Genomic DNA, 55,524 nt, shown 5'->3' on the forward strand with positions numbered 1-55,524 from the left:
TGGGCAGAATCACCGTGCACGCATTTTCCCTCTGTGTGGCTAGTCTACGCTAGGAGCAGCGCAGGCGCAGAGAAGTACAAAACTGAGGTTTGCGACGGGGTTTGGGATGGACAGAGCTGGGTAAGGGAGCGGAGGACCCGCAACACCGCGCAGGCGCACTTCCACTTTCCTGCTGATGCGCAAACGCTGACCAGTGCGCGATCTTGCGCATGCGCGGAGTGGAGGCGCGATGGCAGGTGTCGGGGTCGAGCGGCTGCAGGCGATGGTGCGGTTTGCGCTGCTGGTGCTCACTGTGTGTGCTGCTGGTGCCCATGGGCTATATTTCCACATCGGCGAGACTGAGAAGCGTTGCTTCATCGAGGAAATACCCGACGAGACCATGGTCATCGGTCAGGGGGCTGAGGGTGGAGAGGCCCTTTGTTTTCGCCTGGCCCTCGGAAGGGCCCCTCCTCCCCTGTCAGCTCGCCCCCATCCTGACGGTGCCTTGAGGGCGCCAGGTCCCCTGCCCAGCGCCCTGGGGCCGCTTGTTGGGGGCCCCCGGTCGTGACTGTGTGTCTGCCCCGCAGGCAACTATCGAACCCAGATGTGGGACAAGCAGAAGGAGGTCTTCCTGCCCTCGACCCCTGGCCTGGGCATGCATGTAGAAGTGAAGGACCCGGACGGCAAGGTAAACACGCCTTCCCCGGAAAGCTCTAGCGGGTGTCAGAAGTACATTAATGTCATTATGGGATGTAAAGTACCGGTAGCCTTGGTCCTGAGAAAAGATCTCTAGGTATCAGATCTTGCATTTTGAGAGGTCGTTGTAAAGTTGGGGCCTGATGCATATTGCAGGTGGTACTGTCCCGGCAATATGGTTCCGAGGGCCGCTTCACGTTCACGTCGCACACACCCGGTGACCATCAGATTTGTCTGCACTCCAACTCCACCAGGATGGCCCTCTTCGCTGGAGGCAAACTGGTAAGAAACTCGGACTGAGAGTTTTTCCTTTGATCTACTGCCATCTTTCATTCTTTTTCTTTTAATCTTGCCTTTTGGGGGAAGCAGGTGCGCACGGTCAGAACTGGGGAGACCAGGCTTGCCCTTCTGCCTCAGCCAGAGACAAGAACGGACTCCATAACAGTAACAGACAGTAGGCGGCACCCACTCATTCATTCCTGTTTCCTCGTAGCGTGTACACCTGGATATCCAGGTTGGGGAGCATGCCAACAACTACCCTGAGATTGCTGCTAAGGATAAGTTAACAGAGCTCCAGCTTCGTGCTCGCCAGCTGCTTGATCAGGTGGAACAGATCCAGAAGGAGCAGGATTATCAGAGGGTAAGGGCATGTGTCTCTTTGCACTTGGAGGTTGAGACTGACCTTTAAAACCCACAGTGCAACGTTTCTGTTTGGGGCCTTCCCTACCTGCAAGATTAGTTTTTCAGAGAATGAATTGGGAGCTATCAGTCTATGTAGGTGAAGTTTGCTTTTTCTTTTTGGCACTTCATGTGCATGTCTGCAGTGCCGAGGGTTGGATCCATGGCCTCTCCTGAGTGTTAGTCAATATCTCTACCACTGAACCACACCTTCAGTCCATCATACGTATATATGTTTACATACACACACACACATTTAAATCCTACACCACCTAGTATTTTCCATCCAAGTACTAACCTGGCCTGGCCCTGCTTAGCTTCTGAGATCAGATCTCAAGGGTTCAGGGTAGTGTGCCTGTGGCCCCTTTTTTGTTTTGTTTTGTTATGGAATACGTATAAAACTTAGCATTTTAACTGTTTCTCTTTTAAAAAATATTTATTTATTTATTATGTATACAATATTCTGTGTGTATGCCTGAAGGCCAGAAGAGGGCGTCAGACCTCTTTACAGATGGTGGTTGTGAGCCACCATGTGGTTGCTGGGAATTGAACTCAGGACCTTTGGAAGGGCAGGCAATGCTCTTAACCACTGAGCCATCTCTCCAGCCCCTTTAATTGTTTCTAAGTATATAATACTTTAGCATTAAATAGATACATGTTGTGTTGCAACTATCACTGCCTCCTAACTTCACCTTCCCAGAGAATCTGAACCCGTCAAACGTTCCACTTCCCTCAGTGCAGTTTTGATTTTTTGGTCTGTGGTCCTGATTAGTGTTAAACACTGATTCCCCACTTACCTTCCCATGTTGCTGTTCTACTTTTTGCTTATAGTCTTGACCACTGTAATTCAACTAAGTGGAATCCTTTTGTGACTGTCTTAGTTCATTTATCACAATGTGTCCAGGCTTCATCTGTCCTGTAGTGTGTCACAACGCTCTGTTTGTCACATTTGTTTATTTTTGCAGTGCTAGAAGTTGAACCTCATTTAGGCTAGATAAGGGTCTGAAGTCCATCATAACCCCCACTTAAAGATTTGTTTTCTTGCCGGGCGGTGATGGCGCACGCCTTTAATCCCAGCACTCGGGAGGCAGAGGCAGGCGGATCTCTGTGAGTTCGAGACCAGCCTGGTCTACAAGAGCTAGCTCCAGGACAGGCTCCAAAACCACAGAGAAACCCTGTCTCGAAAAACCACAGGGTTTCTCTGTGGTTTTGGAGCCTGTCCTGGAACTAGTTCTTGTAGACCAGGCTGGTCTTCAACTTCCAGGGATCCGCCTGCCTCTGCCTCCCGAGTGCTGGGATTAAAGGCGCGCGCCACCACAGCCCGGCTAAAGATTTGTTTTCTTATCAGTTATGTATATATGTGTATGGTTTATGTGTGAGTGCAGGTGTCCTCTGAGTCCAGAAGGCATCAGATCCCTCTGCCTCCTTTTTATTTATTTATTTACTTACTTTTTAATTGTGTTTGTGTGTGTGTTGGGAGGACATGCACATGGGAGCAGGTGTATAAGGAGGCCAGAGACATCAGATTCCTGGAGTTACAGGTGGTTGTGAGTCACCTGACATAGGTGTTAGGAATCAAACTCAAGTCCTCTGAAAGAGCAGTACATGCTCTTAACCACCGAGCCATCTCTCTAGCCTCTGTCTCTTAAAGTTGTACACCACCATGTCCAACTGTAGAGCTCTCCTTTTAAGGTGGAATAATAGTCTGTTGTATGTAGAGACCTCATCTTGCTTTGGGTAGTTATTTCTAAATTGTATGAACCATTCTAGAGAGGACAACGCACAATTTAGTAGTACCTATTGCTTGTATTCCATGGGCTCTTACTATAGAAGCATCATGTTAGTCCTAGCAGAGATGGTTGTAGAGGGACATCACTTTCCTCCCTAGGGGCAGTCTCAGGGGAGACTAGTCACCTGATGGAATTACAGGTGGTGTTCCAGAGGCATTTGGTCTGGGAGTTGTGCGTCACACAAATAGAGGGCCCTTGTAATGGCAGATTGTGTTTTCCTACCCGTTCTAATCCTTTGCTCACTGTCCCACGCAGTATCGTGAAGAACGCTTCCGCCTGACGAGTGAGAGCACCAATCAGAGGGTCCTGTGGTGGTCCATCGCCCAGACTGTCATCCTCATCCTCACTGGGATCTGGCAGATGCGGCACCTCAAGAGCTTCTTTGAGGCCAAGAAGCTGGTGTAGGGCTCTTGCCGTATAACCCTTCCCTTTTGCCCCAATTAGTTGATCATTTCCCCCCCCAGCCCCACCCACCTGGATTTTGAGGAGGAAAAGTGAAAAATCAATGTGTCTCACATTGGTGTCATGGCAATACGCCGTTGAGATCAGCTACCTTTTGACCCTGGTTCTCCAAGAAGCAGACATTGGTCCATGCTTTCAAAATCTGCCTTAGGGTTTGGGAGAAGTTGGAATTAACCCAAGATCAAATCATTTCTTTTGCCCCTGATGATTCTCCTGTTTTTGAAGAGATGACCAAATGGTCTTCTGTTTTCTGGTTGTCTATTTCTGCAGTAGACAGCTGGCATGTCCCATGGAGGAGGCCCTGCCTCGGTGTTCCTGGGTCAGTCCTGAGTTCTTTCAATGTATTGTGAATGTAAATAAGGGGCAGTTCTTGGCCCTGAAGGATCGAGATGTTTTCTATATTTTAGAACTATTTTTGGATAAATTATATGTATTTTCCTTCCTGGTTGAATCATCACTGCCTGTAATAGCCAAAAGCACCAATCCAGACCTTATGCATTCTACTTATTCCCACACTTTTAGTAACTGCCATGATGTGCTCAGAATTTCAACAGTCTGGGGCCAGAAAGCAGATACTGTAGTTACTCTCAAGTCCATGTTACAAGGCCATGAAGAGTTCTCTTGAACACTTGTGAGTCTGACCCGTCAGTCCCAGAGTTGAAGAGAGGGACAGAGTAACTTGGAGCAGTGCATTCTCCCTCAGTTTTCATTAAGCAGTGGCAATGGTTTGTGTTGTTTTTGAGGCAGTCTCTGTTGCTGTGGCTGGCCTGGAGCTCCCTATGTAGACTAGCCTCAGATCCACCTGTGACCTACCAGCTGCTGTGACTAAAGAGGCATGTACCACCACACCTGACAAATATTTCCTTCAAGGGAACCAGATTTTGGTTCTGTATGCAGATTTTTTTTTCCAATGAAATAAACATAGTAGCTATGTTTGATAGACAATAATAGGTTGTGGACAGAGGTAAGCCCCCCCCCAAAAAAAAAGACGGGGAGGTTACTGGTGTAGACATCTTGCCTTTGTAGAAAATGTGGGGTAGACTTCAATGGGTACTCTTGCTAAGACTTGGCCTGGGAGTGGATGAGTGAATTGCTTAACCCTTCTGTAAGGTCACCCTAGTAGATAAGATGTTAGCAAGGAACTAGCAAAACAAAGGCCCTGAATCATAAACAGCTCTTAAGACATGTTCCTCACCCCCTTCTGTATAAGCTTCATGCCAGTAGTTGCCCATTCTTGATATTTTATTTCACAGTTTTATTATATATTTATTTGGAATATTTATTAAATTTTCTTTTTCTGACTTATAGAGCTAAATTCTCCCCTTATTTCTGTGTACTCTACTATATACGAACCTGTTTTACACTTAGAGTATATGCAATTTTTTTAGTTTGCAAAGAGGAAGGACAAAAAAAAAAAAGTCCTACATAACCCTCCTAGTTCTAATTCTGGATGGCCATATAACCACCAGAAAAATTCCTCTGATACTTGAAAAAGTTCACAGTCTTCAGTTTAGGATCAGGATGGGAAGCCAGGTGATGGTGCATACCTTTAATTCCAGCACTCAGGAGGCAGAGGCAGGCAGATCTCTGAATTGGAGGCCAGCCTGATCTACAGAGTGAGGTCCAGGAAAGTCAGGCTACACAGAGAAACCCTGTCTTGGGAGGGGAATGTGGATTAGAATAAATTAGGTGTTGAGAGAGTTGTTTAGTTTTTCAGACAGTATCTATACATAGCCACCAGGGTGGCCTTGAACTCACAGAAATCCACCTGCCTCTGCCACCAGAGTGCTGAGATTAAAGGCATGTGCCACCATGACCAGTAAGAGAAGGTCTTGGTTTGTTTTTGAGATAGCCTTGAGGTAGCACTTGTGTTAGTCTTTAAGGTCCTGTTGGCCCTGCCTTTCAGGTGTTGGACTCATAACTGTGTGCCAACATGCACAGAACTAAGATGCCTTTTGGATGACTTAGATGTTTAGACCCATAGTGCAAGGTCTTAAGAAGAGATACGTTTCTGCTGTGTTGTTTTCTCAAGAAGTCTAGACCTGATAGAGAAAGAGGCTAGAAAAGGCCAGGCGTTGGTGGGCTTGTCCAACAATAAACACACAATAAATAGCAGGGTTTCTCTTGCTAATCCCTTTCAGCTCCACTTTGGAGACTTAGCAGATACAGGCTTGTGTATGAGGAGTATGGTAGGCAGGAACATGACTGCCCCAGTGCCCCTGAAAGTTATGAATGCCACTGGGCATGACAGAGATTACTAACCAGATGACTTTGAAGTAAGGAGCTGGTCTAGATCAGTGGTTCTCAACCTTTTTCAAGATATTTCCAGAGCTGGAGAGATGGCTCAGAGGTTAAGAGCATCGCCTGTTCTTCCAAAGGTCCTGAGTTCAATTCCCAGCGACCACATGGTGGCTCACAACCATCTGTAATGGGGTCTGATGTCCTCTTCTGGTGTGCAGGCATACACACAGACAGAATATTATAAATATAATAAATATTTTTTTTAAAAAAGATTTCCATTATAATTTTTTTGTTTGTTTGAAGACAGGGTTTCTCTGTAGTTTTGGAGCCTGTCCTGGAACTAGCTTTTGTAGACCAGGCTGGCCTGGAACTCACAGAGATCCGCCTGCCTCTGTCTCCCGAGTGCTGGGATTAAAGGCCTGTGCCACCACTGCCTGGCCTTTCCATTATAATTTGTAACAGTAACAGAATTACAGTTATAACATAGCAATGAAAATAATTTCATGGTTGGGGGTCACCACAACATGAGGAACTGTATTAAAGGGTCCAGCATTAGGAAGATTGAAAACCACTGGTGTAGGTTATCAGTATGAGCCCACTGTAATGACAGGTGCCAGATTTGCCTTTTGCAGTTAGGCTTCTAGTTAATCTGTCTCTGTCACCAGGAGTGCTTCCCCTATTTTAATAGATGCCCACTATAATAAGACCCTCCCTGTCGGTAAATGCCCAACAATCTCTTTCTATTACTACCCTAACAGTAATTACCAGATGGCTTAAAACATCAAACTGTTAGGTTTGGGAGACAAGACTAGGTGACCGGAGGGCAAGCTGAAGGAAAGGCTTTTGATTGCTCAGGGGAGAGCAGAATTCTTTTAAGGTCTCTCATGATGAAAGTGGTTGGGGATGGGGGGAGGGGAGGTGCTCAGAAGAAATGAGCCCAAGGTCCGCAGATGTCACCTAACTAGACTTGGAGACACAGTTTATTGTATTTTTGACTTTAGGAAGTGTTTAAGAGGTTCCAGTGAAGTCGGACGTGGTGGTGCAGCTTTAACACCAGCCAGTCTGGTCTACTTGCCAAGTTCCAGGCCAGCCACAGCTCAATAGTGGACCTTGTTTCAAAAAGAACAGAATAAAAAGGTCCCAAGGACATCCCCGGTGGACGTGGTTGTGGAAGAGGGAATGGGCCTAGTTGGTATGTAGTAAGACCGTCTGACTGCAGCTTTTGGTTTTCTGGAAAAGTCGGGTCCCAGGAAGGGGTCAGGTTAACCTGGCACTTCTGTGAAAGATAACAAGTCCTGTGGCAGGATCCATGAGACTATTCGTAGTAGCTGGGTTTTTTGTTGTTGTTTGTTTTTTGTTTTTGTTTTTTTTTGTTTTTGTTTTTGTTTTTTTTTTTTTGAGACAGGTTTTTCTGTGTAGCCCTGGCTATCCTGGAACTCTCTGTAGACCAGACTGCCCTTGAACTCATGGCGATGGCCTGCCTCTGCTTCCCAAATGCTTGGATTAAAGGCCTTCGCCATCACCCCCAGTTTAACAGTTATCTTAATAGGTTAACACTCTATCGTGATTTCAAACTGGTTACCCACACAGCCTTTTTTTTTTTTTTTTTTTTTTTTGCTTTTTCGAGACAGGGTTTCTCTGTGGTTTTGGAGCCTGTCCTGGAACTAGCTCTTGTAGGCCAGACTGGTCTCGAACTCACAGAGATCCGCCTGCCTCTGCCTCCCAAGTGCTGGGATTAAAGGCGTGCGCCACCACCGCCCGGCCCCACACAGCCTTAACTCCTCTACGCGCAGGCACATGCCCAGGTGGGCGGCCTTGCTCCCTCTTCTCAGCCAATGCGCGGTCGGATCCTAACCATAACTTGGCAGGCAAAGTCCTGCCCACACCACTCCGTGGGTCAGCGAAGGTTGGCGCTTGGGTGGGTGGGAGCCGGGCTGCAGTGACCCGGAAGGCACGCCTCTGCGCCTGCGCACTGCAAGCAGCATTTGCGTGCTGCAACGCCTAACGCCCCCACGGAAAACTTCCAGGAAGTGACGTCTCCTCCGGAACTGATTCGTTGTTGGTTTGTCCCGCCCTTACGCGTGTTCACTGTCAGTACGGAGGCACGCCATGGAGGACCAAGAAGCGCTAGGTTTTGAACACATGGGGCTGGATCCCCGGCTCCTGCAGGTATGGGGACGGTTGTGAAGCTGGGACCTGGGGTGTCGCCGCACTCCGCGCCCCCTGAACCCTGTCCTCTTCCTTCTTAGGCTATCGCTGACTTGGGCTGGTCGCGACCTACGCTGATCCAGGAAAAGGCCATACCTCTGGCTCTTGAGGGGAAGGACCTCCTGGCCCGCGCCCGCACAGGCTCCGGGAAGACGGCAGCTTATGCTATTCCGATGCTGCAGTTGCTTCTCCACAAGAAGGCGGTGGGTAGCGAGAGGGGACAGTGGGCACGAGGAAGCCCCAAAAGGCCAGGGAGGGAGGTGCCCATCTATGCAAAGGTTTCTCTTGTTTGGCGGGTCCATTTGTGGTATAAGCTCTGAGCTGGAGTTCAGGTTCCCTGGCTTTCAACCCAGGTCTTGCTACCACTACCACCAGCCTTGTTGTAATCTCGAGTAAACCATTGTTTATCTAGAGAAGGCACATCAGCTCCATACCGAGTCTCTGTTAATTCATATCAGACATGCAGCAAGTTATTTTTAAATTTCAGTGCTCGGGAAAGCTCTCCCATTCAGTGTTGCGAGGTGGGCAGAATTAAGAGTTTATCAGGACATAGCTAGGCGATTGTATTGCTCAGTCCCCACGGTTTGGGGAAGGTGGAGAAAAGCATTAGGTGGACCCGATATTTTTAACAGTCTTTAACTCATGCTTTTACAGACGGGTCCTGTAATGGAACAAGCTGTGAGAGGCCTTGTCCTCGTTCCTACTAAGGAACTGGCGCGGCAGGCCCAGTCAATGATTCAGCAGCTGGCTGCCTACTGTGCTCGGGATGTGCGAGTGGCTAACGTCTCAGCTGCTGAAGACTCCGCTTCCCAGAGGTGGGTGGAAGTTGCAGGGTGCTAATGTGAGTGACTCTGGTTTGGTGAACAGCCGGAGGAGGCAGGTCTGCCAGGATGAGGTTCTGGCTGCTAAATTCTTCCTGTCTATAACTTGCCACCTGCAGAGCTGTGTTGATGGAGAAGCCAGATGTGGTGGTGGGGACCCCATCCCGAGTATTAAACCACTTACAGCAAGACAGCTTGAAGCTCCGTGACTCCCTGGAGCTGCTGGTGATAGACGAAGCTGACCTTCTCTTTTCCTTTGGCTTTGAGGACGAACTCAAGAGTCTTCTCTGGTAAGGAGGTAACTGAAGTGGCTCCTAGTGGGAACCTCTGTGAGTCTAACCTTGGGACTGAAGTGGCATGGGTGGAATGGAGCCTCAGCAGGTCCTGTTTTTCTTCCTCAGTCACTTGCCTCGGATTTACCAGGCCTTTCTCATGTCGGCCACTTTCAATGATGACGTACAAGCTCTGAAGGAGCTGGTACTACATAACCCGGTAAGTTAGGTTGTCGAGGGAGCTGGTACTACATAACCTAGTAAGTTAGGTTGCTGAGGGAGCTGGTACTACATAACCCGGTAAGTTAGGTTGTCGAGGGAGTTGGTACTGTATAACCCAGTAAGTTAGGTTGTCGAGGGAGCTGGTACTACATAACCCAGTAAGTTAGGTTGTTGAGGGAGCTGGTACTACATAACCCGGTAAGTTAGGTTGTTGAGGGAGCTGGTACTCTATAACCCGGTAAGTTAGCTTGCTGAGGGAGTATTTGGAGCCAGAGCCGGGGACGCTTGAGGCTCCGTCTCAGAGGAAACTTCTTTTGGTGTTTGGGGTGGGGCTGTTGTTTAATGTGCCATGCCAAGTCCCCATCATATATTTCTAGGTGTCCCCAGTCCAAACCATGCTTTGCCTAGAAGGCTTACCATGTCCTCAAGGGGAGCCACAATTCTAAGATCAGAGTTCTCTCTCTCTCTCTCTCCCTCTCTCTCTCTCTCTCTCTCTCTCGTTTTTTGAGACAAGGTTTCTCTGTAGTTTTGGAACCTGTCCTGGAACTAGCTCTTGTAGACCGGGCTAGCCTTGAACTCACAGAGATCCGCCTGCCTCTGCCTCCCGAGTGCTGGGATTAAAGCTGTGCGCCACCACCGCCTGGCAGAGTTCTCTTGTATATATTTCAGTCTTGAGAACCGTTATGCACACCTACTGTGCTGCGTATTGTCTCTTAATCAATTTTTCTCTTTGTTATATCTGCTGGTGCTGTGCGTATAGTGTGCATTTCTATATATCACAACAGTTAGGGTGCATTGAGTTCTTAGGTACAACCCTGGGTATAGGGTGTGGGGGAGGATGGGGTGATGGCTCACTGTCTGCTCTGTGCTGATCTGGGTGCTTTGGTTGCTGAGGCAGTGGCCATAGCTCCTATTCACTTTCTTTTCTGATCACAGGTGTGTCCTCTTCCTAGGTTACCCTCAAGTTACAGGAGTCCCAGCTGCCAGGGCCAGAGCAACTGCAGCAGTTTCAGGTGGTCTGTGAGACGGAAGAAGACAAATTCTTGCTGCTGTATGCCCTGCTCAAGCTCTCGCTGATTCGGGGCAAAGCCTTGCTCTTTGTCAACACTCTGGAAAGGGGTTACCGGCTGCGGCTCTTCCTGGAACAGTTCAGCATTCCGTCCTGCGTGCTCAATGGAGAGCTCCCGCTGCACTCCAGGTTTGCTGGGGTTTGCGTCCTGGTGAAGATAAACTGAGGGAAACATGGAAGGGAGAGTGCAGTTCTTTCTTTTTTTAAGAGATAGGGCTCTGTGCTAGAATTGTAGACCAGGCTGGCCTTGAATTTAGAGGAGTTCTCCTGCCTCAGTTTTCCAAGTGTTGGAATTAAAACTGTGGGCCAGCTCAAACAGCTTGGTCTTCTTTCCTCTCTCCTCTCCTTCCTCTTTGAAGTGCTAGGGATTCAACCCAGAACCTTGTTGATGCCAGACAAGCACTCGGCCACTGAGCTGTATACCTGGCTCTTTGTTCTTCCTTCCTTCTTTCCTTTCTCTCTCTCTCTCCCTCTCTCCTTCCCTTCCCTCTGCCTCCTAAAGACATGTATACCACGGCTTTTGTTCCTGTTTTTTAAGCACTTGCTGGGATTCAGACTCTCAACAGGCCTGACAAGTATTTCTTACAACTCTGAAATACTTACTGGTGCTCCATTTAAAGAGAAAATTTTATTTATTTATTTATTTATTTATTTATTTATTTGTGCATTGGGTATTTTGCTTGCATAGATTTTTGTGTCCTACATGCATGCCTCATACCTACGGAGGCCAGAAGAGGAAGATAGATCTCTTGAAACTGGAGATATAGACAGTTTATTAGCCACCATGTTGGTACTGGGAATAAAACATAGGTCCCCTAGAAGAGCAGCCAGTGCATTTGACCACTGAGCCATCTCTCCAGCCCGCTGTGAAGATGACAAAAAAGAGTAGAAAGGGCAGAGTCTGAAAGGGTGGTGGTTAGGGTATGCTAGTATTGGGGGAGCCTCTTGTGATGCAGCCTGGCCTTTCCTCTTGGCTTGCAGGTGCCACATCATCTCACAGTTCAACCAAGGCTTCTATGATTGTGTCATAGCAACAGATGCTGAAATCCTGGGACCACCAGTCAAAGGCAAGCGGCGAGGCCGAGGGGCCAGAGGAGACAAGTAAGTCCACAGTTCTCTTTTTCAGCATCCCCCAAGAGGACTGCTTTTCTGCATTTGTAAGACTGAAGGCAAAGTGCACAGAGCAGGCGGCCAGATGTTCTTGATGATTATACCAGGCAGTCCCGCGGACCCTTGCTCAAAGAGTTCAAGGTCACAGGGGTGGTTTGTGGGTCAGTGTTCTGCTATTACCCAGAACTGAGGTCAGGGCAAGCCCTGGAGTAATTCTAATGTCCAATTGTTTGGTCTTTCAGCTTTGTTTACAAGATAGTTTAGAGACTGAACTTGAGCATCCCTTTGCCGAGGTTAGGATCTGGCTGACATTGGGTTATTTCCTCAGCGCCTCTGATCCAGAGTCAGGTGTGGCCCGGGGCATAGACTTCCACCACGTATCTGCAGTACTCAACTTTGATCTCCCTCCCACTCCAGAAGCCTATGTTCATCGAGCTGGCAGGTGAGACGATAGCAGTGTAAGTCAGGCCATGCTGAAGGAGTTGGAGTGATCTGGACAGGCCAACTCCTGGACAGGCTAGTGATGCATGTTTGATCCCCTCCCACTGTAGGACAGCTCGAGCCAACAACCCAGGCATAGTTCTGACCTTTGTGCTGCCCACAGAACGGTCTTGCTTGGGAAAGATTGAGGCGCTTCTCAGTGGAGGTAAGAGCCCTTGCTCTGTGACTGTGGGCCTCTAAGAGCCAGACTTCTCCCATCACACCTTGAAACCTACCACAGTGCCTAATATGGTGGTTATCAGAGAACATGGGGAGAGCACTGGATGATTGACAATTTGAGGCTAGCCTGGGATATATAGCCAGACTTGGTTTTTTTTTTTTTTTTTTTTTTTTTTTTGGTTTTTCGAGACAAGGTTTCTCTGTGGTTTTGGAGCCTGTCCTGGAACTAGCTCTTGTAGACCAGGCTGGTCTCAAACTCACAGAGATCCGCCTGCCTCTGCCTCCCGAGTGTTGGGATTAAAGGCGTGCACCACCACCGCCCGGCTTTGTTTTGTTTTTCGAGACAGGGTTTTTCTGTAGTTTTGGTGCCTGTCCTGGAACTAGCTCTTGTAGACCAGGCTGGCCTCGAACTCACAGAGATTAACCTGCCTCTGCCTCCCGAGTGCTGGGATTAAAGGCGTGTGCCATCACCGCCCGGTGTGTTGTTGCTATTTTTAAATTAAAGAATGGATCAATGGTTAAGAGTACTTGCTCTTTTAGAGGACACAGGTTCCGTTTCTGGCACCCACTTGGTAGTTCATAGCTGTCTGTAATTCCAGCACCCTCTTTTGTCATCTGCAGGCACCAGACATATATATGGTACATGTATGTGCATACAGGGAAAACACATACATAGAAAATAAACCATTTTTAAGGGTCCCAGATGAGAGAAGAGGGCATTTTGCAATAGTGCCAAGTATGGTATCCCAGCACTTGGGAGCTTGAGGCAGGTGTGGTGGCAGGAAGATTCGGAGTTCTAGGTCAGTCTAGGCTACATAGCTAATTGAAGGCTTCAAGTATAGTGATGCTGAGTTGTCTCAGGGTGTGGCCTCATTGGGAGAAGAGAAGCAGCAGGCTGCCAGGGAAGGCCTGACATGGCCCTGCCCTCCTCATTGCTGCCTTCTCCCCAGAGGGCGAGGCTCCCATCCTGCTTCCCTACCAGTTCCAGATGGAGGAGATTGAAAGCTTTCGCTATCGCTGCAGGGTGAGCTCAACACTGGGGTGGACAGGGGGCTGGTTGAGGAATGGGCTATGACCCCATTGCTGAGCTGCCTGACTCCTGGTCTGCCCACAGGATGCTATGCGCTCAGTGACCAAACAGGCCATTCGAGAGGCGAGACTGAAGGAGATCAAGGAGGAACTTCTACACTCAGAGAAGCTCAAGGTGAGGGCAAGCTTGGGAGCTGTCCTTTTTGAAGGCTGGCTAAGCTCTGGGTAATGAGAAACGGAGAGCTGGACAGTGTGCTGGCCTTTGGCAGGGAGACAGGAAATCAGCTGAAGACAGCCGGTCTGCTGGGAGGATGGTGGACACACTTCATGGTGGGCACTTGGTATTAGACATAAGTGAGCGTACATAGGGTGTGTGTGCGTGTGAGTGTGCACACACTATTAGGGAGTGAAAGATGGAAGCCCCATAGGGTCCACACCATGTACCTTAGAATGTACGGGCCATTCCTGGATGTTACACCGACACTGGAAAAAGTGAAGAGGCTTTAGGTGTGTTGAAGAATCTCATCTGTGAGATGACACTAAGCTAGTGATTCAGAGTGCTGTTGTTTGTATCGTAGAGAAGGATGTCCTTGTACCCATGGTTGGAACTCAGAAGAACTAGCATCTAGCTGTCCTGAGTTGCCAATCTCTGGTTTGTGTGAAGGAACTACATTCCAGAGCTGACAGATTTCAGGTGTGGTGTGGTATCTGGCATTGCTGCAGCATGCAGTGCCTTACTTGGCCAGGAGAGGTCAGGTATGGACGCCTGTTGTGGTTTGTGCTAGGCTGTGGCTGTTGAAGAGGGCTAAGAACAAAGTGATAGGCAAACTTCATGGTGTTGCTTCTTGTGCCTCTTAAACCTTGGGCTCTCTCTGCCTGTCAGACATACTTTGAAGACAATCCCAGGGACCTCCAGCTGCTACGCCATGATCTGCCCCTGCATCCTGCGGTGGTAAAGCCTCATCTGGGCAATGTCCCTGACTACTTGGGTGAGTGTTGCAGAGGGTCAGAAGGCTGGAGGAAATGGCCTAGCTTTTCTTGGCCACCTCCACCAACCCCTGTGCTTGGTGGTGGGAAAGCTTCATGTGTGTAAAAGGACCTAGAGACCCAGGCAGGCAGCCTGTGTGAGCATAAACAGCTGTGCCACTGTGTACTAGCTGATGTAGATTTGTTCAACCCAGCCCATGGTAACTGTCTTGTCTCTTGTGGAGATGAGAAAACTGGTTGGGTAGAGTTGGTGGCCCATTCCCAGGGTTTGACTAATGGGAAGAATGAGCCAGTGAATGGGGTCCTATGTTCTGGAGAGGCCGAGGAGGTCTGAGGGTGGGTCCTGGGCTAGAGAATGCTCAATTGGCAGGCAGCAAGGGACACACACCACACAGGGAAGGAGAGTAGCCATTCACCCTTCTCGGCAAGGCTCTGGGTGATAGCTTTGCTGCTTGGGTGTCTAACGTGGGGTATTTTTGGTGATGAGTAGTCATACCTTCTATGCTTACAATGACCATAAAGGAGAAGAGTGGACAGTGAGTTAGACCCTTCACCATTCTTGATCTTGCCTACCTGGAATGGAGGTAGTTTGCTGATACGCTGTCGTAGAAGTGACAGGAAGGTATAGGAGGGACACCTGGGGCAGAAAAGATGTAAGTGATATGAAAGGGCCCAGGAGAGATGGGAGCATGCTAATACTAGGGGAAGAGCTGAAGACAGGTTCCTCAGGACAGTGACTGAAGACCTCTGCCTTGATCCACATGCTGGGTGGGTCCCTTTGGCTTCTCTCTCTCTCTCTCTCTCTCTCTCTCTCTCTCTTTCTTTTCTATTTTTCTTTCTTTTTTTCTATCTTTCTTTTTTGTTGTTGTTTTGGTTTTTTTCTTTTCTTTTTTTGGCAGGGTTTCTCTGTGTAACAGTTGTACCTGTCCTGGAACTCGCTTTGTAGACCAGGCTGGGCTCGAACTCACTGACCCATCTGCTTCTGCTTCCCGAGTGCTGGGTTTAAATGCTTGCATCACACCACCCAGCCACAGCTTTTCTCTTTTCTTGGTACATATTCTTTGTAGTGAATTAAAGCATTACAGCCATGGTTTAGACAGTGGGAGTCCAGGGAGCTAACTTTAATCTTTTGTCTGTGTAAATATAACAAATAATTGAGTATGAGAGACCCTTTCCTCCCGTCCCCTCCCTTTTCCTTCTCTGCTTTCTGAGGCTCCCTGTGTATCCCTGGCTGTTCTGGAACTCACTCTGTAGACCAGGCTGGCCTCAAGTCAGAGATCCACCTGCCTCTGCCTCCTGAGTGCTAGTGTGTGCCACCCCTGCCTGGCTGGAAGTGTTTCATGGGTCAAGATTGAGACTGTGCTGCACTTTAGGGTAGCACTGAAAAGGGGATGGGACAGTGCTGGAAGCCAGGTCTCATGGGTCTCTGTAGCTGGAGTTTAGAAACGGGTGAGGCTATGCCTGAGACTCAGCATCTCTTCCAGTTCCTGCTGCTCTTCGTGGCCTTGTACAACCTCGGAAGAAACGGAGAAAGCTGCCCTCCTCTAGGAAGGCTAAGGTATGTCTCCTGGGAGTCTTGGGACAATAGCAGGGCTCCTTCCTACCTTGCCCTTCGTCTTCAGCTACTGCCTTGTCTGAGGGAGGGACAGGACTCCCAGGAACAGGGGTGTGGGCTTGTAGTCTTCCCATAGTGGCCTGAAGGCCGTTTCTGCCCTTAGCTGACCGCTCACATTGTGTGCAGCAGCTGACAGTGTCTGGCGTGTGGCACGGGGATCTTGCCAGCACTGCTCACTCTGTTGGGATCATCTGACTGCCCACAACTAACTTGTGACTCTGCCCCTGTAGAAGGTGAAGACTCAGAACCCACTGCGTGACTTCAAGCACAGGGGAAAGAAACCTAAACCCACAACGAAGCCCTCTTGAGGTGGCTTGGGCCTGAAGACACTGAATTGGGCATCTTGACCTGGATGGAGTGAGTGGGCTTCCCACGTTTTGTGGGCACACTCTGATGCTCACTGTCTGGACAGACTGAACTTCGAAGTGGCAGACTTGGGCGCTCCATCTTCCTGGTACTACTGGACTACCATCCTGCTTAACAGAATAAAGATTCCAGCTGCCCCACCCGGGCTGTGAGCCTCTGGCATCTGGGAAGACACTGCTTTCCCAAATCTCCAAAGTTAATAAACTTTTATAAAGTGGTTCTGCTGGATGCAGTGCCTGGTTTGGCAAGCAGAGGTCAGCTGTGTAAGCCATGAGAAGCCTGTCCCGATTCTGCTGGTCCAGTGTTGGTTGTGTTCGGCTGACCAGAGCCCTGTATCAAGTCTGTGATTCTACTGATCCAGATCGGCTGATAGGTGGACTTGTGTTCCCAGGTCAGGGCCTTCCTGATCACAAGCCCCTGGCTCTCACCAGCACATACATGTTCACATTCAGAGGGAAAGGTCACTGAGCCCTGGGAGCCAGGGCAGCTGGCCTCCCTTGCTGGGTGAATTCATGTGCCTGGGTAATCTGTTGTAGCTGTAACAGGTCCTACACTTTGTTTTTCGAGACAGGGTTTCTCAGTGTAGCTTTTAGAACCTGTCCTGGCACTAGCTCTTGTAGACTAGGCTGGCCTTGAACTCATAGAGATCCGCCAGCCTCTGCCTTCAGAGTGCTGGGATTAAAGGCATGCGCCAGGCCCTACACTTTTAGGGGCTGAAATGACTTAGGCTGTGGAGAAAATGTTCCCTGTGTTTTCTGAATCTAAATAGGGAGAGTGTAGAGCTCACTGTCTTAGGGTTACTGTTGCTGTGATGAAACGCAGTGAGCAAAGCCCCTTGGGGAGGAGAGGGTTTGTTTATTTTGAAGTTCATACAACAGTTCATCCAAAGCAGTGGGGGCAGGAGCTGATGCAGAGGCCATGGAGGAGGATGCTTAATGGCTTGCTCAGCCTGCTTGCTTATAGAGCCCAGGGCTGCCAGCCCTAGAATGGCACAACCCACAACGAGCTGGGCCCTCACCCCCATCAATCACTAAGAAAATGCCCTACAGTTACGCCTACAGCCTGATTGTAAGGAGGGAGGGTTTTTCTTAATTTGAGATGTCCTCTCAAGTGACGCGAGCTTGTGTCAAGTTGACATAAAACTGTCCAGCACACTCATTCTACACCCAAATGGCCTTCTTGTGTGAAGAATCAGATGCTTGGGACTGGCAGGGTTGTCTCTTAGACTCCGTTTGAGAATGAAGTCTAAAGTAGGACAAGGGGGCTGGAGAGATGGCTCAGAGGTTAATAGCATTGCCTGCTCTTCCAAAGGTCCTGAGTTCAATTCCCAACAACCACATGGTGGCTCACAACCATCTGTAATGGGGTCTGGTGCCCTCTGCTGACCTGCAGAATATTGTATACATAATAAATGTTTTAAAAAAAAAACAACCTGTCCTACTCAGAATAGAGTCAGGAATGGGCTACCCTGGACGAGGAGGCACTTGGCTATGTGAACCTGGAAATGAAGAAAGGGGCAGGGCTTACTGGAAGCTTGAGGCAGTTTTCCAGTCTGGGACTACCCTACAATCTGACATTTTTATTTACACCTGGGTGACCGTCTGAGTCTTGACCGTGACCTTGTTTAGAATTGAGAACAAGGCAGTCTGCATGCAGGAACATTTATGGGAACCAAAATCGGACCCCTAACCAGGCAGTGGTGGTACACACCTAGAGGCAGGTAGGTCTCTGAATTAGAGGCTAGCCTGGTCTACAGAGTGAGTTCCAGGACAGCCAGGGCTACACAGAAAAACACTGGGGTGGGGGGGTTGAACCCCTAAGCTACAGTTGACTTCACAACTTAGGGCTTGTGTCATCTGCTTTTGCCTATAGTAGGGGCAACTCTCAAGGCTTACATTCCAGGGTGGAGGGCTGACAAGTGGAAATCGTCATGGTGGGGAAGTCAGGATGCTGGACATATGAGAGGGCCACACTTGGTTGGAGGGACTGCTGAGGCGGGAGGGGCAGGAGGAAGTGGCAGTCCTGCCAGGGGACCTCTGTGTCAGTTCCCTGGGAATGCAGATACAGTTGATGAAAGTGCCAGTGTGGTTGTCACCGAAGGATGTGGCAGTGAAAACTTACCTGGTTGACCCTGGAAACCTGAAGGGCTCCTGTAAAAGGTGAAAGAGTGTAGGGATCTTAGAGGACAGCACCCTGACCAGATAGTCACACCATGTTGATAATGGAGGACAGGGTGTGTCCAGAAACCTCTGGACCTAGAGCATGAGAGGTTCGTGCGCCATACTAATTCTTGGCTTGCACCTGCCAAGGCTAAATGACTCAGCTTTTGAGGAACTCATTGAAGACTCTGACCTTTACAGTTGATGTCCCTGGGTGGCAGTATTGATAAGGTAGAACTTGAGCTGGGAGACGCCTCAGCTCAAGCCACCATCCTTTCCTGGGAAAATAACGACCATGAGATGCCCCCCGCCTTACAGAAGGAGCTGCAAGTCGCCACTTTCCCGCTTATGACAGACTGCCTCTTCCTTCCCTCTCTCCTTTACTCCTTCTGTGTTCTGACAGCTTTCTTCCAGGGTGAGGCCAACCTCAGCTGCCTAGACCGCCATTTGAGGTTCACCGCCCATCTGTCTTGCAGGTGGACAAGTAGGTTCTGATTACTGACCCACTCAGTTGGCTAAGTTATGCGAAGGGAGGGGCCTTTCCATATGTCTCTAGCCTGCAATATTCAGATCTGTTGAGGCTGCTCACTCAGCCAGGGCAGTACAGACACTCATTTACTTCAAAGTTTCAAGAAGATGAAGAAGGTTACTACATAACCATATCCATTCAGTGTTTGGAATATTATTGCATTTTCAAAACTACAAGAAAGGTATTTGAGGCTGGGGTGAGGGGTGTAGGTCAGCGGAAGAGCAGTGTCTAGTGTGTGAGGTCCTAGGTTTAACTCTCAGCAACACAGAAAGGGAGGGGCCTTGTTTTCCTTGAAACTCACGTTCAGCTGTGTCCTGCATATGTGAACGGTTTGGCAGGCCCAGGGCTCTAATCCTTCCTCACCCAGCACGCCTTCCTCCAGGAGGGCATTCTGAACCCAGTCTGTGCCACTAATAACTGCCTCACTCATGAAACGTCAGTTCCTAGCGGCTTGTCCCACCCTGCTGTGGGCAAAGCTCTGGAGGTAGGAGCATGGCAATTGTGTTCCTGCGTTCTACTCATTATTAAAAGCTTTGGCCGGGCGGTGGTGGTGCACACCTTTAATCCCAGCACATGGGAGGCAGAGGCAGGTGGATCTCTGTGAGTTCGAGACCAGCCTGGTCTACAAGAGCTAGTTCCAGGACAGGCTCCAAAACCACAGAGAAACCCTGTCTCGAAAAACCAAAAAAGAAAAAAAAAAAAAAAAAGAGCTTTGCCCTGAGAGTATCAACACCTCTTTTCTCTGGCCCAAGGATCTTGAAGAAAGTGTCCAGTTAAATGAGAAAGGAAAGATCTCACATGGAAGAACTCACTCGACAGGGCTGGACTCTGCACCCAGCACAGCAGACATGTCTCGGGATGCTATCACGTCATCTGCACGACTCAGAGCTTAGATGGCAGGCCCCAGCTGCACACCTCCCAAGGACAGGATGTGCCAGAGGTCCCATGCTCTGCAAGACTGCGTAACAGAGGTGGATGCCCACACCCGCTAAACACCAATCCTGTAGGCAGAGACTGTCCATCTGAGAGGTCTTGCTGCAGGCCCCTTTCAGGCCCCCCCCCCAAAAAAACCCATAGTGCAAGTGGTTAGTTTAATGTTAGAAAATGCAGTGCAGTGTTACAGATGATGACTGCTAAAATCAAGAGTCCTTGGACAGGCCAGGCGGTGGTGGCGCACGCCTTTAATCCCAGCACTGTAGTAATATGAGTGGCGGGGCTGCGTCCCGCCACCCGGTCACCCGCATGGCTAGCTTTTTACCCGAAATAATTACACAGAAACTGTATTCTTTTAAACACTGCTTGGCCCATTAGCTCCAGCCTCTTATTGGCTAGCTCTTACATTTTGATCTAACCCATTTCTAATATTCTGTGTAGCACCACGAGCTGGCTTACCAGGAAAGATCTTAACCTGCTTCTGTCTGGAGTGAGAGAATCATGGCGACCGCCTGACTTGGCTTCTTTCTCGCAGCATTCTGTTCTGTTTACTCCACCCACCTAAGGGTTGGCCTATCAAATGGGCCTAGGCAGTTTCTTTATTAATTAACCAATGAAAGCAACAGATTAGAAAGAAATCACTCCCACATCATTTCCCCTTTTTCTGTTTAAACAAAAAAGAAGGCTTTCATTTTAACATAGTAAAATTACATATAGCAAAACAGTTATCAAGCAAGAATTAGTTACAATATTTATATCTATTTTATCTTTTATCATAACTAAGGAAAACTACAACTATGTATCCATTCTTTAACTCCATCAAAGACTCCAGAAGGATCTATTTCCTAAACAAATAAGAAATCCAAAACTCTAGAAATGACAGAGACATCTTGCTGCCTGTACAGTCACCCAAAGTTCCTCTGTACTGTTGGGGCATCCATCTTCGGCCTACAGGCCCATAGAATCCAGCAGACATTTCCATGAAGCAGGAAATTTCAAAGACAGTTCAGTCACTATCTGCTGTGTCCTGCAGAATATCTCGTAGACTCTTTCATAAATCAGGAACCCTGAAAGACCATCTCACCTTTAGGCAAGTTCAGCAGTCCTCTCTCTGCGGGTTCTCTGTGTCCAGTTTATGCAATAGTCCAGGCAAGAGCAGTTTCTTGCCCAAATGGCTATCAGACTCCATAACGAGCCTCTTCGATGCCCATCTTCCTCTTGAAGTAGATTGGTGCTGCTAGAAGCAGACGTGTCTCATTGTCATGAAAAGCCCTAAATTATTAAAACATTTAAAATGCCATATTCTGTAGTCTTTGAAAGATAAAAAGAATGCCTATCCAACTGAAATATATCTCTATATATCTAGAAAATCTAACTAACATGACTATAAGCTTTACTATTATCGATGATTATTCATTAGCAACCTATATTTCCTAATTATACATTACATTTTTAAATGAACTACACAATCACAATACCTTAATTAAGATCAGAAATACATATACATATAACAAAATTGACCTTAAAATCCACACCAATACAAATTATTCATATCTATATCATATCCCCCTTTAAATGTAAAAGAACATTTATAAACCATATTTGGGAACATGGGCGCAGTTTTTTCTCTCCAAACTGCTTCCTGCTGAATGGGGGTGTCGTTAATTAGGTCTTTCATGGTATAACCTATGTGCTAGATTCATCTCAGTTGGCAGTTGAGCGAAGTAATTTTTTTTTTTTTTTTTGGTTTTTCGAGACAGGGTTTCTCTGTGGTTTTTTGGAGCCTGTCCTGGAACTAGCTCTTGTAGACCAGGCTGGTCTTGAACTCACAGAGATCCGCCTGCCTCTGCCTCCCGAGTGCTGGGATTAAAGGCGTGCGCCACCACCGCCCGGCGAGCGAAGTAATTTTTTGAGGGTGTTCACAGCAACCCTTCAGGAGGGTGTGGTCTATCATACCATATTGGGATAGAAGAAATCCACAGGGTCTCATCCTCTGTGAAAACAAAAGAAAACCCTCTCCAAAGCATCATATCCTTAGACCTGAATTCTGAAGTCATAATACCTTTAGAACATATGTGCAGGTTCAGCTTAGCAGTCCATATAATGAAATTTCTCTCTGTACTTAGCTCCTTACAGTCAAAAATTTTAAAGAAAACACAATAATACAAAGAATCCAGACTCTCTATGAATTTTCCATTTTTACGTGGCTTATTTTTACTCTATCACTTTACTTTATTCTGTCTCTTTAAAGGCATTAAATTTATTATTATTATTATTCTCTCTCTCAAGCCTACGTACACTCATCCAACTTTGTGATCCATTTACAGGTCTGAATCTGTCCTATTGTGAATCTGTAATTCTTTACTATCCAAGAGCTCTTTGTTTTGAGCTTTTAAATCGTTAAGTGTTTAAGAATCTAAGCTGTGCCAGGCAGTGGTGGCGCACGCCTTTAATTCCAGCACTTGGGAGGCAGAGGCAGGCGGATCTCTGTGAGTTCGAGACCAGCCTGGTCTACAAGAGCTAGTTCCAGGACAGGCTCCAAAACCACAGAGAAACCCTGTCTCTAAAAACAAAAAACAAAAAAAAAAGAATCTAAGCTGTGACATTCCTAGGTCAAAAACAGGTACTGTCAGCTTGCCCCACCCTGTCCAACATGGCGGAGCCGTTCATGCCTCTGATCCTTGCACATTGCACCACTAGCATGGTGGAGCTGCTTGTGCCTCTGAGCTGCAGCAGGCAATGACTTTCTTTTAGGCACACAGCGAGTCTAGTTGCCATCAAACAAATCATAGCACTTTACTCCAAATGCTCCATTCAAAAGCTCTGTCTCCCGCAGGAGCCAGGCAGAGATCACAATGGCGACACAGCCCAGAAAGCCGGCATTTTAAAACAGCCAGTTTTTTCCTGCTGCTGAGTCAGGACAATTTCTCTCTGCAGCACGCAACTCGCAAACAGCAAAAAGCTGTCTTAAATTCTCTCTTTGTCCTTTTTAAGCCCTCTCAGGTTTTACGTGGAGTACATTAGCACGTTGGGTGCCACTCTGTTGTAATACGAGGGCGTCACTCTGTTGAAGTGGGAGCGGCGGTGGGGCTGTGTCCCGCCACCTGGCTAGCTTTACCCGAAATAATTACACGGAAACTGTATTCTTTTAAACACTGCTTGGGAGCATGGGGACCTTGGGGGAGGATTGAAGGGGAGAGGGGAGAGACAGGGAGGGGAGCAGAGAAAAATGTAGAACTCAATAAATATCAAGAAAAAAAAAAAGGCTGGGCGGTGGTGGCACACGCCTTTAATCCCAGCACTCGGGAGGCAGAGGCAGGAGGATCTCTGTGAGTTCGAGGCCAGCCTGGTCTACAAGAGCTAGTTCCAGGACAGGATCCAAAAGCTATGGAGAAACCCTGTCTCGAAAAATCCAAAAAAAAAAAAAAAAAGATTTTGTAAGAGGCATCCCAGCGGAGACAGCGGATCTGACTTTGAACTGCAAGTATCCATTTTAAAGTCTATGCCCAACCAAGTGGCCTAAGTCTATTACAGCGTGGCTACTAAAATAGCGCTCAGGCCCAACAGGGTTGTGAAAATTGAAAGCTTGGCATCCCAAAGCAAACAAATCCCACCTCAGCCAAGCCTGGTCTTGCCGGTCTGGCCACTGTTGAGATTAAGCTCTTGGTGCAAGCTCGTGGCTTCAACAAGAGTGTGATAATTGACAAAAATAAGTATGAATGTGTCACCCAAAACCCCTATAGCACAGACAAGAAAAAGGGACTCACCAAGACATAGCCGCTGTAGCCCAGGAACTGGTTTTTGCGTGGTGTGGAAAGCTCAGATTATAGACTAGGGGGCTTTTGACATGTGCCCTAGGGCCACGTGGAAAGGCGGCCCTATCTCGGTGGGACCTCTAGATGTTAGGAATTTTTCCCAGTATGAGCTCTCTGCCAATGCAAAAATCCCAATCAAGCCAAATTAAAAAAAATATCCAGGTTTAATGGGATTCCTGCACTCTTGGGAGGCCACCACCTGGGGGAGAGGAAAGAGGCCACATGTTTCTCCTTTGGGAGCTCACTTAAATACCCTGTGGGAGTGGTCCTGACCCCTTTGGAGTCCAGACCAATACAACTCTCAGACCTGGGGGCTGGAATGGATGTGAGGGGCTGGGGGCTATGCTCCCAACTTAACATTAAGTATATCAAAGTTTCACCCCAGATCTCTTTTTTAGTTGTTGATATTATTGCTAATCTTATTTTTATTGTTATTTATTTTGTTTTTTATTTTTTGAGATAGTCTCACTATGTAGGCTAGATTGGCTTTGAATTTGTAGAGATGCACCTGCCTCTGCCACCACCATGCCTGGCCTCAAATTCAGAAATCCACCTGCCTTTGTCTCCTGGATTCTGAGATTTAAGATCTGTGCCACCACACCCAGACTTACTTTTTATTTTGAGATGGGAACTCATCAAGTTTCTCAGGCTGTCCTGCCTTGAATTTGCAGTTTTCCTCCGTCTTCTGAGTAGCTGGGATTACTGACCTGTGCCCGAAGTCCTGATTTGGTACAGCTTTCTCAGTTTCTTCTTTGGATTGTTAATTTTTAGTTAGTTAATTACTTTTTGTTTTTTGAGACAGGGTTTCTCTGTGTAACAGCCCTACCTGTCCTAGAACTTGCTTTGTGGACAAGGCCAGTCACAAACTCACAGAGATCCTCCTGCTTCTGCCTCCCAACTGATGGGATTAAAGGCGTGCGCCACCACTGCCCAGCCTCCTTTTCTTTTCTTTTTTTTTTTTGGTTTTTTGAGACAGGGTTTCTCTGTGGCTTTGGAGCCTGTCCTGGAACTAGCTCTTGTAGACCAGGCTGGTCTCGAACTCACAGAGATCCGCCTACCTCTGCCTCCCGAGTGCTGGGATTAAAGGCGTGCACCACCACCGCCCGGCACATGCTTATAGTTCTTTTGCTAGAGTTTGGCCCGTGAGATTTTTCCCCTCCACGTTAGCATGTCTGTTGTTGTGGTCATTGTTCAGGTCTAGTTTAGGCAGCCATGTTATGGAGACTTTGTGAGTACAGCTTCCCTGACATTTCTAGGAGATAATTTCACGGCAGATATCCTGTTCCTCTGACTCTTACAATCATCCCACTCCCCTCTTCTATAATGTTCCCTGAGCCCAGGGCTCAGGAACTGTGCTATAGATGGATTGGTTCGGGCCAGGAACCTTATGATCACTTGTTCTCTGCATTTTGATCAATTATGGTTTTCTATAATGGTGTCTTTCTATTGCTTAAGAGAGGTTTATTTTTATTGCTATTATTATTGTGATTATTTTCTTTTATGTTTATGGGTGTTTTGCCTGAATGTATGTCTGTGCACCATGTATGTGTCTGGTGCCAAGGGAAGTCAGAAGCGGGTGTCAGATCCCTGGAACTGTTGTACTTATAGATAGCTGTGAGCCTTCATGTGGTTGTTGGGGATCAAAGTTGTCCTCTAGAAAAGCAGCCACTGCTCTGAACTACTTAACCATCTTTCTAGCCCAGAATTTTGTTGTTGTTGTTGTTGTTGAGTGGTGATGCACTTCCCTGTGGCTATAAGAATAAATATTCAAGAACTGGGCAGTGGTGACGTACGCCTCCCAGCACTTGGGAGGCAGAGGCCAATCTGGTCTACAAGAGCTAGTTCCAGGACAGGCTAAAGCTACAGCAAAATCTAAAACCAAAACCAAAAAAAAAAAAAAAAAAAAGAATTACAATGGTTTCGTAAAGTGGCAGTTCTCCTTGCTAACCCTGGCTAGTTTCCCACTGTGTGTGTATGTCCCATGATGGAGTAGGGGACTGAACCCAGGACCTTAGATGCCAAGCACATACTCTCCCATTGAGCTATACTTTTAGCCACTAAAAAGCCAGCCTGACAACCCCTGTGTTGTTGGGCATAGTGGCACACATCTTTGATTCTAACACTTGGGAGTGGAGACTGACTGATCTCTGTAAGTTTGAGGCAAGCCTGGTCTATGCACAGAGTTCCAGGGAAACCAGGGCTACACAATGAGACCTTGTCTCAAAAACACACAAACAAAAATCCTCACACAACAAAATAAAACACAACCATTGTCTTTTTATTATTGTTTTTGTATAAAAGACAGGTTCTTTTGGGGCTGGAGAGATGGCTTGGTGGTTAAGAGCACTGACTACTCTTCCAGAGGACCCGGGGTTCAATTCCCAGTATCCACATGGCAGCTCACAACTGTCTGTAAATCCAGTTCCAGGGGATCTGAGACCTTCACACCAATGTACATGAAATAAAGTTAAATAAATCATAAAAAATTCTTTAAAAATTTTTGAAAAGAGAGAGGCAGATTCTCATTTTTGTCTTCCTGCTTAGCGTAGCCTCTTTTTTTTTTTTTTTCGGTTTTTCGAGACAGGGTTTCTCTGTAGCTTTGGAGCCTGTCCTGGAATTCCCTTTGTAGACCAGGCTGGCTTCAAACTCACAGAGATCCGCCTGCCTCTGCCTCCCGAGTGCTGGGATTACAGGTGTGCGCCACCACCGCCCGGTTTACTTCAGTCGTTTTATCTTTACTTTCTGATACGTTTTTTATATTTTTACTTTATGAAATGGGGTCTTGAGAAAGCCCAGGTTGGCCTCAAACACATCTTTCTTCTAGTTCAGCCTCCGACGTAGCTATCTCGGCAGGTGTGCGCCACTATGCCCTGCAGTGATGCTTTCATTCCCCGCTTGCAGAACTTTAAATTCCTCCTTGTTTTTTGTAATTTAACTTACTGGATGTGGGAAATGTGCTTAAAATTTCTCCGCATTTATGGTTAAAAATAGTTCTTTTTATTTTTTTGAGTGTTCGACTACATATAGTTAGGCTAACAAGGCCAGAAGAATGGTAGCAACTAAGTTCAGTGGTAAGGCAGTTTATATTGCTGTCCAAATGGTTTCTGGATTTAGTCTTAGAGAACAAATAAAACCACATGGCAGAGTGTAGAAAAGAATCATCCTGAGATGAAGTTCTATAAAGATATTTATGGGGCTGGAGAGATGGCTCAGTGGTTAAGAGCATTGCCTGCTCTTCCAAAGGTCCTGAGTTCAATTCCCAGCAACCACATGGTGGCCCACAACCATCTGTAATGAGGCCTGGTGCCCTCTTCTGGCCTGCAGACATACACACAGACAGAATATTGTATACATAATAAATAAATATTTAAAAAAAAGATATTTATGTTCTTACTTGACCTCTGGTTCCTCTCACAACCTAGGTGTCTAGGTACAGCTTCTGTATCATAGGACCCTGGTTCCCCGATCTGGTCTCTGCTTTGTTTTTGTTGTTGTTGTTGTTTGTTTTGTTTTGTTTTTTTGAGACAAGGTTTCTCTGTATCTTGGGAGCCTGTCCTGGAACTCACTGTGACGACTTGGCTGGCCTTGAACTCACAGAGTCCACCTGCCTCTGCCTCCCAAGTGCTGGGATTAAAGACGTGAGCCACCACTGTCTGGCTAACCTTTGAAGTTACAGTTCTAGATAATCCAAACATACCAAAAAGTCTGAGAGAAACAACAGTTAGTTTATGGGATTGAGAATATACTTTCATGTATGTTAAAATAACAAAATGGCTGTACACTGAGAGGGTTGAAAAGACTGGGTGTGATGGCTCACACCTGCAATCCCAACATTCGGGAAGCTAAGACAGGAGGATTGCTGTGAATTAAAAATCATCTCTGGACTACATAGTGAGTTCCAGGTTGTCTTGGGCAATAGAGTGAAACTCTGTCCAAGGGGAAAAAAAGCTGGGTAATGGCACATGCCTTTAATCCCAGCACTTGGGAGGCAGAGGCAGGTGGATTCTGAGTTCGAGACCAGTCTGGTCTATACAGCGAGTTTCAGGAATGCCAGGGTTACTCAGAGAAACCCTGTCTCAAAACACCAATTTGGGAAAAAAAAAAAAAAAAAAGATAAATGGAAGGAAAGACAGACTACATTTTATTAGTGGGATCAGGAATCCAGGTGTTCTGTGGCTGCTGGGTGAAGTGTCATTGGCGTAGTCTGGATGGATGGATTTTGTCATCTTTTCACCCAGAACCTGAAAACAGCTGTTTCTGAACATCCTACTCTCCACAGCTTCTTTGGGCTTGGTGGTCCTTTGTAGGTCTCCTGCTAAACTCTACCCAGGCACCGTCTGGAGTGGTGACTACCCTTGAGGATAATTGCGTGGGTGTTTGGATTAGCCCTGCACAGAGGGAGGGCGTTCCCTGTGTGGTAAACAACTGTGGCTGTTGCTGTAAGGCAGAAACAGCTGCCACCTAGGGGAGAGGAGGGGCAAGGGTGAGGAAGAGCATCATAAAACTGCCCTAGCATTTTCAGGGCAACTTTTTTTTTTTTTAATTAATTATTTGCTTGGTTGCTATAGACCTTTATCTATTTTTTTATTTGAGCACCTACAGAGTTGGTTCTGACGTTTCTGCTTGTTTTATCAATGTTTCTATGGATGGATAGATACTATCTTAGAGCTTCCTTGTTTGCTATCTTTCTGAGGCCACACCCGAATGACCTATATATATATATATATATATATATATATATATATATATATTTTTTTTTTTTTTTTTCCAGACAGGGTTTCTCTGTAGCTTTGGAGCCTGTCCTGGAACTAGCTCTGTAGACCACGCTGGTCTCGAACTCACAGAGATCCACCTGCCTCTACCTCCCGAGTGCTGGGATTAAAGGCGTGCGCCACCATCGCCCGGCTATATCTATTTTTTGAGATAACAGGTATACTTTAATAAATGCTGTACTTTCTGGGCCTAGTAGATCTAATTTTCCAATAGGCCCTGGGTGAGATGATTCCATGGGTGGCTTAGGAGGAATGGAGCCCCTCCCATCACATGAATGACGAATGGCCTATTTTTTTGTTTGTTTGTTTTTTGTTTTGTTTTTTGAGACAGGGTTTCTCTGTAGTTTTTGGAGCTTACCCTAGAACTCTTTCTGTAGATCAGGCTGGCCTTGAACTCACAGAGATGTGCACATCTCTGCCTCCCAATGTGGGAATTAAAGGCATGTGCTCCACTGCCCTGCCTGAATGGCCTATTTTTAAAAATCATTATTTATTGATACTTCGGGATCACAAGATGATTGCTACCATGATAGCCAGTCTGGATATCTGCATGGTGAAGTACAGAAGGCTAGAGCATCCCACCAGTGGTGCAAGTCATATTTGTCTAGAAGTCCAGAAGTAGATGGCATGCCACTGCCTGTGACAATAGAGGCTTTGAACACAGGGACAGCATCCTCTTCTGAACTGTAGGCACAGCCCTTCACCAAACACAGTCTTGGTTCTGAAGACAGGAAAATGAAGACGCCAATACTAGGCTAGTTACCCCAAAGAGCCAAAAGCTGGCACTGTGACCACTCACATTCACGATGGTCAGCCAAGATAACGTGGGTGACTGTTGGGGGATGTTATTTTTAGGTGTGTGAGCTTTTCTTTATGCTGCATTTAACTCTGTGAAGCTGTGATTCTCTGCCTGTCTAAAACACCTGATGATCTTCAACGCAATGCCCATCAAAATCCGAGCAAAATTCTTCAAAGACCTCGAAAGAATGGTACTCAACTTCATGTAGAAAATAAAAAAAACCCAGGATAGCCAAAACAATCCTGTACAATAAAAGAACTTCCGGAGGCATCACAATCCCTGACTTCAAACTCTACTGCAGAGCTACAGTACTGAAAACAGTCTGGTATTGGCATAAGAACAGATAGGAGGACCAAAGGAACAGAATAGAAGACCCGGATATCAATCCACACATCTTCAAACACCTGATCTTTGATAAAGAAGCAAAAAATATCAAATGGAAAAAGGAAAGCATATTTAACAAGTGGTGCTGGCATAACTGGATATCAACATGTAGGAGAATGAATATAGACCCATATCTATAACCATGCACAAAACTCAAGTCCAAATGAATAAAAGACCCCAACATAAAGCCAGCCACACTGAACCTTACAGAAGAGAAAGTGGGAAATACACTTGAACGCATTGGCACAGGAGACCACTTCCTAAATATAACCCCAGCAGCACAGACACTGAGAGAAACAATTAATAAATGGGTCCTCCTGAAACTGAAAAGCTTCTGTAAAGCAAAGGACATGGTCAACAAGACAAAACGACAGCCTACAGAATGGGAAAAGATCTTCACTAACCTCACATCAGACAGAGGTCTGATCTCCAAAATATACAAAGAACTCAAGAAATTGGACACCAAAAAACACATAATCCAATAAAAAAATTGAATACAGACCTAAACAGAGAATTCTCAACAGAGGAATCTAAAATGGCTGAAAGACACTTAAGGAAATGTTCAACATCCTTAGTCATCAGAGAAATGCAAATCAAAACAACTCTGAGATTTCATCTTACACCTGTAAGAATGGCCAAGATCAAAAACACTGATGACAACTTATGCTGGAGAGGTTGTGGGGAAAAGGGAACACTTCTGCATTGCTGGTGGGAGTGCAAGCTGGTACAGCCCCTTTGGATGTCAGTGTGGCGATTTCTTAGAAAATTAGGAAACAACCTTCCTCAAGACCCAGTAATACCACTTTTGGGTATATATCCAAAGGATATTCAATCGTGCCACAAGGACATGTGCTCAACTATGTTCATAGCAGCTTTGTTTGTCATAGCCAGAACCTGGAAACAACCTAAATGCCCCTTGATCGAAGAACGGATAAGGAAAATGTGGTACGTTTACACAATGGAATACTACACAGCAGAAAAAAAAAGACATCTTGAATTTTGCAGGAAAATGGATGGAACTAGAAAACATTATTTTGAGTGAGGTAACCCAGACACAGAAAGACAATTATCACATGTACTCACTCATAGGTGGTTTTTAAACATAAAGCAAAGAAAGCCAGCCTACAAACCACAATCCCAGAGAACTTAGACAGCAATGCGGACACTAAGAGAGACTTACATAGATCTAATCTACATGGGAAGTAGAAAGTAGAAAAAGACAAGATCTCCTGAGTAAATTGAGAGCATAAGGACCTTGGGGGAGGTCTGACGGGTGGGGGGAGAGACAGGGAGGGGAGCAGAGAAAAATGTAGAGCTCAATAAATATCAATAAAAATGTATATAAAAAAAAAAACCACCTGATGGTCTAATAAAGAGATGAGCGGTCCATAGCTAGGCAGGAGCAAGGACAGGCAGAGCTGACAGAGAGGATAAGCAGAAGGAGAACCGAGAACCAGGAACAAGAGAACAAGGAGGGGAGGAGGGCAGGGATCAACCACCCAGCCAGCCACCGAGTGAGAAGGGAAATAAGATAAACAGAAGTAAGAAAGATAAAAGTCCAGAGGCAAATGGTAGTCAGAATAATCTGAGATAAGAAAAGCTGGCAAGAAACAAGCTAAGACCGAGCATTCATAACTAAGAACAAGCCTCTGTGTGATTTATTTGGGAGCTGGTGGTGCCCGCCCTCAGTCCAAAGAGTAAAACATAACACAACAGGTGATTAGCTTGGCAATGTCACCTTCCCTGCCTTTCCACATGGATCCCAAACTCTGAGTGCTCGGATCCCAAACTCTGAGTACTCCTGGAGTACAGAGAAGTCAGACAGTGAACTTTCTTCTCCTCTTCAGGTCCTGCCAAGCAAACATTGACCTGGTCCCAGAGGACTGCCTTGCCCCAATCCTAAGCTGCCCCGCTCCACCCTGTGTCGTGTGAAACGCTGCTCTGGGCTGCTGACAAACCACATCATAGCTATAGGTAATTGTATGAATAATAAAAATAAGTTAAAAATGAGATCTCCTGACTGGCTGTGTAGTTCAGTGGTTTATCACATGCTTACCACATACAAGTCCTAGGTTCATCCTAGGTACCAGACTTTCCCTCCAAACCCTGAGGTATCTTTTTATCATGCTACAGTTACTAAGTTAGTGGAGCCTGGTAAACATACATGATTAGGGGAGAGTGTGGTGAGACACTGTACTTGCTGGCGTCACTGGGTGTCTGTTGTTTAAGGGTTGGGACTGACCCTTAGCTAGATACCAGTAACAGAATCTGATAATCTTCTGATAATCCTCATTTAGCTTGAGGAATGAAATCGTGAACTGTGTACTTCAGCGTCATAAACATGCTGAAAATCATAAATCTCAGCTCTGGGAACACATTTTAAGGAGATACACCCCCTCCCCCCCAAAAAAAAAAACGGAGGAGGGGAAAGAAGAAAGACAACACAAAGGATCAACCTCATTCTGTTTTTTTTTTTTTTTTTTTTTTTTTTTTGCTGGGGGGCGTTATTTGGCTTAAACTTACATTTCCAAATCATTGTCTTAGGGTCTCCACTGCTGTGAAGAAACACCATGACCACAGCAACTCTTATGAAGGAAAAGCATTTAATTGGGGTGGTTTATGTTTTCTGAGGTTTAGGCCATTATCTTCGTGGTGTGACGTGGTGGCATGCAGGCAGACATGTGCTGGAGCTGGGAGTCCTACATCTTGATATGTAGACAACAGGAAGTGGTCTGAGACACTGGTGGTATCTTAAGCATATATGAGACCTCAAAGTCCATCTCTACAGTGACATACTTCTTCCAAGAAGGTCACATCTCCTTAGAGGGCCACTCCCTTTGTAGGCCATTTTCTTTCAAACTACCACATTCGACTCCTAGGCCTCCAAAGGCTTGTAACCATATCATAACACAAAACTACATTCAGTTCAACTTCAAAAGTCCCCATAATCTATCACAGTCTCAAGAACGTTTAAAAGTCCAAAGTCTTTTCTGAGATTCATGAAATTTCTTAACTGTAATCCCATTTTCAGAGGTTTAGTCCATTATCACCATGGTGTGACCTGGTGGTGTGCAGGCAGACACGGCGCTAGAGAAGTGGCTGAGTGTCCTACATCTTGGCTTGCAGGCAACAGGAAGTGGTTTGTCCATCAACCTCATTCTTATTCAACCAGCCCAACTTGCAGTGCTGGAAGAGCAGAACCCCCTGCTACTCTGTGGACCACAATTCCAAATACACTTCCTGATCAGAGACGGAAGGCAAAGGAGTGTTAAAATCAAGGGGGAAGTAGCAGGCATGCATACCTGTGTCACATGCTCAGGAATGAACGCGTGTGCCCTGGGCAAGGCCTAGAGGGGCCCACATACAGGTAATGGAAGACTGGGCGGTGGTCTTTCTTTCTGTCCCTGGTGTGACTGTGTGGTTCTCATGCTTTTTTGGGCTTCAGAAATGAACTCAGACCAGACATCTGAGCCCCAACTGTCTGGTACTGGGCTGGGCACAGCTGAGCGACCCTCATGAGACCTGACATATAGAAGGCAGGGCTTTAGCATCTCTCACTTGGTCACTTGGGGTTTTCACGTGACTGTAGTCATTTTTTTTTTTTTTAGATAGGGTCTTACTCTGTAGCCCTGGCTGTCCTGCAACTCACTCTGTAGACCAGGTTGACCTTGAATTTACAGAGATTCACCTGCCTCTGCCTCCAGAGAGCTGGGATTAAAGGCCTTGCACTACCATGTCCCCACCAACAGTAGCTTCTTGTTTCGAGGGTTTGTGATGTGGAAAAATAGCAGCCATATGAACCGAGGTTCAGGTTTCCAGGAGCGTCCTCAATCAAGAACTTGCAGGTGCAGACAGTGCCACACCCTATCCACTGTGTGTGTGGGGATCCTCTAGGATCCCCCTGTGTCCTGCAGTGTCCTGGAGGTATCCGGGAAAGGAGCTGCTCTTGAATCCATCTTGATCAGTTTCCTCATAGCTCACGGTTCTTTGCCTGCCCACTCCACTGTTGTTACCAGAAGCCACCTTCCAAGTAAGACCGTTTGTCCTAGGATTCTTGTCTCGGGGCTGCATCTGGGGGTTCAAATGAGAAGCCTAAGACAAAGCAGAGATGAGCAGATACTATCCGGAGAGTAACAAGAGAACCGGGAGGTGTTGGGTGCAGGCCCTGTGCTGTCTCAGCCTCTGCTGTTTCTACCTAAGCTTGGACAGCTCCCCTCTGAGCCCACCAGAGTCCATGGGACACTGGATGACGAGGAGTAGGCCCCTCCCGGCAGGCAGCTGTCTGGGCAGGGAGCCTCGTGAGTGCCTTGCTGCAGTTATCAGCAGCTCAGCTTTGGCAACAGGGGCCAAGGTCCTGACCCATCTTGGTGATAGCATGAGCCCAAGGAAAGACTGGAAGATTCCTACTGAAAAGAAGCAGAAGGACCATGGGCCCAGGTTGAGTGGGATTTGCCATCCAGATCACCTAACCAGAGTTGTTCAGTGGACTAGGCAAGGGCCAGGGCCAAGAAAGAGACCGAGCAGGAGTGGGGAGGAAGGGTAAAGGGATCAGATGAATCTCTGGTTTCCGTCCTCTGTCAGAACCTGAAGGGACTTTCATCACTGAATCACTGTACCCTCAGTGTCCCTTTATTATCTGGGTGCTAATATCAATTAATCAGTTGCTAGGTTGACAGAGCCTATACTTGATGTTGGTCTCAAGAGGTGATGGGTCAGAGTGCAGGCTGGAGGCCAAGCCCAGGGTAATGTTGACATTTTGCAGCTCCATTGAGCTCCCGAGGCCAAAACCAGGCCAGTGCCTGGTCTAGCAGAAGTACAACGCGGCATCTCTTGCCCAGCTGGCTCGAGCAGCGTTCGACTTCGGTTGCACCAGGAAGTGAGTGGGGATTCCAGCACCTTCACTAGGAAGTTCACCTAAGAGGGGGTACATGGAAGGGAGCCATCTGATAGGAGGGGACAGGGTGCGTGAATCATTAACCAGACATTCACAGCCCTATTGGTCCTAATCCCGCCAGACATGTGTTGTCACTAGGAGGAGGAGGCAGCCTTAATGTGCGACTTTGGGAGCCAGTGCTCAGTCCTCCCCAGCTGTCCCTGAGGCCCAGCCCTACTTCTGCTTCCTGACCCGGGGATGGCAGCTGGCCTGAAGGGATGGCTGCTCTGGGCGCTACTTCTGAATTCGGTGAGTCCATTGCTCATGGTTACTTCCTAGTGTCTCCCATTAGGGCAAGGCAAACCGGGTATCTGATAGTCAGGGTCACACGGTTAGGGGAGGTTTCCCATGCCCAGAAGTAAGTGCTGGCTGGTGGAGTCTCCAGGTCAAGGGGTTGAAGGGACAGAGGGTCAGAGAGGAAAAAGAACGGGGCCTTTGCCTGTGGTTAAGTGGGGACTGAGTTGGGTGCTGGACGTGGATCCTGGGTGAATAGCCCCTGAAATATTCTGGGTTTGGGATGAGGCCCTGTTACCATCCTAGTTTGCCCTCAGAGGTGGGGGTTGGCATTTGGTAATGCAGGATGTAGAACGGGGGGTCTTATACTGACTTGTAAAGACAAGTGGCCCTGGCCTCAGTGTGGAGTACAGTCTAGAGACTCAGACTGACAGCAATAGGGGTCCCTCCACCTCCCCATCTCCTCTGAAGCATGGCCTTTTAAAGCCACACTCTATCAGATGAGTCATTTTCCTAGTAACCCATCTCTATCCATTGGGAGAGCATCCCTCCATTGGCACCCTAAGCACAGCCCATGCCACACGAGCCTCCCCGTGGCTCTCCCAGCCCTCTGCGTGCTCTCCTTCTGGTGTGGGAGGTCCTTCTGTCTATGTGTTGCTTTTATTGGTTAATGAAGAAATCTGTTTCGGCCAGTGGCTTAGCAGAAGAGGGCAAGGTGGGAGTTCCAAGCAGACAGAGAAGGAGCGAGTAGGAGTCAAGTAGAAGCCATGGAGCTGCCGCCAGAGAGAGACTCACTGGAACTTTGCCAGTAAACTACAGTCACTTGGCGATACACAGATGAATAGGAATAATGAATAGCTATAAGACCTAGCTAGCAATACGCTTAAGCTATTGACCAAACAATATTGCAAATAATAAAGTTTCTGAGTGATTATTTCGGGTCTGGGCATCCGGAACGAACAAGTGGCCTCCACCTGCATCCTTCTTTCTCTGGCTTCTCACTGCCCAGAAGGTACCCGACTGCGCCAACCAGCTTCAGGGCTAATGGATACTATTGGCCTTCTCTGCAGGCCCAGGGAGATCTCTACACACCCATTCATCAGGCTGGCTACTGCACCTTTTATGAAGAGTGTGGGAAGAATCCAGAGCTGTCTGGAGGCCTCACGTCACTGTCCAATGTATCTTGCCTGTCTAATACCCCGGCCCGCCATGTCACAGGGGAGCACCTGGCCCTCCTCCAGCGCATCTGTCCCCGCCTGTACAATGGCCCCAATACCACCTTTGCCTGTTGCTCCACCAAGCAGTTACTGGCATTAGACAGCAGCATGTCCATCACCAAGGCCCTCCTCACCCGCTGCCCCGCCTGCTCTGACAATTTTGTGAGCATACACTGCCAAAACACCTGTAGCCCTAACCAGAGCCTCTTTATCAATGTCACCCGTGTGGCTGTGCAGGACGCTTCACAGCCTCCGGCTGTGGTGGCCTACGAAACCTTTTACCAGCGCAGCTTTGCCGAGGCGGCCTATGAGTCCTGTAGCCGGGTGCGCATCCCTGCAGCTGCCTCACTGGCGGTGGGCAGCATGTGTGGGGTCTACGGCTCGGCCCTTTGCAATGCCCAGCGCTGGCTCAACTTCCAGGGAGACACAGGGAATGGCCTGGCTCCGCTGGACATCACCTTCCACCTTGTGGAGCCTGGCCAGGCCCTGGCAGAGGGGATACAGCCTCTGAATGCGGAAATTGCACCATGCAATGAGTCCCAGGGTGCAGACTCGGCAGCCTGTTCCTGTCAGGACTGTGCAGCATCTTGTCCCGCCATTGCTCGGCCTCCGGCGCTGCCCCCTTCCTTCTACATGGGTAAAATGCCAGGCTGGTTGGCTCTCATCATTATCTTCACTGCGGTCTTTGTGTTGCTCATGGCTGTCCTTGTGCATCTTCGAGTGGCTTCCAACAGAAAAAAGCGCAAGACACCAAGCCCCCAGGAAGCCCCTAACCGCCCTCGTAAGCGCAGATTCTCACCTCACACTGTCCTTGGCCGGTTTTTCCAGAACTGGGGCACAAAAGTGGCCTCGTGGCCACTCACCGTCTTGGCACTGTCCTTCGTGGTTGTGATAGCCTTGTCAGTAGGCCTGATGTATATAGAACTCACCACAGACCCCGTGGAACTGTGGTCAGCCCCCAAAAGTCAAGCCCGGAAAGAGAAGGCTTTCCACGACGAGCATTTCGGCCCCTTCTTTCGAACCAACCAGGTTTTTGTGACAGCTCGAAACAGATCCAGCTACCAGTACGACTCCCTGCTGCTAGGGCCCAAGAACTTCAGTGGGATCCTGTCCCTGGACCTGCTGCTGGAGCTGCTGGAGCTCCAAGAGAGGCTTCGCCACCTGCAGGTGTGGTCCCCGGAGGAGGGGCGCAACATCTCCCTGCAGGACATCTGCTACGCTCCCCTCAACCCGCACAACACCACCCTCTCGGACTGCTGTGTCAACAGCCTCCTTCAGTACTTCCAGAACAACCGCACCCTCCTGCTGCTCACGGCCAACCAGACGCTTGGTGGTCAGACTTCCCTGGTGGACTGGAAGGACCACTTCCTCTACTGTGCCAAGTGAGTAGATCTGAGAATAGCTGCTGCTATGCCCCCAGGAACCAGGTCAGAGGGCAGCTCCATCCTTCAGAGTCAGGGAGAGCTCCTACATGTGCACATCAGGGCCTTCGTGCGTGCGTCTGAGTCTGTTTGGGCCCCTTCTTAGAGCTCACTCCCATCTTATGCTTGTCTGAGTCTGCTTGGGCCCCTTCTTAGAGCTCACTCCCATCTTACGCTTGTTCTCTGCAGCTTCATAGTCCTTCCAGCTCCAGTCCATATGATTTTTCTTTCCGTGATGTCCCCGCTGTGGTTTAATTTCATATGCACGAATATTTTGCCTGCATGTATGTATGTGCATGGCTTATACATGTGCCTGATGCTACAGAGGTCAGAAGAAGTTGCTAGATTCACAGGAACTCAAGTGAAGGTCAGTTGTAAGCGGTCAGGTGGATCCTGGGAACCGAACTCTGGTCCTCCGCAAGAATAGCACAGCTCTTGATAACTGAGTTCTCTGTCCTGCCCTCAGTATCGTCTTAGTTATTTATATCTAAAAGTGACAGCTCAGGGAGCCTTTGTGCTTGCACTGTTTTGTTTCCCTGACTGCGCCAGGATCTGTAGGGCCTTTGGTAGCCTAGGATTTGGCTAGAAAGAGTTCATTTGGCCAAGACTGTGGCTAGTCTCTGGTCCAGGGCACCAGGCCAGGTGTTCTAGGGCAGTTTCATCCATTCCCTGATGCTGCTGAGGTTCTGTGTCTGGCTTTGCCCATGTTGGGGGTAGTATAAACAGGATGCCAGCAAGGTCACTGGGCCAAGGGAAGGGTGGTAAGAGGACCAGTAGTGGTGGAGGCTCCTGGAGAAAGAATGGAGAGTGAAGGGCCCCATGGGCCTTCTCCCCACCCTACACTTAAGAGCAGAGCAGGTGAGGGTTACCCCAGCCAACCGCATGAGTGCTGGTGGTTTTGCTTTGACCTTGCAGATCCCAGGCAGATCTCACATTTTTTTTCCTTTCCTTTCCTTTCCTTTCCTTTCCTTTCCTTTCCTTTCCTTTCCTTTCCTTTCCTTTCCTTTCCTTTTCCTTTCTTTCTTTCTTTCTTTCTTTCTTTCTTTCTTTCTTTCTTTCTTTCTTTCTTTCTTTTTTGTTTTGTTTTTTTGAGACAGGGTTTCTCTGTAGTTTGAAGCCTGTCCTGGAACACATGTGAACACATCTGCTTTTTTGGGGGGAGGACAGATCTCACATTCTTTAAGATCCACTACATTGGGGCTGGAGAGATGGCTCAGAGGTTAAGAGCACTGACTGCTCTTCCAGAGGTCCTGGAATTCCCAGCAACCACATGGTGGCTCACAGCCATCTGTAATGAGGTCTGCTGCCCTCTTCTGGCCTGCAAGCATACATGGAAGGAATGTTGTATACATAATAAATAAATATTTAAAAAAATAAAAAATAAAAAAAAGATCCACTACATTGCCAGGCGGTGGTGATGCACCCCTTTAATCCCAGCACGCGGGAGGCACAGTCAGGCGGATCTCTGTGAGTTCAAGGCCAGTCTGATCTACAGAGTGAGTTCCAGGACAGGCTCCAAAGTTACACAGAGAAACCCTGCTCCCTCCCCAAAAAAGATCCATTTAAAGAGGAAGCCTTTGCTGTCTTTCTCTGCTACTGGCTGTCCATCTTTAGCCAAGTTTCAAGTATGGGCTGCTTCTTAGGGTGTCTGCATTATTCCTCAGACACAGTCGAACAGAGCGGGGCCATTGAGAGGCATCAGGGATGCGGTATGATTTTTTTAAAATTTATTTTATATTTTTATTTTTATTATTTTTTTGCTGTGTTGTTGTTTATTTTGTTTTGTTTTCAGATAAAGTCACACTATTTGAGGTTGTCCTCAAATTCACACTCTTCCCTCAGGCCCCTGAGGAACAGGGGTTGCAATCCTGTGCTATCGTGCTTAGTTCGTACTATCTCTATCTCTTTTTTCATATGTTAATATGGGAGAAGGAGCCATCGTGCAACCTGATTTACAAGTAAGCTCCTGTACAGTCACGGCTTTATTAGAACTTTGGACTTCAGATGGAAAGCGCTGGGAACAAGTGCCTTAGAATTAACTCAGTCAAACATTTAAACATGACATTACAGTATAGTCTCCCAAACCCCAGATGGCCTCGAAATGGACAAAACAACAGTGTGGCTGACACTGGGTCCCAGGCTGGTATTGCACCACTTGCTTCTGTATCTCAGGGAACAGAGGGAAGCTTAACACAGGCATGATTAATCCAGGGGTCCTTATGAGAACTGCTAAGCTCAGGGTCACGTCTTTTACTTTGTGAGGAAACTAACGACAGCTGTCCTATTACTTGAGAGCCACCATGAGAGGTACTTACACTATACCCATTTAATCCAAAAGACTCCATCGAAAATAATTTAGGCTTCTTCACAGAGAAAACCACCTATTGGACAACCAGTGAAGTGCCAACTTGTGCCATTTTTATTTTGCTTTTGGATGCTTGTAACTCTTAAGTGAGCTGATTACGCTTATTTCATAGACTGGAAAGCCGAAGCTCAGAGTGGTTTGGTAAACTGCTTAAGGTCACACAGCAATCTGGTGCTTTTTAGATGGTGCTGTTGACTGGTACACTCCTCCGCGCTGAGAATCTGTGTAAGGAGCTTTGTGTAGACATTCTGCTCTGTCTCCACTGGGAAGTGCTCTGTAGAAAGCTCTGCGCTCCAGGGCTCAACTCAACACTTGGAGGGGTCAGGCTCTGGGAGGGAAGAGAAGGGCAGCATTGAGACCTGTGCTGGAGACGGTCATGGCTCAAGTCTGGGCTCACTGCTTCATTGTGATGCTCATTTGGACTGGAGTAACGACAGGTCTGGAGTGTTTGGCCATGTGAAGGGACCTGAGATGCACAGAGAGCCCATCATAGAGTACCTGTCCAAGGAGACGCCCAAGGCAGCCCCTACCCCATTCTGTGGACTGGGGGAACCACATGAGAGCACCTTGTAGAAATATGGTCTTTTTGAACCCTCTGGGCCAGGTAGTTGGAACTCATTGCTCCTCCCTCAGGGAGCTGAGGGCCTGAGGTAGGGTGGGGCCAAAGGAACCAGGCAGGGGCAGGAAAGTATCTTTCTCTTTGTGGTTTCCCTCCAGTGCCCCTCTCACATACAAGGACGGCACGTCTCTGGCCCTGAGCTGCATAGCTGACTACGGGGCTCCTATCTTCCCCTTCCTTGCTGTTGGAGGGTATCAAGGTAAGTGAGGTAGACCCCGGGAGGCTAAGGGAGAGGCCATTGGGATTGGTGTTTCCAGTGCCTGGGTGCCTGGCTTAAGGAGGCTGCAGAGATGCTTCTACCTCCCCTCTGCCATTCTTAACGCTGCCGGGGAGCTCTGGTTTTGTGCCTTTGGCTGGGAGGGGGAACTGGAGGATGGGATAAGGGCATTGTTGGAGTGGGGAAGCAGGAGAGGAACAGGAATGGGAGAAGGGTGCAGCCTGAGGGGGTATTAGAAGGGAGGCTCAGAGTTGCTCTTTCCAGGGACGGACTACTCCGAGGCAGAGGCGCTGGTCATAACCTTCTCTCTCAATAACTTCCCTGCTGATGATCCCCGCATGGCCCAGACCAGGCTCTGGGAGGAGGCTTTTCTGAAGGAAATGCAAGCCTTCCAGAGCAGCACGGCTGACAAGTTCCAGGTTGCATTCTCAGCCGAGGTAGGGACCCTGCAGAGTTCCTGGTTCTGTGCTTGCAGTTCTCTAATGGTTTGGGGTTGGTTCCAGTTCAATCCACATCCTGGTTCTACCCGCTCCTGAATGACCCCGGCCGTGAAAGCCTGTGCCCACCCCAATATGGCGCCTGCGTTAGAGGCTCCTGTAGCTCCTCAGAGCATGCAGCTGGCCGCTCCACAGAGAAACCCAGTAGGTGGTTTGTGACCTGGTTGTGTGCTCGCAGCGCTCTCTGGAGGATGAAATCAACCGCACCACCATCCAGGACCTGCCTGTCTTCGCCATCAGTTACATTATCGTCTTCCTGTACATCTCCCTGGCCCTGGGCAGCTACTCCAGATGGAAACGAATAGCGGTGAGAGCAGGAGGGACCCAGCAAGAGGGACCCCCGAGCCTAGGACAGCTCTAGAGGGCCTCCTTAACCTAGCAAGTTAGACCCATTCAAAGGGAACCCCTCAAAGGGTAGTATTTCTTGGATATGGTCTGTGTTGAAAGGCCCAAAGTTTTCTTCCTGTAATCTAGCATATACCCATTGTCCACACACAAAGTTACCATGTAAAAGGCCATACCATGCAATTCTGGAAGATGTAGCCAGGCACACCTGCACTTTTGGGTGCCACGTGCCTGCCCCTGGAAGAATGGTATAGCCTAGAGACTTAAATATACATATGGGTTCTTCATTGAAGTGGGTGGCACTGAGCATGTGTGAGCACCAAGGGGACCTGCCTGTTTCTCATCCAACCTGGGGAGTAAGGAGGATCTGAGCAGGTGCTCTGGTAGCCAACAGGCTGAGCCTAGCTGCATTGCAGGTGGATTCCAAGGCTACTCTGGGCCTAGGCGGGGTGGCTGTTGTGCTGGGAGCAGTCATAGCTGCCATGGGCTTCTACTCCTACCTGCGTGTCCCCTCCTCTCTGGTTATCATCCAAGTGGTACCTTTCCTGGTGCTAGCCGTGGGAGCTGACAACATCTTCATCTTTGTTCTTGAGTACCAGGTAAGAAAGGAGAAGCTCTTTATACCTTCTGGCAACACAACACCCTCGTTAGACAAAGCCCTGTATAGAGGTGCTGACATCCTTGCAGACTCTTCTATTCAGGCTTATACGTGTAGGAAATGGCGTGAGTTGACACAAATTTATTCACACTACTTGCTGATGGAAGTTTTTGTCCTGCCTGGTCCCGCAGCCATTCAGTCCCCAAACAGAGGCTTATATTAATTATAAACTGTTTGGCCTATTAGCTCAGGCTTATTATTAAATAGCTCTTACAACTTAAGTTAACTCATAATTCTTGTCTATGTTTAGCCATGTGGCTTGGTACCTTTTCTTGGTGAGGCATTCTCATCTTGCTTCCTCTGTGTTTGACTGGTGACTGTGTCTCTGCCTTTCCTCTTCTCAGAATTCTCTTAGTCTGGTTGCTCCGTCTATACTTCCTGCCTGGCTACTGGCCAATCAGCATTTTGCGTACAAGAGCACTATCCCAGAGCAAGTAGTGTCATCTTGAATTTGCTTTCAGTTAAGCACAGGGTGTCCAGTGAGTTTTCTGTATCCATGCATTAGAACTACCTCTTTCCTGCCTTTGCACTACTTTGTGTGGCACCCACAGTAAGCACAAACCAGAGTCCTTTAGCCTCTCTTTGCTGTGAGGACTTAGTGACAAGAATGCTTGGTCCTTTTCATATTGGTGAACTAGAATGCACCAAGTGGTTCTTTAGGCCACAACACAGAAGCGGAAGGTGTGGCTGTGAGTTGTTAGTAAGCTGTTCTCTCTCCAGAAGGTCTGGCAGTTCCTCAGATTTGGCCAGGACTTGAAGCCCTTTACCCCGCTGGCGACCTTGGCAGACCCTGTACACTCTGTCTCTTTGCCCATACAGAGGCTGCCTAGGATGCCTGGGGAACAGCGAGAGGCCCACATTGGCCGTACCCTGGGCAGTGTAGCCCCCAGCATGCTGCTGTGCAGCCTCTCTGAGGCCATCTGCTTCTTCCTAGGTGAGCCAGGGCTGTCCTCCACCCAGGAGCTAGCCTGCTAGGTTATTCTCCGAGGGGGCAAGTTTCTCAGAAGGCAGTGGGCATTTCCTGCTTTAAACTCTCTGTGCTGACATCCGGTCCATGAGACCAGGATGATCTGACAGATCCTGTGTCCCCAACAGGGGCCTTGACCCCCATGCCGGCTGTGCGGACCTTTGCCTTGACCGCTGGCCTGGCGATTCTCCTCGACTTCCTGCTCCAGATGACTGCCTTTGTGGCCCTGCTCTCCCTGGATAGCAAGAGGCAGGAGGTAAAGCCAGCTAGGCCAGGACCAAGGAACTTATCCTGCCTGGGTTGCTATGTTCACTGAAAGATGTGGCATTATGACCACAGAGGTAGCCAAGAGAGCTGGGTGGGAGGCAGGGGCATTATTCTGACAGAGGATGTTTGGGATGTGTGTTCTGCAATTACCCGTAGAAAGAGAATTTATTTTTACTTATTTTTGGAAGTATCATTAAACCTCCTAAAATTATGTAAGTTTACATAATAAATTATAAAGTTAACAGTAGTCAAGCTGGTGGTTTTTTAATGATGTGAAATTCAGTATTTGATTGAGGCAGGAAAGAAAAGCAACATAAACTGCAGTGGCCATCTCCAGAGCTTCCCTGGGTGGGGTGGTTCCTGGGGTCTGCCTGGACATGGTCTTGAGAGACTGCCATCCTCTAGGCCTCTCGCCCAGACGTCTTATGCTGCCTTTCACCCCGGAAACTACCTCCACCTGAACAAAACGAGGGACTCTTACTCCGCTTCTTCCGAAAGATATATGCTCCCTTCCTGCTGCACAGGTTCACCCGCCCTGTTGTGGTATGTGGGCTGAGGCAGCTGTACCACTTTAGGAGAAAGGCCAAGAGGACATGGTGGTGGTGGTGGTGGGTGGCTGCTCAGGTCCAGGGCAGATACTTGGAGCGAGAGCTCAAGTCTTTCCAGCTCCAGGGTGTTTCTCAGAATGCCCAATAATGCCATTCAAGTCTGGGGGAAGATGGGGCTGTTTGGGGAGGGGTTCTCATGTGCCAGTTTCTCCCTCAGATGCTCCTGTTTCTGGCCCTGTTTGGAGCGAATCTCTACTTCATGTGTCACATCAGCGTGGGACTGGACCAGGAGCTGGCTCTGCCCAAGGTGAGTGGCCTCTTCTCATCCCTTGGTCCTGAGACCTGGGAGAAGCAGCAGTGCCAGAGGGTGGGGTGGGGGGACACATGAGACAAGGCTTGGCACCATGTGGAAGCCACATCCATGGCTGTAAAGTACAAGGGTTGAGTGCTGGCTCAGGCCACAGTAGACGCCCTGCACTGGAGGGCTCTCCACATGGCTATCCACACAGGGACGGCCATTTCCTTCTGTGTGAATTTCTTACTGATGATTGATTTTTTTGGGGGGGGGAATTTATTACTTTTATGTGTCTGAGTGTTTTGTTGGCATGCATGTTTGTGTGCCAGTTGGGTGCCTGTGCTTGCAGAGGTCAGGAAGAGGGCGTCAGAACCCCTGGGACTGAAGTTACAGATGGTTGTGAGCAGCCCTGTGGGTGTTGGGTAGGAATTGATCTCAGGTACTCTGCAAGAGTAACAAGTGCTCTTACCTGCTGAGTCAACTCACTAGCCCCCAACACTTGTTATTTTTCTGTGTTTTCAATTTTTGGTGCTGAGGATCAACTCTGGGATCTCTCACTTGTTGGGAAAGTGCTTTATCAGTAAGCTATAAAGTCCTATCCTGTCTGTGTGCCTGTTTGTTTTGAGTCAGGGTTTCTCTGTGTAACAGCTCTGGTTGTCCAGGAACTTACCTTCATCATCATCGTCTTCTTCCTCTTCTTCTTCCTCTTCCTTTTCCTCCTCCTCCTTCTAATAAGTCATGGTACAGGGTTCAAGTAGTATCTATCTGTTTGTAGTGGTGGATTCTTTTGTTTTGTTGAGACAGGGTCTCATTTTGTAGCCCAGGCTGGTGTGGAACACCCTGTCCCCTTGTTTTGGTCTTTTGAGACTCCTGGCAGTTCTGATGCTTTATAGTGCTTTCAATATGCGTTTTCAACAATTAGAAGAGTTACACATCCTTTCATGTACATATTGATCGCCCGTATATCTTATGTAAGAAAACATGTGTTTAAGTCCTTTGCTCATTTTTGAATTGGCTTTTTGTTATTGATGTGGCTGAGGCTTAAGAGTTCCCTGTGTGTTCAGGAGATCTGCCTCTTGTCGGAGACCTAATTATCAAAACGTTTTTCTCTTTCTGTGGGCTGCCTTTTTATTCTAGTGGTAGTGTGTCTTGATACATGAAACATTTTAAAATAGCCACAGTGTTTTCCTTTTGTTGCCTGACTTAGGTGTCATATCCAAAAAACTGCTAAATCCAAAGTATGAAATTCCTCCTGTTTCTCCTAAAGGTTCTTTTAGCTTTAGATCTTATACACAAGCCTTTGATTCATTTGAGTTTTTTGTTTTGTTTTGTTTTGAGACAGAGTTTCTTTGTGTAACCTTGGCTATTCTAGAACTCACTCCGTAGACCAGGCTGACCTTGAACTCAGGGGTCTGCCTGCCTCCGCCTCCTGAGTGCTAGGACTAAAGGTGTTCAAAGCCATCACCTGGCTTTGAGTTGATCTTTATAAATGATGCTGTGGAAGTGTCCAGATTTTAATTTTATCCAGCTTCCTCTGGACTATTTACTAAAAAAATTATAGCTTTCCTTCATAAAATGGCTTTGGCACTCTTACCAAAACAAATCACCCAGATATGCCTGTGTATCCTTATTATGCCCCATTGATCTCCATGCCTGCTCCCATGTCCGTACCACCCTGCTTTGATTCAGTAGGTGAATTCCTTTCTTTCTTCTTTTTCTTTTCTTTTTTTCTTCTTCTTTTCTTTCTTTCTGAGACAGGGTTTCTCTGTGTAGTCCTGACTTTCCTGGAACTTGCTCTATAGACTAGGCTGGCCTCAAACTCACAGCAATCCACTTGCCTCTGCCTCCCAAGAGCTGGGATCAAAGGTGTGTGCTGCCACTGCTCATAGAAGTCAAATTTCAGGCCAGAGTGAGTCTTTCACATTTGCTCTTTGTCAAGGCCTCTTGGGCTGTTTGAGTTCTTTAGAGATTACCTTTGAATTTCGCTTGAAAAAAAATTTTTTTTTGAGACAGGGTTTCTCTGTCGCTTTGGAGCCTGTTCTGGAACTAGCTCTTGTAGACCAGGCTGGCCTTGAACTCACAGAGATCTGCCTACCTCTGCCTCTCAGTGCTGGGATTAAAGGCGTGCGCCACCATCGCCCGGCCCTGCAGTGAATCTTTTTGTGGTTTTGTTTTTGGTAGTACTGATACTGGAACAATATTTGTCATCCAGACTGTGAACACGGGATGTGTTTCTGTTTCCTTACGTTTTCATTTCTTCTAAGAATCATACCATCCTAGACATTTTTTTTTTTTTTGAGACAGGGTTTCACTAGGTACTCACTGCATTCATCTGGTTGGCCTTAAACTCACAGAGATGGCCTGCTTCTGCGTCTCGAGTCGTGGGACTAAAGGTGTGCACCACCATACTTGTCCTAAGCTACTGGCTCCCTGCAAGCTAAGCACCCGAGCTATGCCCCAGCCCTCCTCTCTGAAAGACAGTTTTGCTACTTTGAATATCTAACTCCACGGTCTCCAGACTTGCTGCTGAGGAGGGTGGAAATGGCTGCATTGCATTCCTTCCGTGTGACAAGAATCTCTCTTGTGTTGTCCACAGTGTCCTTTGAGGTTGGCTTTTGACAGTTGTATTACCATGTGCTTTGGGCTAGATTTGCTTGAATTTGTTCTATTAGACCTTGCCTGAGTTCCTTTAATGTTTATGTTTATGTCTTTCATCAATCTGGGGGATTTTTTGCTATTATTTCTTCAAATAATCTGTTTCTTTAATTTTTCTTCTCTTTCTGAAATCCTTACAATGCATATATGGGTTTACTTGATGTCTCCTGGGACCTGTGTGTATCTTGGCGTGGACTTATGTGTGTGTCAGGGCCTGTTCCTCTGAGTACATGGTTCTGCGTGTACCTCATGTCTTGTATGTATGTGTGTGTACACTCTGGATACTTCTGAGTGAGTTCCTTTCCATGTGCCTCTGAGCACGCATATCTGAGTGTTTATCCGTGTGTACACCGCGTGTACCTCAGTAGGTACGTTTGCGTGGACTGTTCAGCATGTGCCTCTGTATGAACTGGGGATGCACACGGTCCCCCGAGACTCAGAGAGTCCCTTCTTTCCCAGGACTCCTACCTGATCGACTACTTCCTCTTTTTGAACCGATACTTTGAAGTGGGGCCTCCAGTGTACTTTGTCACCACCTCGGGCTACAACTTCTCCAGCGAGGCAGGCATGAATGCCATTTGCTCTAGCGCAGGCTGTGACAGCTTCTCCCTAACCCAGAAGATCCAGTATGCTACTGAATTCCCTGAAGAGTAAGTGGCTGGTCTCCCCTTCTCTTCTTCCTCTCCTGTTTTCTCCTCCTGCATGCTCTGCCCCTGCAGCTAGCACGGCCAGAGGAGGCCCAGTGCAGGGCTCAGGAAGGAGACACCAGGCTCACTGGCTCCACCTACTTTCCCTCATCTGGCCTCAGGTCTTATCTGGCGATCTCTGCATCCTCCTGGGTAGATGACTTCATCGACTGGTTGACTCCATCCATCTGCTGCCGCCTTTACTCCTTCGGTCCCAATAAGGATAAGTTCTGTCCTTCAACCGATAGTGAGTGTGGGGCTGCGGGGGGCTCACTGCCCATTACAGCTTAGGGAAACTGAGGCAAGAGAGGAGAAAGGATTGGTAAGGCTCTCAGTTGCCCCACCACACCCGTAGGGTTCAGGCAGGTTAGGCCTGAGGCACCCGCACTTGTGCATCCCCGGGGTCTTATGCCTTTGCTTGTAGACCTTGCTGGTTGTGGGCAGTGGACTGGGAGTGGGGCTGTGGCCCTGTGTGTGAAGGTGCTGTGTTTATAGTGTGAAAGAACCCAATGCTTCACCTAGGGTCCCTCTCCTAACAGCCTGTAGTGACCAATTGAGGGTGGCAGGTGTAAACTCCTCAGCACTGGGGACCTTAGATTGGGGCACAGAGGGGGAGTCACAACAGGAGTTGCCGGGCCCGCTGTGTCACTGCCCAGAGTCCCTCCTCCCTGCAGCTTCCTTCAACTGTTTAAGAAACTGCATGGGCTTCACGCTGGGCCCTGTGAGGCCTACACCAGAACAGTTTGACAAGTATCTGCCCTGGTTCCTGAACGACCCACCCAATATCAGATGTCCCAAAGGGTACGTTCGGAGATTGGCTCCTGCTGGGTTCTGGAGATGGTGGACCCAGAGGGACAGAAGTGTCCAGTCATGGCTTCCCTGGGATACAGTGGGCGGGTTGATGGGACAAGGTTTCATCCCCACTAAGCCTCTGTTCTGGCCTCTTCTTTGCAGGGGTCTAGCAGCATATAGAACCTCTGTGAATTTGAGCTCAGATGGCCAGGTTATAGGTAAGTATGGCTTAGTTTGGGAAGGAGGTCTCAAGTCAGCTATTTGCTTTAGAGTCCCCCAAGAGCGCCTGTGTGTCTGATGTGTGTGTGTGTGTGTGTGTGTGTGCGCATGCGCGTGTGAAGGTGTGTGTGTGTGATTGTCCTGGGCTTGTCAGCAAGGAACCTACTTCCCAACTCCGTGAGCTAGGACCTCAGTCATTCTTTCGCCCCCAGTCCATGCCTCTGTGAATTATGGGAGCCTTTCTTTCTTTTTTTTTTTTTTTTTTTTTTAAATTTTTATGGTTTATTTAACTTTATTTTATGTGCATTGGTGTGAAGGTGTCAGATCCCCTGGAACTGGATTTTCAGACAGTTGTGAGCTGCCATGTGGGTGCTGGGAATTGAACCCGGGTCCTTGAGAAGAGCAGTCAGTGCTCTTAACCGCTGAGCCATCTCTCCAGCCCTTATGGGAGCCTTTCTAAGAGCTCCTGTCATACTTGGGAGCCACCCACCTCAACACATAGTCACCCGTGTGTATGTGTGTGTCATATGGCGATGTCAGCAGCAGCAGCTGACTAAATGAGGTAGGATGTCACTGTGTAGGGGAAACCCGAGAGTCGTCAACAGCAAGGGGGGTGAAGTCGGACTGGTGGGGAGAAGGATCCAATGTGTTTTCAGCATAGCACAGCAGGTAGCAGAACAAGAGAGCTGTCTGCATGGAGGGAGGTACACTTGGTGAGATCTGTGTGAGTACCCTGCTGGCGCTGGCACAGGGACGGGGGAGCATCAAATGAGTTCATTTTTTACTAACTACAACTGGAGCACACTTACTCCACTCTCTCAGCTAACTCTCCTATGAAGTTCCCATCTTCCAAGAAGGCATGCAGACCCCACTTAGTCAAAAGGGAATGGGGTATCAAGGACAGAGGGGTGGATTGTTTCTTGGAGGGAACCCTGGCCCACATAACCCAGGGTAGGTCTGCATCCATCATGGACCTTAATACCCTACAGCAACGCTTTTCCAAGTGAGAGCCCCGCCCCCCACCACACATCAGTATCAGCATCGTCAGGAAAACGTTAGATGTGCCCAAGCCTTGCCTGAGACTTGCTAGACCATATCTCTGGATGGGGATGACCATGCCTCTAGCTGTGAACCACTTGCAGGTGCTCCTCACGTTTGACATCAGGCTCCGCAGGCACCTAGTACATTGTCTGTGTGTCTCATGGATCTCTGCGAGTTCAAGGCCAGCGTGGTCTACAGAGTGAGTGACAGGACAGCCAGGGCTACACAGAGAAACACTGCCTTGAAAAAATAATAATTAAAAAAAAGAACACAATTGTACTTATTGGCAGGATCCCTAAGTCACGGCTCTAATAATCTAGTCATTTTTGTTTGCCTGTCTTCCTTTCTAGTCTGTTCCTTTAGGAATAGGCAAACTGAAAAATTAATATTTTTTGAGACAAGGTTCTCACATAGCCCAAATTAGTCTAGAACTTTCTATGTAGTATTGAATTCCTGATCCTCCTGCCCCCCAAGTACTGAGACCATAAGAATGAAACATCACACTTCAATGAAAACCAGGCTAAGTTTTTGTGTAAAAATCTACTGCGTGAGCCGGGTGGTGGTGGCGCACGTCTTTAATCCCAGCACTTGGGGCAGAGGCAGGCGAATCTTTGTGAGTTTGAGGCCAGCTTGGTCTACAAGAGTTAGTTCCAGTACAGGCTCCAAAGCTACAGAGAAACCCTGTTTCAAAAAGAAAAAAAAAAATCCAGTACATGTTTTGAAAGCACACAAGGAGGATTTGGTTTTGTCAGGGAGATCTCTCAGTTTTGTTTTGATTTTGAGACAGTAACTCGCTCTGTAGCCCATGCTGGCCTCGAACTTGCAGTTATTTTCCTACCTTAGCCTGCTGGGTGTGTGATTACAGGTGGTATGCAGGGGTGATTTTTTTTTAAAGATTCATTTATTTAACATGTACACAGTGTTCTGCCTGCAGGCCAGAAGAGGGCACCAGATCTCATAGAGATTGTGAGTCACCATGTAGTTACAGGGAATTGAACTCAGGACCTCTGGAAGAGCAACCAGTGCTCTTAAGCCCTGAGCCATCTCTCCAGGCCCCAAGGGTAATCTTTTAGGTTTCAACTGTCAAGGACAGTTAAATGACTGACTTTGGGTTTCAGAGAATGGCAGCAGGAGCCATGTTGGGGGGCGGGGCTGGTGCAAAGTGGAAATGCAGGCCTTGGGCCTGAAAGATGGCTTGGAGGTTCAGAGCACTGGCTGCTCTTCCAGAAGACTCAGGTCTGACTTCCAGCACCCATAGGGCAGCTTATAACTGCCATTAACTCCAGTTAGAGGGGATCCCATGCCCTCTTCTGGCCTCCATGGGCACCAGGAATTCATGTAGTACCCAGACATATATGCAGTCAGAACAACTCACACACATGAAAAATAAGTAAGAAAATGCAGGTCTGTTGTAGAAAATCGATGAGGAATTTCAGGTGGTGCTGGCAGAATCCTGAACCCAGCCCAATCACACGTCTGTGTCACTGTCTCTGGGATGCGAGGATGGGTGTGACCTTTGACTTTCCTCTCCTGTGCTGTGGTCCTTCAGCCTCACAGTTCATGGCCTACCACAAGCCCCTCAGGAACTCAGAGGATTTCACAGAAGCTCTCCGGACGTCCCGGTTGTTAGCAGCCAACATCACAGCTGAACTACGGAAAGTGCCTGGCACAGACCCAGACTTTGAGGTCTTCCCCTACACGTGAGAACTGGGGGGCTAGGTCAGGGATGTGGGAGGTAATAGTCACACGAGAGATGTTGGGGGCTGCAGGCTTTTGAGTGATCTTGAGAGATGAGGGTCAGTTTTGTCTCTGGTGACTCCTGGGGTAGCCTGGGACCTGCTCACTTCTTACACGGGCCAGCATCTGACTCAAACCTCTCATGTTTTCCTCCTGAAATGGGATGTCCTTCCCACCTGATGGCTGGCGCTCTGACCACTCCCTGCTCTCTGGCAGGGTCTCCAATGTGTTCTACGAGCAGTACCTGACTGTCCTCCCTGAGGGGATCTTCACACTGGCTCTCTGCTTTGTACCCACCTTTGTCGTCTGCTACCTCCTGCTGGGTCTGGATGCGCGTTCAGGCATCCTCAACCTGCTCTCCATCATCATGATCCTCGTGGACACCATCGGTATCATGGCTGTGTGGGGTATCAGCTACAACGCTGTGTCCCTCATCAACCTTGTCACGGTAACCCACAGAGCAGGCCACAGGTGGCCTTTGGCAGTTGGGGATCTGAGCCCATAAGCCAACACCCCACCCCCACCCCCCGGCTCTGTGTAGGCTCCAGACACCTGCCTGGCTTGCTTTCTTGTTTCCTTTTCTTCCCTGTCTATTGCCTTGTCAGCTGAAGTTCCCTCTCTGCCTGTAGGCAGTGGGCATGTCTGTGGAGTTTGTGTCCCACATCACCCGGTCCTTTGCTGTCAGCACCAAGGCTACCCGGCTGGAGAGGGCCAAGGATGCTACCGTCTCCATGGGCAGTGCGGTGAGTGGAGAAAGGTGGATCACCCTGTGCTCTGCCAGACCCTTCATGTCCTGCCTGACTTCTGGATATGGCCCGTCTTCCCCACCAGGTGTTTGCTGGAGTGGCCATGACTAACTTCCCAGGCATCCTCATCTTGGGCTTTGCTCAGGCCCAGCTTATCCAGATCTTCTTCTTCCGCCTCAACATCGTGATCACCTTGCTGGGCCTGCTGCATGGCCTGGTCTTCCTGCCAGTTGTCCTCAGCTATCTGGGTGAGTACCCATGCCCACCCCTGTAAGGATGCCATCGTTTTGAATACTGACCCAAATGGTGCCTACTCCCTTGGAAAACTCATAGAGTCCAGGCCAAGATCGTGAACATACTTCCTACTTTGGAAGCGTTTGTGTTTCATTGAATATGCTATAAGCACGTTTCTTTGTTAACTGACTGTGTCTTAAACACTGTTTGTGTGGCCTGTTGCACTTTTCTGTTGGACTTTTAAACCTGACCTTTGTACACACACACACACACACACACACACACACGCTTTTCTGGTGCTCCTGGGGATGGAACCTAGAATATTGCACACGCTAGACAAGTGCTGTACCATGGAGTTACACCTAAGCATAGAAATATATTTTACACTGAGAAATGATGTGTGTGGGCACACATAGATAAGTAACTAAGATAAGTATCTTACAAAATAATACTTTCTCTAATACACGAAGGAATCTGATATTTTGGTTCTATCCTATCATTGCTTTGAAAATTCTGGCGTTGATCTACAAGTTTCATTTAGTATTAGTGGGTAATAACTCAGAGTTTGAAAACACTGTACTATTGTTTGCTCTGTCACCTGCTTTGTTTTGTATTTTTCTTCATCTGGATAGAAATCACAGGCAGGCAAAGGGAAGCTCTTCAGATGCTGGTCTCTGGCATTTTATTCCCCTAGTGTTTGGCAGGAGCAGTAGTGGCAGAAGGCAGGTGGAAGCCACAGCAAGCGACACCCTGGTACTACAGCCCTTGTGAAGGCCTTGGGTGTGCGGACCCTTAGCCCTGTAGCCTCCAGACTCACCACTCTCAGCCTAGGGTGCTGCCACTTTTGGTCCTGGGGACTCGACTCGGTGGGCAGTCTGTGCGTACAGCTTCTCTGCTACAACTCCTTAGAGCCTAGCTCTCTGCCCTTGCTTGTCCTCTCTCTCCATCTGTCGTCCTGTGTCCTGCCATGCTGCTCTAAAGCTGCACTGTGGCTTCAAGTAGCCTGTTGCCTCACTGCTGTTTGCGGAGACCACTCAGCTACTGAAGCCTCCAGTGCCATGTGTTCTACCCATGCTACAAAGTAGGAAAAGATCACCCATGAGGGTGGGCACCCAGGAGGCCTGATGTTGCAACACCAGGGGGCAGCCCGTAAGACTGCTCAGTAGACTTGGAGCAGCTTGGTGATATAGCAAGAAAAGGTGTGTTTCGGTGTAGTGGCATTTCATTTGTATTTTAATAGAAAAAGCTTTCTAGAAGATCAGAGAGTAAAACACCCCCAGTGGTCAGCCTTACAGACCAGGCAATGGTAACACACACCTTTAATCCCAGTAGCCACACTAGTGCCAAAGAAACCAGGCAGTGCATGCCTTTAATCCCAGCCCTAGAGATGATTATAAAAGGGGAGGAGACAACTCTCAATCTGTCTCATTCTGAGATTCCTGGAGGCAGGATCGCCATTTCAGATTTAGGTTGAGGTAAGAGCCAGTGGCTGGATGTTTTGCTTTTCGGATCTTCCGGTTGAACCCCAATTTCTCTCTCTGAGTTTTTATTAATCATACTTTATTTTGGTCAAGTACAGTTTATGTTTGGAATCGCAATCTTGCCTCTTAGCATCCACTCTAATCAGTGAGGCTCTGTTTTGGGCCAATTGCAGCCTGCCTTCTTAGCATTAATTACATCACTTGGCTTGTGCTTTGGGCCAATCATAGCCTTGCCTCTTAGCATCAGTTACAACAGTTCTCTGGCAACACCACCAGGGGGCGTGTTCATCCTCTGGTAGGTGCAGTTAGAAAGGCTGTTTGGCTGAGAGGTCTCAAGGCAGCCAGACTAGCAAGGAAGAATCCCACAGCTGCTGCTTTGGAAGGCAAAGTGCCCAATCGTGCAACATCTTCGGGTTTTTTTTTTTTTTTTTTGGCAAGGACGTGAACGTCAAAAGGAGTGCTTACAATATAATCTAAAGAATTTATTAGATAATGATTTTAGATGGTGCTTCTCAGTGCTTAACTCCTAAGTACTCCAGGGAGAAGTGTGTCTCATCTCACTGCCTCCACGTTTATTTAGGTAGCTTGCAACTACTGGTCATTGGATTATTTCTGACTATACTACTGTGGCCAGCACTGCAGTGACTGACCTTGAGGGTGAATCTTTGACTTTGTCACCCAAAGTTTCCTAGAGAAAACCTGGGAATGTTGATTATTGATACCAGTTGTGGATGCTTGCCAGTTTATTTTTTTGACACTAGAGTTATTTATAGACTCTCACTGGCCATCTTTGGGGAGGAGAATGTGTGTGTTGGGGACAGTATGGACTAGTCCTGAGAGATGTTCCAGCCCTGGGCTGGAAGTTTCTAGACCGATAGAGGCTGGGGAGTGCCAAGACCCTTGCAAGCCTATCATCCACATTGTTGTAGCTGTAGCCAGGAATACCCTGAAGCTAGGGCTATGTAGACAGAGTCCCAGAAAGGCAATGGTAAGTACAGAGCCCGACTTCTTGGTTGCCCTGTGTCATGGGTTTGTGTTACAGAGTAAGGAACAGTGCTTTTCATGGGAGGGTTGCCTGTGGTGTCAGTACCAGATTGTCCCCAGGAGAAAGGGAGAGAGAGACTGGGTATCAAGGACCCTCTGAGAGAGCATGCCTGCTGAGGTGGACTAGTGAGGGTGGTGGAAATGCCAGCTGAAATGGCTGTTGTTAGGGTGAGGCAGGAGGTGCAGATGAAGTCGGAGCCCAGCTCCCACGTTCTAGCTTTGCATTCCTAGCTGTGATGCCTGTGCCATCTCTGTGCCATCTGCACGCCTCTCTGACCATAGGTCTATGTTCTTTCTCTTCTGCAGGACCTGATGTTAACCCGGATCTGGTACTGGAGGAAAAACTAGCCACAGAGGCAGCAACGGCCCCAGAGCCTTCTAGTCCCAAGTACCCCATCCCCGACACAGACTATGTTAACCCTGGCTTTGAAGACTCTACCCCTGGAGCTAGTGCTGCTGGCAGCTCTTCGCCCAAAAGTGGCCAGAAGTTTTAATGGAGTAGGAGGTCATCCAGGCTCTGTGTCTTCCCTCTGGGTGTCCTCAAGGCCTGGGGGAGGTTGTTCTAGAAAAATGGCTGGCATTCTGACCATGCAGCCATCAGCACTGGCCGTGGCCCCTTGCTCTCATACCAGGTTCCCGAGGCTTTGGTCAGTGTGAGATCGCCTCCTCCTTCTGGCCCAGGGTCCTGGGGCTGCTGAGGACATGTCTGT

At 48.0% G+C, this 55,524-nt stretch overlaps 3 protein-coding genes across 3 annotated transcripts; all 3 read left to right on the forward strand.

Moving 5' to 3' along the window:
* The first annotated feature begins 208 nt into the window (after positions 1-208).
* Positions 209-4,912, forward strand: Tmed4 (transmembrane p24 trafficking protein 4). Its single transcript, XM_057773175.1, has 5 exons — positions 209-389; positions 567-667; positions 832-957; positions 1,169-1,315; positions 3,399-4,912. The coding sequence occupies exons 1-5, from the start codon at positions 230-232 to the stop codon at positions 3,546-3,548; spliced, it is 684 nt and encodes a 227-aa protein (XP_057629158.1). The 5' UTR covers positions 209-229; the 3' UTR covers positions 3,549-4,912.
* Positions 4,913-7,907: 2,995 nt separating this feature from the next.
* Positions 7,908-17,613, forward strand: Ddx56 (DEAD-box helicase 56). Its single transcript, XM_057773174.1, has 14 exons — positions 7,908-8,015; positions 8,096-8,257; positions 8,709-8,869; positions 8,995-9,165; positions 9,277-9,367; positions 10,323-10,567; positions 11,420-11,539; positions 11,877-11,990; positions 12,100-12,194; positions 13,159-13,232; positions 13,323-13,412; positions 14,121-14,226; positions 15,709-15,782; positions 16,070-17,613. Exons 1-14 carry the CDS (start codon positions 7,956-7,958, stop codon positions 16,145-16,147), a joined length of 1,641 nt encoding a protein of 546 aa, XP_057629157.1. The 5' UTR covers positions 7,908-7,955; the 3' UTR covers positions 16,148-17,613.
* Positions 17,614-34,727: 17,114 nt separating this feature from the next.
* Positions 34,728-55,308, forward strand: Npc1l1 (NPC1 like intracellular cholesterol transporter 1). Its single transcript, XM_057772714.1, has 19 exons — positions 34,728-34,778; positions 35,834-37,362; positions 40,484-40,584; positions 40,867-41,039; positions 41,278-41,406; positions 41,861-42,043; positions 42,922-43,036; positions 43,198-43,325; positions 43,742-43,879; positions 44,102-44,191; positions 47,294-47,484; positions 47,643-47,767; positions 48,195-48,321; positions 48,475-48,530; positions 51,122-51,272; positions 51,526-51,757; positions 51,939-52,052; positions 52,141-52,303; positions 55,121-55,308. Exons 1-19 carry the CDS (start codon positions 34,728-34,730, stop codon positions 55,306-55,308), a joined length of 3,984 nt encoding a protein of 1,327 aa, XP_057628697.1.
* The last annotated feature ends 216 nt before the right edge of the window (positions 55,309-55,524 follow it).

The sequence above is a fragment of the Chionomys nivalis genome, chromosome 6, assembly GCF_950005125.1.
Source record: "Chionomys nivalis chromosome 6, mChiNiv1.1, whole genome shotgun sequence".
Classification (NCBI taxonomy): Eukaryota; Metazoa; Chordata; class Mammalia; order Rodentia; family Cricetidae; genus Chionomys; species Chionomys nivalis.

What these genes read in the sequence shown, in the direction of transcription:
- Tmed4 (XM_057773175.1), top strand. Translation starts at nt 230, where the DNA reads ATGGCAGGTGTCGGGGTCGAGCGGCTGCAGGCGATGGTGCGGTTTGCG. An exon ending in TCTTCGCTGGAGGCAAACTG is followed by an intron (nt 958 to 1,168) that starts GTAAGAAACTCG and finishes GTTTCCTCGTAG; the next exon opens with CGTGTACACCTGGATATCCA. An exon ending in AGGAGCAGGATTATCAGAGG is followed by an intron (nt 1,316 to 3,398) that starts GTAAGGGCATGT and finishes TGTCCCACGCAG; the next exon opens with TATCGTGAAGAACGCTTCCG.
- Npc1l1 (XM_057772714.1), top strand. Translation starts at nt 34,728, where the DNA reads ATGGCAGCTGGCCTGAAGGGATGGCTGCTCTGGGCGCTACTTCTGAAT. An exon ending in GGGCGCTACTTCTGAATTCG is followed by an intron (nt 34,779 to 35,833) that starts GTGAGTCCATTG and finishes CCTTCTCTGCAG; the next exon opens with GCCCAGGGAGATCTCTACAC. An exon ending in AGGTTGCATTCTCAGCCGAG is followed by an intron (nt 41,040 to 41,277) that starts GTAGGGACCCTG and finishes GTGTGCTCGCAG; the next exon opens with CGCTCTCTGGAGGATGAAAT.
- Ddx56 (XM_057773174.1), top strand. Translation starts at nt 7,956, where the DNA reads ATGGAGGACCAAGAAGCGCTAGGTTTTGAACACATGGGGCTGGATCCC. An exon ending in GAAGACTCCGCTTCCCAGAG is followed by an intron (nt 8,870 to 8,994) that starts GTGGGTGGAAGT and finishes TGCCACCTGCAG; the next exon opens with AGCTGTGTTGATGGAGAAGC. An exon ending in GAACTCAAGAGTCTTCTCTG is followed by an intron (nt 9,166 to 9,276) that starts GTAAGGAGGTAA and finishes TTTCTTCCTCAG; the next exon opens with TCACTTGCCTCGGATTTACC.